Below are 72,089 nucleotides of genomic sequence, written 5' to 3'. Positions count from 1 at the left end.
GAGAAACAAGTATTAAATGAAAAATGAACTGTAAACCCACTTTAAATGATAACAAGTGGAATGCCTCTGGCGGTCTCACCTGCATCACGCGATTCAATATAGCAGCAGTGCTGACTTTGAAAACTACTATAACTCGCACAAGATGTTCAGTGATACTTGGTTACTCTTATGTCCACGTTTTATGAACTAGACCAATACACTTACAGAGATATAATGGTAATTCAACAAATACCCCCAAGGTGGCCAAAGTTCATTGACCTTACATGACCTTTGACCTTGATCATGTGACCTGAAACTCGCACAGGATGTTCAGTGATACTTGATTACTCTTATGTCCAAGTTTCACGAGTCTGATCCATAAACTTTCAAAGTAATGATGGTAATTCAACATATACCCCCATTATGGCCGAAGTTCATTGACCTTTGACCTTGGTCATGTGACCTAAAATGCGCACAGGATGTTCAGTGATACTTGATTACTCTTATGTCCAAGTTTTATGAACTAGACCAACATACTTTCAAAGTTATGATGGTAATTCAACAAATACCCCCAATTTGGCCAAAGTTCATTGACCCTAAATGACCTTTGACCTTGATCATGTGACCTGAAACTTGCACAGGATGTTCAGTAATACTTGATTACTATTATGTCCAAGTTTCATGAATCAGATCCATAAACTTTCAAAGTTATGATGGTAATTCAACAGATACCCCCAATTCGGCCAAAGTTCATTGACCCTAAATGACCTTTGACCTTGGTCATGTGATGTGAAACTCATGCAGGATGTTCAGTGATACTTGATTAACCTTATGTCCAAGTTTCATGAACTAGGTCCATATATTTTCTAAGTTATGATGACATTTCAAAAACTTAACCTTAGGTTAAGATTTTGATGTTGATTCCCCCAACATGGTCTAAGTTCATTGACCCTAAATGACCTTTGACCTTGGTCATGTGACATGAAACTCAGGCAGGATGTTCAGTAATACTTGATTAACCTTATGGCCAAGTTTCATGAACTAGGTCCATATACTTTCTAAGTTATGCTGTCATTTCAAAAACTTAACCTTCGGTTAAGATTTGGTGTTGACGCCGCCGCCGCCGTCGCCGCCGCCGTCGGAAAAGCGGCGCCTATAGTCTCACTCTGCTATGCAGGTGAGACAAAAACTTAGTGAAAAAATGTCTGGAGATGTCTGATATAAATTTTTGTTCAGATTCAATTATGTCCTCAGATCCAGCTGGCTCAAAAAGGGTAAAGGTTGTGCTTACTAAGTGTTGAAATTTCAATTTTGGTTGCAAAATTGTTACAAAATGCTTGAATGTATCCGTTTTATTTTCAATTGACTGAAAGTGCAAGGGAAATGGATGAGAAATGTTTCGCAAGGTAAGTTTGATTTCGCCCTTTCCCTTTGACACAGCGTGAAAACAAGCATTTCTGCGCAAGCAGATTTCTGCGAGCTTTACAAAAATGGACAGTGGTCACTCAAGTGTAACATTCTGTCAAAACTTTTACTTTTATTGGATAGATGAGACCCAAACCCAAGATTATATGTGAAAAAATTGCCCACATGTATATTTTTTTATTCCCAGGTTTTTTTCAAAGTGTAAACTTTTTTTTGATACGCACTGTATAGCAATACATTACAGAAGTTAACTCAATATGATGTCCTGGAACTCGTCAAGCAAATAAATGAACTCTTTGGTAAAACACTAAAAATTGTGTTTTAGAAGAAAAAAAACAGGTATGTCATAAAATTTGATAATATTTTATCACTCAACCTGTACAACTAAGGCAATTTATAAAGATAGAATAAATCTAGCAAAATTACCTCTTGTACTCCTTGGAACTCCTTTCTCCATCACCTTTATACTTCTTCTTCTCCTTGTCATCGTTATGCTTTCTCTTCTTCTCTCTATCATCCTTATGTCTGATATTCTTCTCATCCTTATGTTTACTCTTCTTCTTTTTGAGCTTCCTGCTGTCTCTCTCAGGACTGGAATCCCACTTGTGATGCCTCTTCTTACTTTTCTTAGGTCTGTGAGAATCCTCTTTACTTCTCTGCTTCTTGTCCCTGGCTGGCAAGTCAAAAGGCACATTCTCTTTCTTCACTTTTGAAGCAACGTCCTCATCGTTCCCATAGAAGTGTTCATCACTGGAAACTGAATCAGAATCAGACTGATCTGCATGTAAAGGTTCATAACCTTTATCCTGCTCAACTTTTATGCTTTCAGATGCTGTACCTAAGGAATCATTTTGATCAGGTATGACTGGGAGTTCTTCCTTGACCATAGGATGTGGAGGTACTATGGTTGAAAGACTTTGATGTGAATGGCTGCTCTCTCTTTGGTGATGAACAGTGGCAGTATTTTCTTGCTCCTTGTAACTGAAGACATCACTTTTTCCATGACGATGAGCTCTCGCCTGAGCTATTGTTGGATCAAAGCTCTGATTTGAAAGCCAATCAAATTCTGAAAAAAGAAACGCAATGGAAAGAGTAAATACCCAAGACAAGATCTAGCTCATTCCAGGCTTCTCTAAAAAAATATTCACCATGTACATCCTCTACTGAAACTATATAGATTTCGAAAAATATTCTGGTACTTTAAGGAGGAGTGAACTGTGTGTGATCTCTCATTGACTGTGTGTTATAAATGCAGTCTTAAAATATGTTTTCAGATATCTACTTATACTACAGAGAAGACCTATAACTGTATTTGTACAGTGTGTCCCAGAAAAAATGAAACCGAGATTTAGCGATGATTTATCATAACTTAATCATAAATAAGATAGACAAATGACCTACCAATGTAAAGCTTAGAATCTCCTCTTTCATCTGGTATTACTTAGATTATTCCTCATTCACGCATGATTGAGCAAAAACAATTCAAAGAAAGGATGCCAAAAACTCATTTGGCGGGGGGTATCTGAATTTCAAAAAGAAAATCACATTACTAAAAAGTTCAATATCTTCTCTTTTCTTTGATACCTAAATCACAGAAAATGGTCAAGTAGTAAAAAAGTTATGATCCTTCGAAACAATGCTTGTATTTCCATAATTTCATTAGATAAACGTGTTTTCACCGGTTTCCCACAGAAGCTATCGCACGGTAACAAAAGACTTAATGCATGGCTGATCGTCAACAAAACGGAGTGTCGAGTGAGTTTGAACGCTAGCCTGTAAAACCTCTTCATTTTATGAAATTATTGAAATTCAAGCCTTATTTCAAAAAACCAGAACTTTGTTATTTCTTGACCATTTTCTGTAATTGAGGTATCAATTTAAAGAGCAGATATTGAACTTTTTAAAAATGTGGTTTTCTTTTTAAAACCCAAATACGGCCTGCCAAGTGACTTTTTGGTATCCCCTTTTCAAATTGTTTTTGCCCACTCATGCGTGAATGAGAAATAATCTAAGTAGTTTCAGATGAAAGAGGAGATTCTAAGCTTTAAAATGGTAGATCATTTGTCTATTGTATTTGCGATTAAGTTATGATAAATCATCGATAAATCTCGGTTTCGTTTTTTGTGGGACGCACTGTATAGAGAAACTAAAATGTTCTGAGAGGAAAAGTAATTGTTTTGCTACTTAGTAAAATAATTATTGTTAAAATGTTATCATTCAAGTGGGTCCGTATAACTAGACTACACTAGGATTATGGGTCAGGAAACTGGCCAGGTATGAGTGGTTGAGGACTTGAGATGGCAATATTGGTTTGTATCTGCTTTAAATTCAATTTTATACATGCATTTGTCACAAATATTACCTGACCTAAATTTTCGGAATAGGCCCTAACAAATGTCAATAATTACAGTTTTATTTTCTGACATTCAAACGTTCCAGAAAAAAGTCCCTTTTTAGTTTCAGACTTAGGAACCTTTGGAATACTGATCCTAATTTAATTTTTGGTTTTAAATTTTAAGCCTACAAATCTTTAGAAAACCTTCAAAAAATCAAGCTGTTTACAATATATGACTTGGCGCCACTCCGAGAAAGAGGACTAAGATTGTTTCATACTATTGTAGGATCTACTTTGTGTGTTTTTCCACACACAAATTCTAATAAAGTTCATTCACTTGTCAAATATCAATCCTAATTGAGTGCACTTAATGTAAACATCATCTGGTTCCAGAATAAATCCATGGGAAGCAAAAGCAAATCTAGATAAAAGGATGATGAACATGACCTAGGGGTAGACTATTTCATTGACAGCCAGAGAATACAAATAAAAATAAACGGGGAAAAAGGAAGAAATAATAAAGATAAATTTATATCAAATACAATCAGTTTACCACCTTTCTGAAAAATATGCTGGAGTGGAAAATCATGAATTTTGATGACAAAACAGATCGGGATCAGCCAGGTTCTTCTTCGTTCGCCGTCAGCTACAGATGAAAGTACGGACACCCAAGCGGATTGGCTGCTGGCTAGAACGTTCGTACGCTCAGCTGTAGGACATTAGGTGCACTGACGATGATCGAAGAAGAACCCTGGCTGATCCTGATCTGTTTGTCATCAAATCAAAATTCGCTATTTTCTGGCATATTTTTCAGAAAGGTGGTAAGTTGAAAGTATTTTAAATTTAATTCATCTTTATCATTTCTACCCTGATCTCTTTAACCCAGTAAAAAAGCAAAATTTAGGTGTACTGTAATCAAGGAGGGTGCTGCACCGTCTCCATAGACGCTGTGTGTGTGTATTTGAGTTTTGTCAGACGTGTAACAATCAGATATGATTATTTACGTCTGGGACCGACCTTTAACGTCACCATAGACGCTGTGTGTGTGTGTGTATTTGAGTTTTGTCAGATGTGTATCAATCAGATATTTATTTACGTCTGGGACCGACCTGTAACGTCACCATCCGAAAGACGTGACTAGGGCTCGAACCTCTGCATCAATTTGTAACTTCCCCACAGCTTGGATTACAGGCGCACGCCACAACGCCCTGTACTGCCATTAGTTAGCCTTATTTTTAGCCTTACTAAAGACAAAAGTAGGATGGGGGATCGGGTGTCCAGACACTTTATATTTTTGAAGCCTTCTTTTTTGTCTTTGGGTTACACTAAAAATACGAATTCAATAGTTGTAATCATCTTCTATTTTGTTCTCTATAATATTTCCTAACATTTTGTACTAAAAATTGATGAAACTTCGCTTGTAATTTTTTCCAAATGACTTTCTAAAATTGATCGTCCGGACACACAACCTGTCCGGACACACAACAACTGGGTATACTAGTTTTACTTAGCCTTAGGCTAAGCGGAAGTTGTTTGTTCCACCATCACTGACCATAGAATAGATTAGACAGGAATAACCGTCGTTTCTGGGGATTTATTCAACAATTTCTGACATTTTACTATAATCCCCATTCATACATTCATATGTATTGGTGAGTGAGCCAACGCAGTTCAGCGGAACAACCAAAATACAGAGACTGAAGCTTTTGGTCTAAGTACGAAGCCCCAAACCGGACATTTTTGACAACGAAAAAATAAAAATTATTACGTACGTACGTAGTAATTATTACACGTACGTAGTAATTATTACGTACGTACGTAGTATTTATTACGTACGTACGTAGTATTATTACGTACGTACGTACGTACGTAATATTAATAAGCATCTCGCCGAACCTGTCGGGGAACCTGTATATAGAGTTTGGATTAATATATGGATGCCAAATTTGTTCATTCATTTATTTCGATTTCCCCGCCTTTTGAGGGCTTTTGTGACTCCGGGGTGTGATTACATATTCACATTACAGCACATTGAATGATCGCTATGTGAGTTTGCTGGACGATACGGGGAGAGCGGGGGCGGGGCCGGGTCACCTCTCCCACGTGTGATCGAGCTTCGTAGTCAGTTTAATGGCGTGGCAAGAATCAAAATTATCTATATTGTACGGTCAAAGAAACATCGTCATAAAAATCCACTGGGGCCAGCATAGGCAGATCCAGGTGGTAAAGGGGCCGCCCCTCCCCTATTGCAATGGCGACGCGAAAAAAGTGGGAAAGAAAGAAAAAAAAAGGAAAGGAGGGAAGGGAAAGGAAAGGATTTTAAAAAGAGGCAAATAAGAATAGGGCGCTAGACGAGTGAATGAAAATAAGGTGAGGGGAAAACTTTGAAAATAAAAAAATCTTGATCATGCAGCATTTTTGCTCTTGCTCCGCGCTCTCGTTGCCTGTTATGAGATAGGCCTACATATATCTTGCTCAACAGGCTGAAATGGAGATAAACGAAACATATTCAGCTCGGACATCGAGCTTTTATTTATTTTGTGTAATTTACAAATTGATTTTTAAGTGCTCTGTATTTTTTTTTAATGCATGGTCTGCATCTCAAAATATCTCAGCTCGAGCTTCGCCCTCGCGCATTATTCATGTGGGAAAATAACCATCCTTTTCATGAAAATATGACTAGAGTATATAGGCCTATCCTATTTCGGGATTTAAATTTCAAACTTTGCGCTCGCATCAATCTGCCTATATCATGTTCATAATTATAAAAAAAGGTGCTTAGAATGTCCAGTTTTTAGGTCCGAATATCAATTTTTTGCATTTTTTTCTCGGGCACTTTAATCTTTAAAAGGGCACCGACAAAAGTTTAAGATTTAGATAGCAGTATAACTAAACAATTTATTGATGCGAGCGGAAAAAGTTTGAGATCGAGATCTAAAAACTGAATATTATATTCTTAATTATGAAAAGGATGGTTATCTTCCTTTATGAATAATGCGAGCGCGAAGGAATACAAATAATGCAACTAAACAATAATTGATGCGGCGAGCGCAAAGCACGAGCGGAAAAAGTGTGAGATTTAAGAAAAAGGGATACTCGATTATTTTGTTACTATATATTTTTTAAACCTAGTTTTTAATTTAATGACAGGCCGAATGAGAACGCAAAATTTTGGAATTCATACAGAAGTATTCTCACTAACCAAAACACGAGCTCGCAGTGCTAGTTGATATTTTTTTACAATAAGACCTGAACAATAGACCATCTTGAGAACTTTATGGAATACACGAAGAAGGACCTAGTTCACGTTTCAAATAATGCGAGTGCATATCAGACAAAATAATGAATGCTCTATGTCTGAAATGGAATATGTTTGTGTACTGACTTGAATATTTTAAGCTCCATATCAACCTTTATAAATTGACATGAAAGATTACTTTTTCAAAGTCTTCGACCGCCCCCCTCATTTTATTCACTCGTGACCCGTCTTCATTATTTCTTTTTACCCTCTCCTTTCCTTTTTTTTTCTTTTTGAGTCCCGAAGTTTTCTTATTGCGCCGCCAATAGGGGGAAGGGGGGGGGGGTGTTGCACCCACAAATGTAATAACGCCCACAAATGTAATAACGCCCACAAATGTAATAACACTTTACCCACAAATGTAATAACGCCCACAAATGTAATAACACTTTACCCACAAATGTAATAATTTCACCCACAAATGTAATAATGCACTTTACCCACAAATGTAATAATTTTTGATCGCCCACAAATGTAATAATGACTTTACCCACAAATGTAATAAATTTGAAGGGATTTTTGGCGAATCCGTTCTAAAATAAAATCCTTTAGTAATGCGTTCATAAAGCACAAAAGTGCAGTCTTTTTTCCAGACCCGGTTAATAAAACATCATAGTACAAGTCCAATGTCTTTTTTCAGACCCGGTTGTTTCAAAATTATAATATACGTCCAAAGTCTTTTTTTCAGACCTGGCCAGTTGTTTAAAAAATTGTAATATAAGTCCAAAGTCTTTTTTTCAGACCCGGTTGTTTCAAAAATTATAATATAAGTCCAAAGTCTTTTTCCAGACCCGGTTGTTTCAAAAATTATATTACATGTCCAAAGTCTTTTTTCCAGACCCGGTTGTTTCAAAATTAATAATATAAGTCCAAAGTCTTTTTTCCAGACCCGGTTGTTTCAAAAATTATAATATAAGTCCAAAGTCTTTTTTTTCAGACCCGGTTGTTTAAAAAATTATAGTATAAGTCCAAAGTCTTTTTCCAGACCCGGTTGTTTAAAAAACTATAATATATGTCAAAAGTCTTTTTCAAGACCCAGTTGTTTAAAAAATCAAAATCACAATATAAGTCCAAAGTCTTTTTTCCAGACCCGGATGTTTAAAAAATTATAATATAAGTCCAAGTCTTTTTTTCCGGACCCGGTTGTTTCAAAAACTATAATATATGTCCAAAGTCTTTTTCCAGACCCAGTTGTTTAAAAAATCAAAATCACAATATAAGTCCAAAGTCTTTTTTCCAGACCCGGATGTTTAAACAATTTTAATATAAGTCCAAAGTCTTTTTTCAGACCTGTTTATTTCAAAAATTTTAATATAAGTCCATACTAAGATACGATAATGATATTCCAGTGGAATAAAAATGAGAATCGAGCTAAGTCTTTTTTCCAGACCCAGTTAATCAAAACTAGTGGAATTAATGTCTTTGTTGTTGTTTTAACTTACAATGTATACGGCGTATATTGTGAATATATACTCTAAGGGTAAATTGAGAATCAAGCGTACTCTTTCCTCCAGACCTGGCTATTCAAAAAATTAATTAAAAAACTCCAAATCTAAGACCAATTTTCCAAAGTTTCACCCAGTAAAAAATATGTCTTTATCCCACACCCATTTATTTTTAATAATACTACGACCAAGGGCGGACATCTCTCCCAAAAGGTAGGGGGACAAGGGTCTGGAAAATTTGACAAGCAAAAAAAAGGTTATCACCCGAAAGTAAAGTCATCTCGTCCTAAAATACATTTATAAAATACAAATTATTTCGATTTTGAATGATGAATTTCTTACCATCATAAAAGACAAGAAATAGTAGGGGGGACATTTGATAGTGTGTCCCCCTACTATTTTGAATAGTAGGGGGACACATACGTCACCCTGTCCCCCCTGGGATCCTTTCTCCAGACTTGGTTATTATTATAAAAAAAATAGTTTTTACAAATATTCTAAAACGAATACCCAATAATCTAATTACTGTGGAATAACATGAAGACCGACTGTCGAAGATCGACTTTCCTCCAGACACAATTATTTCAAGAATAAAAAAAATCAATAAAACCCAACCCCCAACAACGAATCTGAGAACCAACAATCCTCCAAATTAAGACCATGCATATAGAAAAGCACATGTTAAGAGCGTTGTCTTTATTCGAGACCCAGTAATTTAAAAATGATTTTAACAATCTTAAATACAAAAGACTTTGTCATATTCCTATTCTTGTGGAATAACACGAGTATTATGCTTAGTCTTTCGTCTAGACCCGGTAATTTAAAAGATAAACAAATATTGAAAGAAATCACAGCTAAGACCAATCTTCAAAATTAAACCCACTTAAAATGCTTGGGTTTAGAGTGTTGTCTTTAACCCTCACGCAGTTCTCTTAAAAATACAAATTAAGCGAAACATTAGTCTTAAAACTTAGACCCCAGCATCTTCCAAACTATAAAACCCTTGTGATAACGCATACTTAATTTGACCAGACCAGTTTATCAAAAAAAAGAACAAAAATTGTTTTACCCTCTTCCAGCCTAACATCCTGTAATAAATGATGTAATTAAACATTCACTTTTTCTTCCAGGCAAAGGAATTTATAATAAAAAAACAACATCAAAACTTAGAGCCCGGGGAGCATTTCATGAAAGGAGTTGTCTGACGTTTTATCCGACACTTACCATGGTAGCACTGCTTCTTAGCCAATCAACATCAAGGACAGTTGTCAGATCTGACAACTTGTCGGACATTAATGTTGATGAAATACTCCCCCAATCATCTTATTCATGTTGAACAGGCACAAGAATATGTCTTAGTTATGAGGATTTCATTTATCTTATTTTTGAAAATGACAAGGTCTGGAATAAAGAAAACTCTCTAAGCTTTTATTTATTGAAGGTTCTTAGTTTGAAGGATAGTTGGGTCTTAGATTCTGTTATTCTTTTTAAATGATTTTGGTTATTTTGAAATAATTGGGTCTGGAGGAAAGACTACGCTATATTTCCATGTTTTTAAAACATAAAGAGGATCTTGGGTCTTTGTTTGCTTTTTTATTATTACCAATTTATTATTATTATTCATCATTTCTTATTTGAAAGATCTGGGTCTGGAGGAAAGACTACGCTATATTTCCATGTTATTCAACATAAATAGGATCGTGGGTCTTTGTTTGCTTTTTTATTATTACTAATTTATTATTATTATTATTCATTTGTTATTTGAAAGATCTGGGTCTTAAGGAAAGACTACGCTATATTTCCATGTTATTCAACATATATAGGATCGTGGGTCTTTGTTTGCTTTTTTATTATTACTAATTTATTATTATTTTTATTCATTTGTTATTTGAAAGATCTGGATGAAAGACTACGCTATATTTCCATGTTATTCAACATATATAGGATCGTGGGTCTTTGTTTGCTTTTTTATTATTACTAATTTATTATTATTTTTATTCATTTGTTATTTGAAAGATCTGGATGAAAGACTACGCTATATTTCCATGTTATTTAACATTAATAAGAGAGTTGGGGTCTTTGTTACTTTTCCACCAGTTTTAATTAACTGGGTCTGGAGAAAAGACTAAGCTCGATTCTCATTTTTATTCCACTCGAATATCATTATCGTATCTTAGTTTGGACTTATATAATAACTTTTGAAACAACCGGGTCTGGAAAAAAGACTTTGGACTTGCATTATCATTTTTGAATTAACCGGGTCTGGAAAAAAGACTTTGGACGTATATTATAATTTTTGAAACAACCGGGTCTGGAAAAAAGACTTTAGACTTGCATTATCATTTTTGAATTAACCGGGTCTGGAAAAAAGACTTTGGACGTATATTATAATTTTGAAACAACCGGGTCTGGAAAAAAGACTTTGGACTTATATTACAATTTTTGAAACAAATGGGTCTGAAAAAAAGACTCTGGACTTGCATTATCATTTTTGAATTAACCGGGTCTGGAAAAAAGACTTTGGACGTATATTATAATTTTGAAACAACCGGGTCTGGAAAAAGACTTTGGACTTATACTATAATGTTTTATTAACCGGGTCTGGAAAAAAGACTTTGCACTTTTGTGCTATATGAACGCATTACTATAGGATTTTAGTTTAGAACGGATTCGCCAAAAATCCCTTCAAATTTATTACATTTGTGGGTAAAGTCATTATTACATTTGTGGGCGATCAAAAATTATTACATTTGTGGGTAAAGTGCATTATTACATTTGTGGGTGAAATTATTACATTTGTGGGTAAAGTGTTATTACATTTGTGGGCGTTATTACATTTGTGGGTAAAGTGTTATTACATTTGTGGGCGTTATTACATTTGTGGGCGATTATTACATTTGTGGGTGTAACAGGGGCGCTGTCCTTTTCTCTTGGATCCGCCTTTGCTGACCCCTGCACTTAAAACAAAATCTTTTAGGATGTTGGTGATAATAGCAATGTTTCTATGAACGTACATTATGCTAATTTTTATGTTCTTGTTACTCCACAAACTGACTTAGCTCGATCACATAATGTATCAATATTATAATGCCAACACTATTATGGGAGGGGTGACCCCCCCTTAAGTGTCCAGCAGATCTATAGTCACAAAAGGTGTGGAAATCGAAAGATTGACATCCATCAAAAGTAGTCAAAATCTATAGTCCGACTGTCATTGATCTGTTAAGATTACAGGTTCGACGAGGTGCTTATTACGTACGTACGTGATAAATATTACGTACGTACGTAATAATACTACGTACGTACGTGATAAATATTACGTACGTACGTGATAATACTACGTACGTACGTGATAATACTACGTACGTACGTGATAATACTACGTACGTACGTGATAATACTACGTACGTACGTGATAATACTACGTACGTTACGTGATAAATATTACGTACGTACGTGATAATACTATGTACGTACGTAATAAATACTACGTACGTACGTAATAAATACTACGTACGTACGTAATAATTAAATGCTAAATAAATCCCTTTTGTTCAGGTCTGATTGCAAAAATATATCAGCTAGCACTACGCGCTCGCATTTTGGTTAGTGAGAATACTTCTGTATGAATTCCAAAATTTTGCGTTCTCATTTGGCCTATTATTAAATGAAAAAAAAATCCTTTTTATGAATTCATAATCCTTATTGTCTCTTTTTTCAGATCGGAATATCAACAATATTTTCAGCTCGCCCTTAGGTAGAGGAACTAATAATAGTTATCCTTTTAATATGATGACAAAATGTGCTTAGAATGTCCCGTTTCTAGGTTAAATAAATATAGTAACAAAATAGAGTATCCCGTTTTCTTAAATCTCACACTTTTTCCGCTCGTGCTTTGCGCTCGCCGCATCAATTATTGTTTAGTTGCATATTTTGTATTCCTTCGCGCTCGCATTATTCATAAAGGAAGATAACTATCCTTTTCATAATTAAAAAATATAATATTCAGTTTTTAGATCTCGATCTCAAACTTTTTCCGCTCGCATCAATAAATTGTTTAGTTATACTGCTATCTAAATCTTAAACTTTTGTCGGTGCCCTTTTAAAGATTAAAGTGCCCGAAAAAAAGCAAAAAATTGATATTCGGACATAAAAACTGGACATTCTAAGCACTTTTTAAAAATAATTATGATCACGATATAGGCAGATTGATGTGTGCGCAAAGTTTGAAATTTAAATCCTAAAATAGGATAGGCCTATATTCTCTAGTCGTATTTTCATGAAAAGGATATATTTTCCCACATGAATAATGCGCGTGGGCGAAGCTCGAGCTGAGATATTTCGAGATGCAGACCATTAAAAAAATACAGAGCACTTAAAAATGAATTTGTAAATTACACAAAATAAATAAATCTCGACGTCTGAGCTGAATATGTTTTGTTTATCTCCATTTCAGCCTGTTGAGCAAGATATGTAGGCCTATCTCATAACAGGCAACGAGAGCGCGGAGCCAGAGCAAAAAAATTATATACTATGTAGCTGCATGATCAAGATTTTTTTATTTTCAAAGTTTTCCCCTCACCTTATTTTCATTCACTCGTCTCCCTATTGTTATTTGCCTCTTTCCTTTCCCTAATTCCCTCTCCTTTTTTTTCTTTTCTTTCCCCCTCTTTTCGCGTCGCCAATGGAGGAGGGGTGGCCCCTTTACCACGTAGTGGATCTGCCTATGCTGGCCCCTGGATTTTTATGACGATGTTTCTTGACCGTACAATATAGTTAATTTTGATTCTTGCCACGCCACATGGTGACTACAAAGCTCGATCACACGTGGGAGAGGTGACCCCCGCCCCCCATATCGTCCAGCAAACTCACATAGCGATCATTCAATGTGCTGTAATGTGAATATGTAGTCACACCCAGGAGTCACAAAAGGCGGGGAAATCGAAATAAATGAATGGAAAAATTTGACATCCATATATTAATCCAAACTCTATATATACAGGTTCCTCGACAGGTTCGGCGAGGTGCTTATTAGTACGTACGTAATAAATACTACGTACGTACGTAATAATTACTACGTACGTACGTAATAATTTTTTTTTTCTCGTTGTCAAAAATGTCCGGTTTGGCCTTGGGCCTTTTGGGGCTTAATTCTTATCTAAGAATAGGGCCTAGATCTTTTTAAATAATTTATTGGTCGCGGTCTAGATAATGCCGTGACCAACCAGCATTGTTTTACTGAACATGAGCACTTAGATTAGAATTGCCAATAGAATTTAGCTTGTCATTGGTGATTGGACATTGTTAGTCTTGTTGAATGTTGGATATAACCTTGTTCATTGACATTAGACATTAAATGAGTGGATTGAATAATGAATGAGTGGTTCATTTTCTTCTCAGTCTCACCTGCCGCTTCATTTCCTGATGTTGTTTTGATTGCAGATGCACTTGGGAAAAGTCCTCCTTTAGTTTTCTGATATGGAGAGGATTCCATGATTTACACTGCTTCTACAGAGTAGGCCAAATCACCTTACAGTATCTGTCTTTCTTACTTGAAGTGCGTGATAAGCGGATAGTCGAGTCTTGATTAAGAACGCAAAGTGGTTCCTCGGCCTCGGCGAAGCTCTGGCGAAGTAGTCAGCGGAAAATACGCTCGCTCAGCTCCAGCTAGCTCCGTACCGTATGCGAAACGTCGGACAAGCAAATGTCTTATCCTCTGTCGGAGATGGCGTTTTTGGTTTTAGTTATGGGGGGGGGGGCACTGTTGGGGGAGGGGCTGGGTGCGGATGGAACAAAAAATAGTTTTCCTGTACAGCTGCAGCTACACAGTAGAGAAAATTGCAAAACTCTCGACGCTGAACTAACGATAGATCTGGACAGTCACTGTAATTTTTTCAACAACTGACTATTAAAATTTAGCCGAGGGATAATGTAATTGACCAAGACAAGCTTTATTCCCGGCGACCGGCCGGGAGCTTTCCAAATAAAAAAATTATAAATATCAAATGCACGAGAGACAATTTTTTTTTAATTTTTTTTTTTTAGGGGTCTAACAAAGTCTAACTGCCAATTCTCTGGTCTAACAGCGTCCAACACAAGCCTAAAATCTCTTGATTGTATGATTCTATATACCCGGCTTTCAATTTGGCAAATTTCAAAGTCTAGTAAAAAAAAATCATTGTTTGCATATTTGACCTACATAGGCATAAAAAATTCACTCATGTAAAGTTTAGTGAAAATGACATTTAACAGTTGAACTTCCTTGTTCAAATCCATCCCAACAAAAAGTTAATTAAAATTAATAGAGAAAATTTGAATATTCAAAATGGTGAAAATTCCAGCAAATTGGCAGATGGAAAATAAAAAAGAGTAATTTCTTTTTTTAGCAGTTAAGGGATCAATTGACCCGTTATATCAATGAATCAAGTGCAATTAAAATATACAGTTTTTGTCATCAACCCATGAAACGAGTCCCTTTTTCATATTTGGAGTGGGGTGGTCTTGTCAATTAAGGTTAAACCAAGGACCAAAATCCAGTTGAAACCAATTAGAGCAAAACCAATTGAAACCAGTTGGCCAACTGGTTTTAATAGCAGAAGCGGATCTAGAGGGGGGTTGGGGGGTTGCAACCCCCCCAAAAAAAAAATCCGGGGACCATTTTTTAAAATCTTATCTTTTTTTTTTAAACTTGTAATTTTATTTTATATTTTATTCATGGGGGTTAATTTGGCAACGACCTCTATACCAAAAAGAGTGGTGTTTTAGATGCAAGAAAACGCCATTTTCACACACAGATTTTCAAAAATTTTCCCTACTGTGGGAGGGGGGACACCCCCCTCCCACACCCTCCCCCCTCGCTTGGACTCGGTCGCTACGCTCCCTCGCATACCACCCCAACCCCCCCCTTTATAAAAAGCTGGATCCGCCCCTGAATAGGGAAATTGGAACAACTGGTTCCAATTGAGACCAGTTGCCAATTGGTTCCAGTTAAAACCAATTGGGCAACTGGAACCATGCAGTTGGCAATTGGTTCCAGTTGAAACCAATTAGGCAACTGGAACCATGCAGTTGGCAATTGGTTCCAGTTGAAACCAATTAGGCAACTGCATCTCAGTTGGTTTCAATTTCCCTATTAAAACCAGTTGAATCCAATTGGAGGCAACTGGTTTCAATTCGTTCCAGTTGAAACCAATTGGAGGCAATTGGTTTCAACTGGAACCAATTGGAACTTCCAGTTGGAATGAACTTAATTAGTTACAAATTAATTAGCATTTGTACTAACTATTGCTCATGCCAACACAGAAGCATGGTTATATGTCTATTAATACCAATGTAAAGGGCATTGATAAAATTTAGACTCTCATACATATATATTTATAAGGAGCTTCGAATATATGTATTTGTATGTAACAGTTAGTGGTGTACTAATTATCTTTTAATCTGTTAAAATTATTAATCTATAATATTTATGAACATTGTTTTCACTTCTAACTATTCTAGACATTTATCTTAAACAAGTGAGGCACTTGAGAATGAAAAGAAATGAATAGATACATTGTAAATGATGATGAATCACAAAAAACATTAATCTGTACACATTGGAAGATAATATGCAAATCAACTGGTTTCAATTGGATCCAGTTGGGTAACTGAAAAAATGTCCAATTGGAAACCAATTGGAAGTCATTTCCAGTTACCCAACTGGATCCAGTAAGGATTTCCAGTTACCCAACTGGTTTCAGTTAGGATTTCCAGTTATCCAACTGGTTCCAATTAGAAGTCATTTCCAGTTACCCAACTGGATCCAGTAAGGATTTCCAGTTACCCAACTGGTTTCAGTTAGGATTTCCAGTTATCCAACTGGTTCCAATTAGATGTCATTTCCAGCTGGAAGTCATTTCTAGTTACCCAACTGGTTCCAGTTAGAAGTCATTTCCAGTTACCCACTGGTTCCAGTTAGAAGTCATTTCCAGTTGGAAGACATTTCCAGTTACTCAACTGGTTCCAGTTAGGATTTCCAGTTGCCCAACTGGTTCCAATTGGTTTCAATTGGAAATTGTTACATTCCAGTTAAAAACCAATTGAAACCAGTTAGAAATCCAACTGGTTTCAATTGGATTTTGGTCCTGGGAAGGCCTATGACCTTTTTTAAAAATACTGTCATAAAGTTGGCTATGTTTATTATGCCTACCGAGCTATCAATCAGTGCATGGTTGCAAGGGCACCCCTGCCCCGCCCTCTCCCAATGATTTTTCAACTAGCTGAAATAAAGTGGAAAAAGAGGGGGGGGGGGAGAAAAAGGAAGAAAGATTAAGGAAAAGGTAATATTGATGACGAGTGAGAGGCCTTGCTGTGAAATTGTATAATACCCCAAATATTTAATAGAGAAAAAAAAAATGTCGCAGGTCATCGCAATATCCTACTGCTGCACCTGCCTTATAGGTTATCTTAAAAGTACAATCTTATCATATGAAATTATTGAGATATTCCTAACTCTTATATTAACATATCACCTATCCCCTTTTATTGAAAAGCTAGCTTTACGAAAAATCAATTATCACACGATTTACGCACACTTTAAGTCTTAATACATCTATATATTTTATTGATCACAAATGGAAGAGTCACTCACACCAGTCTGTATAATACAGCACATACATGCATCAATATAACAACCTCAGATCAATTATTGTTCATAACATACAAAATATAATCATGAGTTCAGTAATTTTTTAAAGTCTCATTTAAAACATGTTACACAAAATAAATATCAAGGCTAGAAAGTGGAAGGAATTTCAAATTGCTAGGAATATATGATGATATCATACGGCATTTAGGTAATATGACTGTGTGACTAGGCAGATCATGCTTACAAAGTGCATTTTTATACATATATAATGGCAGTGATTGAAACATTTTAATATATGCACCTGTACATGAATTCATCATTTATTCATTTTTTATTCTATTTTCATGGACATATTGATGGGTTTTTTCTCCTGGATGTAACCCAAACATGAAAGAAGATTATGATAAAGTACAATGAACTGAAGTGAATGGAACAACATATAACATACATCAAACATGTTAATCGAGAACTGTTTTACCCACATGGGATTATAGACACATTAGAATAAATATATATATAAAACTCTGCATTAATATTCCCCATGGGTATTCCCAAAGAGGCATGAGTAAATGAATGAAAACATTAATACACGTAAATAAATGAATTGACAAAAAAATAAATGTATGAACAAATACACAAAATAGAATAAAATAAATCAACAGCTAGGTAATAAAAATATTTTTGGGTGGAGTGGAAGAATAGGATTTCAAACTCCCTTCTCTGTCCTAAACAAAACACTCTATATTTCAATGCATACCAAGAAAGGTTGAACCATCATTTGCAGTAATATTATTATTAGGAAAAAAAATGTGTAATATGCGTACATCCTACGTAAGGGCGAAGTCTATGAATGGGTTTATTCCGTTATAATACACATTTAGATGTTAAGTCGAAGGTAGAGGGCGTTAATGCGCACTTTGAACATTGAAGACCAAAAAAAATTGCCTTAAATGCAGATGTAGAAAGATATATATCCGATGACACCACAAAAGCATACATTCTCCCTACTACTTAGAGTGAGCAAATACATGTTGCTTTTGTCAATGGTGCTATAAAGTGATTTTTTTATTACATTGTGAATCTTTGTGAGGCTACATAAATATTTATGATCTAGTCAAAATTTAGTATTCAGGTTAGAAAAAAAAAATTATGCTTAACTGATTAATTGACCTACAGGTTGACTCAAGTAAACCTAACTGTATTTTGGAGAAAAAAAATATTGTCAGTCAAATAACACAATGAAATGGCATAGAACTGATATAAACATAGGCACACCTTCTTACCTCCACCAAATAGAGAGGCTAAGATTATACAATAAAGATTTGAAAGATGGATGATTTCAATTTTTAAACTGGTTGCTTTGAATACATATTGAATACACAAACTGTTCACATTTTCCCTATGAGGGGGGCGGGGATCTCACCTGCAACCCCCAACCCCCCCCCCCCCCCCATTCCACCTCTGATCCCTGGTATATAGAAATGAAAGAAATGCTTACAGGAAAACAAATAGCACTGTAGTATGCAATATTAATAAGCAATTACAGGTTACATTCCCTTGACACCCTTACAGCTGTTTGCATAGATCTTTGTACGAGGCTTATTGCAGATACACTCCTCTGATATCACACATCAACAAAGAAATCATTTCCTTAGCCAGGTGCAATCATGAAGATGAGCTTTAGATATGCACTACTGTGTAGATGAATAGTGAATTAGTAAATGATATGACTTCTTGCCTTGAATCTCATTATATTTCTAAGATAACAAAAAAAAAAGTGAATGCATAGTTTTGTAAAAAGGGAGATGGATATCTGAGAAAAAACTATGCAGGCAGGAGAGTATACACAACTTCCAAAAAAAAAAACGAAATTGAATATTAGTTCTCTGAATGGGAAGAAATACATGAGAATATATCATGCTACTAAACGTGCATTTGCATTCACATTTCGAAGGTTCATTATTCATAAAATAAATTCTATTTAAATAACATTCAATAATAGTTAAGTGTAATTTTATTACTTACTTTCAAAATCTTCTTCAAAATATTACCCCACTCCCTCCATAGATATAACATTTGGGCATACATATACCTTTCTCAATCATGCTTGAATCATGAATTTATGAGTTGAAAATTAATAAATGTATATGTAGGTGTTCATTTATCCTCTTTGATAATTAAGTTATCCATAATAGCTTACCATACTTAATTTTTTTTTTTTGCATGTGATCAGAGAAAATAAAAATAATTTATACTATAAAACACTGAATTATAATTATCAATTCAGTCAAATAAAACATTTATATTAAAAAGAAGACAATACAGAAAAATAAATCTGGAGTGTTAAAATGGCTTTGTATCTCTCTTTTTTTTTTTTTGGGGGGGGGGTCACTCAATCAATCTTTCAAGTGATTCCCTGTTCAAACCTAAGCTTACTATCTCCAAAAAATCTTAAACCATTTACTATATTAAATGAAAGGCAATTTCATTCATGACAGTCATCATCCTACATGTACTACCATAATTCCATGTGTTTTCACTTTACTTGTACCTCAGTCACATTTCCCCTACGGCAGCCATACGCCAAGTAAAAAACAGCCATTTTAACATTTTTTGTATCAGCTTCAAATAGGTGGTTTGAATAAAAATGAATTAAACGGCTGTTTTCGACTCGCCGTACGGCCACCGTAAGGGAAATGTGACTGAGGTATTAGATACATGTAGGTTTAGTCATCCTAAGTCAGCAATGATATACTTTACATATTTCTAAACAAAGCCTCTGTCAAACTACATTTCACACATCTGTAATCTTTAAACACAGTGAGAAAGATTGTAACAAAAAGACTGATATAATCATGTTTTTGATGTACATTAACAGAATATTCCTGGGGAGCATATCATCAAGTCTTCAGTGAGTTTTCTCTCTGATTTTTCATTCACTAGTTTGCTCCCAGACAATGATTCTAGGTAGCTTATAACCTATGTTGATTAAAATTACTGACAAAACTATTAATGAAACACTACCACAACATTATCTCTTTGCATTCTAACAAACTTTTCAAACCAAATACAAGATTCTTCCTATGAATATCCAAGTAATTTTTTACATGGAGACACAAATTATTACTTGTTATACTAAGAATATATAGCAGTGGTAAGGATTCACTGCAATACATTTGGATGGTATGTCATTCTAATATACATGTAGCACCATATATAATGGACGGATTCACATTCAATGGTAAACAGCATAATATAGGTAGGCACTAGGAAAGCTGCATTAGGCATACACACATGAAATGTAATAATACACACATACACATTTTTAATGATAAATACCTGATGTATTTTGTGACTCCTATATGGACCATTTTGAGAAGCACGAGAGTAATTGCCCTAGCTCGTTTTATATGAAGCTTTCAACCTGTATACCCATGTGTGGAGAGTCGCAAAATATAGTATTTTGCTCCTGCTGTTGTGACATGAATTGAATTACAAAAGATGTGACCTACAATCTGATGGAAAATATAAATTTGATTCCATCTAAATATAATTTGGAATGATTTTGATGTCATGAAACAATGTAAAAAATCTAAAATTCATCTCACAGAGCAGAGAAGAGCACTTGAACCATGGACTACAATTTACTATCAACCTCAATCCCCTCAAAAAGAATGATACATATCAATTTGATAACCTGAAGTGATGTATGATTGGATGATGTAGGCCCAACGTCAATAAATGTTGGGATGATAATGTGAAATTTCATTAATATACTTTGTTTAGTTGGTCCTTTTAAATTAAAACATATCTAATCTCAAATGATTCATTTCTTTTAACAATTGCATCATTGGATTTAAGCAAATTCAACCTGAAGCTGAGAAGAGTATACAATATTATCATACACAGTTTGTACTTTATAAATGATATTGAATATTAGCCGAATACAGGTATAGTATATGTAGTCACTGCAGACACTGCAATGTGATCTTCACAAGTTGCATACAGTATAAATGTCATGGTCCATATAAAGAGTAAAATATATAAATGAAGAACCACCATCTATTTCAAACCTCTGATATTAAAGGCAAAAATCAAAGTAGAGTAAGCTATATAATCCCATTCCAGAGAAAATGTTGCAGCTTCGCACCATCAAAGATGTCCCAAGGTTGTATTTAACTATTCAACCTGAATATCATGTAGCGTTCCTCTGCGACAAGTCATTCTTGTGCAATGGCAAAAAACCTTGTCTTTGATATTCCTCATTTCATCCAAGGTAAAAACAGATGGCCAAGTCTCTGAACAGCTTGGCTTAATCATAATGCAAGTTGAGTAACAGAAATTGGTATCTGAAAACTAGTGAATATACTTCTAGCCTCTTGTCTATTCAATGCTGTCAGCATACAGTCAAAGACTATGTGTCAAAGAAGTCATCTTTCCCTGCAGCCTGACCTGCGCCATATGCTTTGCTAGTCCATCCTTGATTCTCATCAGAGTCTGAACCATAGTCAAGGCTCTTGTCAACCCTTGGTCCATCCGTATGTATCTTCTTAGTGGGACTACTCCTTCCGTTATAGATCCTCTCTGATGTTGTAGATGCAGATCCAAGGGCAGCATTGTTATCCCCATCCAACCAGGAGTCCACATCTGTAACAACAAACAATAAAGTCATGTATTTATGCTGATGATACATATCACAAGTACATGACCTTCAATTGTAAAACAAGTGGAATGCCTCTGGCCGTCTCACCTGCATCACGCGATTCAATATAGCAGCAGTGCTGATTTTGAAAACTACTATAACTCGCACAAGATGTTCAGTGATACTTGGTTACTCTTATTTCCACGTTTTATGAACTAGACCAATACACTTATAGAGATATGATGGCAATTCAACAAATACCCCCAATGTGGCCAAAGTTCTTTGACCTTACATGACCTTTGACCTTGATCATGTGACCTGAAACTCGCACAGGATGTTCAGTGATACTTGATTACTATTATGTCCAAGTTTTATGAACTAGACCAACACACTTTCAAATTTATGGCTGTAATTCAACAAATACCCCAATTTGGCCAAAGTTCATTGACCCTAAATGACCTTTGACCTTGATCATGTGACCTGAAACTTGCACAGGATGTTCAGTAATACATGATTACTATTATGTCCAAGTTTCATGAATCAGATCCATAAACTTTCAAAGTTATGATGGTAATTCAACAGATACCCCCAATTCGGCCAAAGTTCATTGACCCTAAATGACCTTTGACCTTGGTCATGTGACATGAAACTCATGCAGGATGTTCAGTGATACTTGATTAACCTTATGTATAAGTTTCATGAACTAGGTCCATATATTTTCTAAGTTATGATGACATTTCAAAAACTTAACCTTAGGTTAAGATTTTGATGTTGATTCCCCCAACATGGTCTAAGTTCATTGACCCTAAATGACCTTTGACCTTGGTCATGTGACATGAAACTCAGGCAGGATGTTCAGTAATACTTGATTGACCTTATGGCCAAGTTTCATGAATTAGGTCCATATACTTTATGCTGTCATTTCAAAAACTTAACCTCAGGTTAAGATTTGGTGTTGACGCCGCCGCCGCCGTCGTCGGAAAAGCGGCGCCTATAGTCTCACTCTGCTATGCAGGTGAGACAAAAACTTAAGGGGATGTCACCCCCCACCTATAAAAAAAAAGGTTGAATTTGATAAAAAAAAAGAAAATCAAAGAGGCATAGAACTGAAAATGTCATCAAAGTCAGATGTAAAATAACAAAGATATGACATTTCCATGTTGCAATTAATTTCACCAAACAGTTATTGCACATCCTTGTGAGCGTGCAAATGACTTTCCTCTGGGGGGAAACGTCCCCTCAAAATCATTCATAGAAGAATGGTCTTCCATCATATTTAGCATGAAAAAAGTTTAGTTATACCATATTGACGATCATGTCTGTAACGACACTTACAAATTACAAAATACAAAAATACAAAATACAGTGATCGACATGGTGGTGTACAGTAACACAACTTTTCTCAATTTGACATACTTTGATTTTTCCCTCACAAGAATCTAAACAAAGAAATATGCTGTTGAACCATAAATATAACCACCTGCCTATAACATAAAAACCCTGGTTTGTTCTCAGTTCTTGCAGTCTTTCACTTGATTTCTTTCACGCTTACCGTCTTCTGCATTGAAAGTTTCATCCTTCTCTACATCAAAGTGATTCTCTTCATTCTCCTCCTCCCTCATCCTTCTAGCTCTCTCCTTTGCTTGCTTGGCTCTCAGTTCTCTCTTTTTCTGTTTGGCAATGACATCAGACTGAGCCTTGGAACGGATCTTGCTGGCAGAATCTATCTTTTCTTCAAGCTATTCATTGGACATAAAGAGAAAGGATTGACAATGATGCACCTTGACACAATGATGGAAGCTGGTGATTCAGTGTAAACTGGATCTAGTATTAAATGATATATATATAAGAGTACACTGCATCCTGCCTCAAAGGAAATCCATTTTTAAGGATGAACATGTTCATCAAAAGCATTAATTATATTCAGGTTTCAAAATAATAGACTGAATGAAATATCTTCTTTGATTTTTTAGACCAAGTACTTGGTTAACTGGTCACACATGGCATATATAAACTGACGCCCGACAGAAAAAGCAAAACAATAATGAAAAAGCAATTAACATAGTACATACAGTCCTATTCAATTTATTAGGTGTTTGTACACATACATAAACACATCTTTTGGTGTTTTTTTTATGTCTTAGCGTTAACAGACAGATGAATAAAGATATTATTTTATCTCACATAGCACTGGTAAATTTAGGGTTAGAATCGATATAATTCTGTTTGATATAATATTAAAGGGACCTGCGTTTACTAGACTTAATAATATTATATTAATCCTGTTCGAGGATTGGCACTAAAAACATTCTATTTTCAGGTCACTAAAAACATGCTTGTGCTGCAAGCTTCTTGATTAGTGAGATATGGGCCCTATTAAAAATGGGCACCTACGAAAAATCCCTTTTTCAGGTTAGTACAATATACCTTGCTATCAAGCTTGCTTCTGTTTTTAAATAATAATAAAATATTTTTTTAAGTTTCTAAGAATGTTTCCATAGGGTTAGAAAGTTTCCATTTTATTTTGAAACAAAATAATCTTTATTTTTCTATGTATGTAAACAAAGTTATTATGTATCGTAACCATACCTTCGTCCTAACTTCTGCACTCTCTTGGAGTTTGCCAAACTCCCTTGCAAGTATCAGCTGTTTCCGTCTTTTTGATGATGTCTTTGAACTCTTACCTCTTTCTTCAAGGACCTGAAGATAAAAAGTGACAGGCATATCGCTAATTTTGGTGAAAATTTCCAAATTTGTTATTGCAAAATCAAACATTTTAAAAATAATATAGGAAATATTGCTCTTCCCATTATTTTAAAATGTGTATTCAGCCATATTGACTAGGGTCTGGACCATTATGAGTGGCAACTCAACAATGCTAGGAATAGTGTTGAACTTGCTGTACCATTTATTCAAGGTTAAAAGATAAATCATCCCCATTTCCCTGCCTTGCCTCACCAATCATCTCATTCTTTTTACACCTCTGCATCCCGTATGACACATAACATTTTCACCTTTAATTCAACCATGGACAACATATTTTTGTTGGATGTAATTTTTTTCACAAGACAACCCAGTAGTACTTTATTATTACCACAAAACAAATTGAAGTTCCACATTTCAAGGCAAGCAGGCTGAAAAATGTTGTCAAAGTGGCTGATTTTTCTCAGCATGAAATTACTGAGTGTTACATCAGTTTTATGGACTTTTTATAAATTGTGTCTAATATACCTGTCTTCTTCTTTCTTCACTCTCCATCAGTTTCTCCTGAATCATTTCTGCAGTAAGAGTTGGTTCCCTTTTGATTTCCAGTTTCTAAGAAATATGTGAAGGAAGAATGAAAATATTACAAATAAAGATCACAACTACAAACAACCTCTTTTTATCTCCTATCAAAGCTACATGTAATAAAGGGCAACATGTCCACGCCTCCATGTGTAAGTTGGTTATCACAGTAAAGTATATGCACATAAGATACTTGACCATTGTACACGAGCCAGATGGACCAAATAGATATCAGTTTCTAGACAAGTCTCTGCTCTATTCTTTCACTGTTTGACAAACCCTTTAATGAACAAACATCATGTTTGCTTTAACCAAGCACTCCCTTCGAAACCAAGTATCGGCCATTGATGTTTAATTGAAGCTTGCAGACAAGATATAATGGCATCAGCTACAAATATTACCGTATACATACATGTATTTATTGCAATTTATTGAAGAAGACATCTGACATTGAAACTTAGACAAGTACAGATCAAAGGAATATGTAGTATTCTTGATGTTGATTGCTGAGATTACAGGTGATCAATAATCATCAAAGTGTAATAAATGAAAAATAATATTTGTAAACAAATTTTCGGCATTACTCCTATGTGTTTAAGATTGCATGCTCGATCTGTACTTAAAAAATAATCTATAACCACATTTATTGATTATTGAACCATTATACTCTTCTGATGCTCATTTTGAGCAATATACAATGTAGGCATGAATGATTGATGTTTCATTCTTGGCTTTTGCCTAGCATAAATCTTCTGATTTAAGTTTTCTTGAATGTATGTTATCAGGACACCAGTATTAATAAAACAGTAGAGGTAGGCCGTAATTTTTGTTTGTTTGCCATTACCTGACTGACCCTTGTCAAACCTGTAAACCTTTAATTTTTTATTCAAATTTGACACTCCAAAAAAAATTCCTTGTTTTGCCTAGTGGTGTGGTAGAATATGAATCCAGGATATGGGAAGGAAAACATTAAAACAAAACTCAAAACAAAGAAACATGACATAAAAAAATGTCTGACTGACCCCTTTTTTAACCTTTGTTACTGCAAACAAACACTTTTGTTCGGCCCACTATCCAAAATGTAAGTGATCTTAGCCAGAACATAAGTTCTGAAGGGGCTAAAATGCAATTTTACTCAAAACCAAGTACCTGGTAACTGATATCAAAACATTGCTCAGCAACCTCAGCTGTGATTTATCCTTACTTCAAGAATGATAATTAATACAAAAAATGTAAGGACAGTGATTTCCATTACCAGTACATCAATGGAAATTCTGTTTTAGTTGGACCTGAATTTTCATGTGGAAATTCATTTAATTTACCTTGGTAAAATGGAATTCATGTTTTTGCAGTTTACATTTTTTATGACAAAACAGAATTTTCATTTTATATCAAGTTTGAAACAGAATAACAGGTTTTCAGAAACGGAAATGATCATTTTTTTGTTCACATCAAATGCGTAGATTAAACCCCTCTTTCGATCTTCACTGGATAAATTCATACAACAATCAAAACTCACCTGTAATCTCCTGGGTGGGTGTCTTGCAATAATACTATCTCCTTGATTTTTAGTATTGTCAACCATCACTTCGAAGGCCATAGCCTTTGTGGGTGAGACACGTGATTCAATAGATGACTTTGCCTCATTATTGTTCAATTGTGAGCTTGATTCAAGATTAGCAGCCTGTCTCCTACGACCATCTGAAGTCTTTGCACTGTCAATGCCACTATCTCTGCAGGAGGTACGACTGTCCGCTCTGTGTTCTTCATTGTCTCTCAGCACACTCTCGAGGCTTTTATTCCTTGGTATAGTTTTGCTTCCTGGTCTAGAGTTACTGTCCAGAGTTGCCAAGGAATTACACTTACTGTTCGTTGGAGTAGAGTTTCCGCACCCCATCTCGCTCCGAAGAGCAGATTGAAATTCAGATTTTGAAATCTACTTCTTTTTTAAAGAGACAAAGGACAGCCACATTATGGAGATCAATCAGAACATCACCCTGTTAAGTGTAAAAGAACAAGAAAAATGAAAAGGCACACAAATTTAGGTAATACTAGTAATAAGTCCAGAAAGTAAGGTCTGATTCACTGCCAAGATTGCATACGTAAAATTTTGAGATCTATTCGGAATCAGCAGTGAAATTATAACGTGAGGAAATACATACATGTAAATGTAGTTTGCAGACTGAATAGACCCTTGAACACGAATGAACGAGCTGCATATTCTTAAAATCTATAGATGCCTGGTAATTTCTTATTTTTGCATCAATTATGTTTATTCTAAGCACAATTTGATGAAGTGGTAAGTTGCTGTTCCTATACTATGGGACTGTACTTGACGATTCATGGACGTGGGAGTGCAGCATACGCGAAACATCCTCTGAGGACGTGATGTAGGTCTACACCAGTACTAGAGTAGACAAAAGATTCAGTCTCTGTTTCTCAGTTGTTCCACTGGCTCCTTAATTTATTTTTTAATGTTTAAAAACTCCTCCAAAGAGACTGACAGCTGTCTAGATCTACATGTATAGATCTACACATATAGGTTGTAGATCTGGGCCTGCACAGCTCACAGACTGTTGCATATGGTTATGAAAGGAAACCCAAGATAGGGGACCATCTTCATCAACTAGAATGGTCCCTTTAATAATCTCTGAAGCTTCACAATTATTTATATAGATCTAGACTAGGCCTAAATCTATACCCAACAGCAACTGCGGTATTTCGTCGATCTGCACTTCAAAATCGGAGGAAGGAAAACTCAAAATAAACGATACAAGTACACATGTAGAGTCTAGATCTACATGTATAAACGGCGCTGAATTAAGGAAACATTTAAAAGATCACCACTGACAATTATTATAACAAAGTTTTCAAACATTAAACAAGTTCAAATTTATTCAAAATCAAATCTAAGTTTTCAATTGTATATTTTGTTCTGAACCTTAGACTAGATGCTAGATCTACATGTATGTCTGAATTGAACTTGACTAGATTCTAGATCTAGCTAAATTAGATCTAATATAGGAGTTCTATTAGCTATTCTAACGTTATTTGTTGAAGCTGTTCTGAGCTGAGTCGATGTCTGAAATGCAGAATGGTGAACATCTCGGATTTCACAATCACATTTTACTGATTTTTAGCAGCCACTGGCATAGACAGGAATAACCGTCGTTTCTGGGGATTTATTCAACAATTTCTGACATTTTACTGTAATCCCCATTTACGTATGGTGAGTGGAGCCAACGTAGTTCAGCGGAACAACCAAAATACAGAGACTGAAGCTTTTGGTCTACCACTGGCACTGGCACTGCCATGCCAAAGACAAATACAAAACAAATAAATAGATCTAGACTAGGGATCTAACGTTGGGAATAGCTAGATCTAGACATAGATCTGTCATTTCAAATAACTGTTGTATCTTTCATAAGAAGAGCGAAACATGATGTTGTTGATGATGCACAGCCAGGCACATCGCAAGATCAGTCGCGTCAGCGCTGTCACTGCAGCATCGACGGCGATAATGGGTGAAGCCAGTCCGCTAGGACCGGCGACTTAGTTGGAGGACGAGTGGAACGTCACATATTAATGAACGGTCAATTACAACCTAAAATATCTCACCTCTTATACCGGTCTTATAATTCTATCAGGTACAGATAGGATATCTGTGGTAATCAATATTTCCTCCAATAACTTGCCAAGATATCTTTGGAATCGCCTCCCCAAATTTCAGGCTTTTCAGCAAAAAGTAATCCACCAAATCGATGAGAAGTTCTCGTAAAACTTTATAAACTCGATTTACCATAAATGGACGATTCCATTTATTCTTAGGTGTTGGAAAATTAATATCATTTGATATATACATTTTAAGCGCAGTCAAGTTAGTTTTCCTATAATGATTAAAATAAATATACTTTAAAAAATATGCTTCATTATTTTGTTGAATAGTTATAATGTTTATACCTATTTATTTTTAAACGAACTTTACACTCGAGCAAAGACGCTTATCATCCCCTCTTTCAATTAACAACATGACCGCGTCTGGTTTCTAAGCAACCATTATCCAACTTTTACTTCATGGTCTGTAAGGCGTCAGCTTCAATGGAACACGGTGTGACATACAGATAGGGGGCGATGTGAAGGGGGGGGGGGGGGGAGGGTAGAAAAAAAAAAGACTTTAGAGGGGACAGAAAGGGGGAGTGAATAGGTTAAGGGAAGTACCATGCATCATACGTTTCATGATTAAATAGGTGAATAGAATGTCCTGTTTTCAGCTCTAAACCTCAAAAGAACTCCCGCATCGATTTGCAATAATCTTTTGTTGGATATATATCTTGTTCTTTATTAAAAACGTCAATTAAACTGTCAATTTTTTCAGATCTAAATATCAAAATTTTATTGTTCTTTTAGTTACCCATCTTAATCATTGGTACTAAAATTGCTTAGAATTTTTAGCTTTCAGGTAAGAATATAAAGAAATTTCAGCTCGCTCTCGGCACTCGCATTTTCTGTGTAGTGAGATATGAATTCTCCTCATGAGTTACTACAAACAGTCCTAATTAAACAGGTACTTTTTTCCTGTTTTCAGGTCAGTATACTAAAAAAAATCAGCTCGCGCTATATGCCTATGTGTGTTTTGGGGTGAGTGTGTTTGTTTTGTGTGATCGAGCGCCTTTGGAACGTTGATTCGTGATCTTGCCCCCAACCCTGAAAAATGGATCGACGCCCCTGCATAGGGATGTATCATTTAGCACAAGAAGGGGTCACCAGTCGTGCGTATAAAGAATTATTAAAATATTTGATTTAAAGGTCTGAATATAAAAATGTTAAGATCGTGATTCCTTCTCATTTTGCGCCTAAAAATACAGACGGTGGAAGCGGGGCGGGGGCGGCGGACGTGGGGACGGGGACAGGGGAGATGCCCCCCCCCCCCCCAATTTAAGGTGGGGAAGTCCCCTTTCTTTCTTCTTTTCTCAGTTATTCTCTCTCTCTCTCTCTTCTAATCATCACTTTTCATGTCAGTATATCAAGAATGCAGCCGCCGCACCTCGCGATTTTCTCAGCAGATCTTTATAATGTTTATGATAATATTTATGTTTATGAATATATTATATAATATAAGCATGACTTGGTCAGTTGAAGTGAAGTAAAACTTGAGAAAAATTGGGGTCGGACGTACATACCTCGATTTATATTGTTTGTATAAGTTTCATTTTCAAATGTGATTGTAATTATTTTCCATCATTTTACTTTGTTCTGTTGAAAACGAATTAAAATGAATTGAATTGAATTGATCGCATTAATTGTTTCGTTAGATGCACATCCAGTTTCTGTTTTAAAAAATTATAATTAAGTCCATTACGTAACAGAATCGTATTGATTAACACCATGTAAGCACTAATACTTCGCATTAAACTCTTTATCACCCCACCTGAACATGTAACCCCTTCAACAGCAACTTTCAAAACATTTATCAAGACTTTTCTTCGAAGGTAATGTGAAGCTTTATTAATACTAAAACTGAAGCTCACAAAATAATATGAATATTAAATATGAGCTCTGTAAGTACAAGCTGAGGTAAAGAGAATCGAATGCTTTTGATCGTATATATGTTTGGATTCGTCAACTTTTCTATGAACAATTAACGTTCGCAAACCTTCGACGCTATGTTTTCACATGTGGGTCGATTTATATATATAGCAACCATACTATACTACTTCTATTATACCGCTGCTACTATACTACTACTGCTGCTGCTACATACTACGCCTATTCCTCCCCCTCCCCCTAACCTACTACTACTACTATCACCACCACCACCACCACCAAGTAGTAGTAGTAGTAGTACTACTACTACTACTACTACTACTACTACTACTACTACTGTAGTAGTAGTAGAAGTAGTAGTAGTAGTAATAGTAGTAGTACTACTACTACTATTACTACGACTATGATACTCAGTGGCGTACCGTGGTTCATGGCATTGGGGGAGGGACACCAGCAAAAAATTTGAGTCACTTCGCGCGCTCAGTTGCTAGGTATACCATAGGTCCATGGGTATACTCACCTAATAGATTCATTTTATATGTATGTCACTAATCAAATTAAATCACGAAGCGCGAGCTGAAATTTTTTGATATTCAGACCTAAAAAGGGACATTATAAGCACATTTTTGTAATCATGATACGTACCTGTTAGGAAATTCAGACATTAAGACGGGCATTTTAAGGCTTATTTGTTTGAATTCACGAAGACCATACATATTTGGCTAACCAAATTATTCGAGCGCGAAGCGCTAGCTGAAATTTTTGTATATATTGACCCCAAACAGGGATATTCTAAAGACCATTTTTTAAAAGGAATCCATTAAGAGTATACATATCTCACCGTTGTCATCTAATGCGAGTGCCAAGCGCGTGCTGATTTTGTTAGAATTACATCTAAACACATGAAGCACTTGTAGTCATTGTAACTTATGCATCTCACCAATCCAATATTGCGAGCGCGAAGCGCGAGCTGAAAATTTAGGAAATTCAGACCTAAAGAGGGGCATTCTAAGGCTTGTTTGTAGGAATTCACTACGACCATAGGTATTTTGTTAACCGAATGATGCGAGTGTGAAGCGCGAGCTGAAATTTTTTGATATTCGGATTAGAAAAAGGGACATTTTAAGGACTGATTTCAGGAATGCATGAAGAGCAGATATATATCACCAATCCACTAATGCGAACGTAAGCACGGACAGGAAATGTTTTATATTAAGACCTTAAAATGGGACAATCACTTTATAGTAGTCCTGAAGAAGAAGCATTTGTCACTACATAAAAGTAATAATAACTCGAAGTGCGATGAAATATATTTGGTGTATATTGACTTGAAAATGGGAGGTTTTAGTACAACATGATTATATATCTCATTAAACAGACAATTTGTCCTGAGCAAATTATGTTTAATGAAGTTATGAAGAAAAAAAATTCTTTTGTAATATAACATAACATAATTATAATTGTGATAATGAACAATAATTTCTTCATTCCCGCTACGTTTCTCTTCCTTTCTCCCTCTTTTTCTCCCTTTCCCCGTTTTTTTTTTTTGGCCAGCCGATTGGGTGCTCCCCCCCCCCGTAGTTACACCACTGATGATACTACTACTACTACTACAACGACTGATAACAATGTTATCATCATGTAAAACAATGGGAAGCAATGATCGACGTCTGAAGACGAACAGAATACAATTCAATGACAAATAACAATGGTGTCAAGTCGTAAATGTGGTGAGCTGTTCATGAACGGGCATGTTGAACGCGAGATGGCGGACATGTCAATTAAGTCACAACATGGGATTGATGGTAGGATTTCTTCAGATTTCGAATAATGAGATGCGAAGCTTTATTTTCCTTCCTTCCATGCGCGTGTGCAGTACGGGAGTTTGGTACATACAGGGATGCCTCGGTGCACAATGCTATCGTGTCTCTACGTGAGTGGTGCAAACAATGCGTCTATCATAGCACCGGGTCTCTATCTACTGTAGACAACAGATGCCGTTTGGCTTCTACCAACATATGGGATTGATGAAGAAAACATAATAATCTTCTAAGAAAAACTAGCATTGAGAGGATAGGGTGAGTATTACAATTATTTCATTTCAAGAAACACAATATTGACATTGCAATCCGGATTGAAACCATATGGGATTTAGGTGTGATAATACTATGCGTATTTGATGATATCTGTTATACCTTAATACATTTTATGGCGTGAACATCATTATCAGTGATAACATGTGTAAAATACCCGATAGTGCCGTGTAAGAAAATACATATATATTCCCTCTTAGTTCATTTCAGCCATCATTACAAAATGTCCATGTTACCAGGTATAGTGTTTATACGTACGATAATATGATTGTAAAATGGTAGGCCTATAGATGAGGCATAGATTGAGTATTGTTCAGAATGATTATTTTACATTACGTGTTCTCAAATTTACATGTGAATATCTGTCATAATGTCCTTTTGGAATGGGTTTAATGGAGATGGTTAGAACGACTCTCATAAATTAACTCTTCCCCGGGACTTTTCCACGATATCAATGCCTGAAAGAACAATGAGTTCCTGAGGTCATTATAACAGACTATATATACAACGCTTAATAATGCATCCACGCTTTAATATGAACGGATTAAAAAAATAACTGGGAACAATCCCCATACAAATAAGACTAGCCGAATTAAATCGAGGTCATTTGGATTGAATGCGTCCACGTCATGCTTTGTGACTGTGTGTGTACATGGGGTGGGGGGGGGGGTCGTTCCATTTACGCTTTTAGTTTAAGTTATATACAAAAATATCTAAATTTAATTATAAAAAAAATATCGAATGACAAATTATACATCATTCAATTGCAATCAGATTTGTCACACAATTAAATGCATTATGATACCAAAAAATTAATCGAGATATACATTTATACTCTGTTCTGAGGTACAGCCCATACGTAGAAATACATATTTTGCTGAACAATGATTGTCACCTTGTCAATGATAACTCTCTCGAAAATTTGATGTCATTTTACCTATGTTAATCACGTTACCATCATTAACAGGAAAAGTCAATTAATAAGTAATCCACTAACTTTGCCAGGTACCCATGCTGCACACAGGGACGGATCCAAAAGTTTCCAAAGAGGGGGCAAATTTTGGTATTCACCCAAAAATATATGCTGTGACGTTCAGTAGGGGAGGGGCCCACTTGTGTAAGAATGGCATATTAACATTAAAAATATTGACTGTGGCTTTCAAAGGCGGGGTGAGGCCACGGGCCAGATATGCCCCCCTCCCCCGATCCTTTCTCTTTTCCGAAACCCAGTCTCAAGTGCTTGAGATCCTGAATCTGAATAATGATGGTATTAATGAAACAATTGTATATTTTCCCCATTGATCTATTATTACGAAAGAGGGAGAAAAATTCATTTATCATGAGTCGTTTGTCCTCTAAATTTATACATTAGTGCCATGTTTGTATGTTCGATTTATATTTTCAAATCTAATACGCATAAACCTACAAGCATTCTTTAAGACAAATTGATTTTGTATGATTTTTTTTTTACACAAATAAAGAAATTTGTGAAATGGAAGAAAATAATGAAATGAAATTAATAAATAAGAAATTAATCATCGAATAAGAAATTATGAGTCTTGTAATGCATCTAGTTATATATTCATGAAGTCAAATTACATTACTAATTTACGAATTTTACGAAATTATAAATTTTTAACTGTGTACAGAATGATTAACTAGAATTCATAATATATTCATCATTTTCAACCACATAAGCAATAATGATTGGGGTTGATCACTATAACTCGCGGATTAATATCCGGAAACAAAGTAATTGTATCGGTCTGTGAGCATGCCATATGGCTTCATGATTTGGAGATAAGGCACTAGATAACGTGTTGATTTATGCATTACTCCGTCTGATCGCATGTGGGTCTGCATGAACAAGCTTCATAATATCCCATGGAGTAGATGCATCAACAGCTGCGACAGCGAAAATAGGCGTAAAATATTCTCTTTCAAAAACTTATTATTTGAAGCATTTTTCATTCTTTTTAAGACGACATAAATTATCATCATCCTAACGCATGCTCACCAATTATTTTTATTATTAATATTATTATACTAATTATAATAAAAATACTACCATGATAGAAATTCTTACAATATTATTATCAATATCCTTCTTATTATACCATTACTATTTGTATTATTACTGTAATTATTACTTTTATCATTGTTATTATTATTATATCACTGTCATTCACAATGGACTGACAAATGATTGTCAGCAACTGAGAAACTATCAAGCTATATACCTCAACATGGGAAAGTGTGTGTATTATGCGCGTAAATTACATTTTTGGTTTATTGTTTGAGAATTTAATTATTTTTTGCTAGTAGTTGTTTATGTGTACGTGCATGCTCATGTATTAATTCGTTTTCGATACTATAATATACCTTTTATTATTGTCACAACACATTTCGGTAAGTTTTTATATTATACAAGTACATCTGTAGGCCTACCTCATATTTAAAATCCTTGAGTTTTAAAAAGTGTTTAATTTCTAATGATAAGCATAATACCGAATTTCGTTATTTACTCCTGAAGGTTCATTACATGAAAATAGTTGAGGATTCGAGTTTCTCAGTATCATCTATCAAATTTGTTCAAACTTTATTGAATATTGTCATAATTTTCGATATGTTATTCACACCAAATCATACATGTATAAGACCCACAACCTTCATTATTCAGGCGAATACAGGTACATACAGTGGTGCTAACTAAAGATATTGTTAAACCCCAAATGAGTGAACGTATTTAAAAGTCTTCAGATTGTGCCACGTTTTAGATATTTAATTGTGAAGTCAGGTGATATAACATTACATTCAACACTCAGCATGAAGGAGTGCATTTTCTGGTGGGGTTCACTAACTTTTTAGCACCACCGTAGGTGTGGGATGAATGTACAAAACAAATTTACAAAATGCAGACGCTGAAATGGTGTGCTTTATTGCATTTAAACCATACCGAAAATCTCTTTTCTTGTTTCTGTAATGCGTTTGTAGGCCTATATAGAGAAGACATCATGGACCGACGAACACTGCAGAGTATCTTCTGGACAAGCACTATTTATCTCATCGCTTTTCTCTACATGGTTTCCATGGTAACATGTCATACAGCGCAGAGCAAGAACATCAACCCACATCACGATAATTCGGACCAGTCAAACAAATTCAGAGATCCTGAATTCGTCAGAAATAAAGAGTAGGTTAATATCAGTATTATCATGAATAAAGTGATTTTTAATAATGTGATATGAACAGGGGGTCACAGTGGCAAAGCTGTGTCGATATTGTAATAGGGAGAGGGAATAGATGTTTATTTGCGGTATAGCTTTCACATAATTCTTTTCTTTCCTTTTTTCATTTTCGTTTTTTCTTCCTCCTTCTTTTTCTTCTTCTTCTTTTTCTATACCGATTACTCAGAAAAAAATTAAACAAATAGTACCACTGAATGAGGTGCGTGATTGAACGAAATATTTTTTTCTTTCTCTGTTCTCATGCTTGCTCTGACATTTTATAAACATTTTGAATGACCTGTTCCTTCTTGTATTGCATGGAGATAATGAGTGATATTGTTTATGGTCCAAATTAGAAACAAAAAATAAAAATACTTTTTAGTATTTCATTAGTGTTTAAATCAACCTCAGAAAAACAAATGCTTCACACGTTTTTATTGTATTCATAGATGTATACTTTGAATTTATCTTTTAAGGCACGTCAAAGAACATTTAGAAGGACAAGTTGATACAGAAGAAAAGGAAATGACGGACGAAGAACTTGAGTTCCACTACTTTAAGTAAGTTGCCACTAAATGTGTGTGATGATCACATCCAATTGGTTCGGATTAAAGCAGGAGAATGAGTGATACATGACGAAATGTCTTTACGAAAATAAATCTTTCGAGAGATTACTTCAAGTTTTATTTTTTTAAGGTCATGTTTCATTTAACAAAATTCCAAGGAATTGAAAAAAAAATGTCAGATGTAAATCTTTCACACAAAATGCGTTTATTGGTTTAAGTGTATACATTTTTAGGAATGAAAAGAGATTAGCCAAAACCTAAGGCTGTACATGTAGGTATGAATATCAACGGAATAGCGTGAAGAAAATAGTACATGTAGTAAATTAACATACACACACACACACACACACATACATGTATATTATGTATATATATAAATATATATATATATATATAAATGCTTTGCACACATACCTGCCTATCTGGAGATCAGAGGAGCGTTTCATCAACATTTTCGTCCGGCAAGTCGTCAGATCTGAAAACTTTACCTGATTTTGATTGACTAAGAAGCATTGTTACTGTGGCAACTGTCGGATAAAATGGGACTTGTCGGATGAAACGTCTGAAAATTAAGTCCTTCAATGAAACGGTCCCCCGTATATGAATAGGCCTATATTTTTTAATACATTTTTTTAATGCATTGTCATTCGATAACCTCTCTTTCTCTCTATACAGATTACATGATTTTGATAATAATACTAAACTAGACGGTCTGGAGATTATGGCAGCTATAAGTCACGTGGTACCTTTTGAACCTCCTGAAAAAGACATGTCAATAATTCAAATTGCAGATGCAAGGGTAAAATATTTTGCCGGTGAGTATATATCTTCTTTTTTTTTTCAAGAGAAATGATAATATGATAGATCATTTTCTAAAGTATAAGGTTAAGCAATTTCCGACAAAATGAAAACAATTAAAATCAACAACATCAAGTAGATCTATTCTTTTCTACTCAAGGCTGAAAATAATATATGATAGTAATAAAACAAAGCGCTAAAATATTTATTAGAATCAGATAAAAATAATGAAGATCTTAAAATTTGGCATTATTTCACTGAAACGTTTTTTTTTGTCATCAATCAGCAATGAGCGATCCGATGATGCCACTCCCTACGATCTCCTTTTATTTTATTCTCAATTTATTTAATGTTCATCAGTGAATTTCGCTTGTGAAGAAATAATTACAGCAATGAAGTTGTCACACATAAAATCGGCAGATCCTACTATTTTTCAAATTCTTTGGACCATAAACTGGGTTTGTAATCTCATATAAAGAAAACGTGTATTCAAACTATTAAAAAGTTGGGGAGATTACCTCATCACTTGTGTAAATAAAACTGAATACAAGTATTTTGTATTTGATTAGTCTAGCTGTTTTAAACCCAGATTATGGTCCAATTAAATTGAAAAATATTAGGATCTGGCGATTTAATGTGTGACAACTTCATTGCTTTCACTATTTCTTCACAAGCGAAATTCATTGATGAATGTAAAATAAAGATCTTCATTATTTTTTATCTGATTCTGATAAACATTTAATGCACCAGTGCCGTGCACCAGCGATACGGCGCTGAAATGCACCAGGGATGGTAATAATAATTTGCTGCTCATTTTATGCTGGTTTCTCTCATTTTTCTGAACTAGAGGTGTAAATAAAACTGAATATGGCTTTCCCTTTTTTCTTTAGACTTTCACTGATTCACTAACAAAAATCAATACCCTCCCAGTGTACTTATGAAATTGAACCTACGAATTACGGAAAGACAAAGAGATGTATTCCATACAATGAATGCATTCTTCATTATAATACATGATCATGATCCTCGAATATAATAGTTTGAGATAATAATCATATTTATTTATAATTTATATTTGGAACTGGTACAACCCTTGCATTGAACCTTGGCATGCTACTCTTCGTTTCAATTCACACATAATCAAAACTTCTTTATGTTCGGTTTAGCAGAATTATGTTGTCAGTTTCTTTTTCTGAATAAAAATTATATTGATGACGACGACGACGATGATGATAACCTTGATAATATTGATTGCGGTCGCATCATGGTCTGGTGGTTCTCACTCTCGCCTCTCAGAGGGCCGTGGGTTCGAATCCTATCCATGGCATGTTTTCCGTCAGCAAAAAAATTATCCACACTGCTGCACTCGACCCAGGTGAGATGAATGGGTACCCGGTAGGATTAATTCCTTGAATGCACGAGCGCTGAAAGGCAGCTCGAGATAAAGCCGGGGTAATAATAACAGTGCGACTCGGAATAGATTATTTCTAGATAGATGGCACTCACAAATGCCTATTATTATTATCATTATTATTATTATTATCATTGTTATTATCATTATTGTATAATTATTATTATACCAATATTTTGTTCTCTCTCTCCTTCTAGGTATCATTGATCAAGTAATGTTGGATGATGACTTTAATCAGGATGGCTATCTCACTTATTTAGAATACGTCTTGTCAAGACGACGACACCAAGAGGATGATTCCAAAGGAATGTAATTCTTCTTCGGGCCCACACCAAAGTTTATGTTACTCATCTTTATCTTCTATTTTTAACCAAATCATTTCTGTTCTATGTTATTTGTACTTTTCTCTATGCGCCTTTGGCACTACGCAAGGTGGATTTTGCGCTTTATTTTGTTTTTTCGCCCCGATACAATATAGGAATGTTCCAGTGTGGTTGAATTTGGTGGGTTGTCAAAATATTTTTTTTTCAAGCGGCTGGTTTGAAACTGAAATGCGAAAAACCTCAACTGAATATTATTATGGTGTAAGTTTTTTTTTCTTCATTTACGCCGATATAAAGGTCAAGTCATCCTAGAAAAATGTCAATTAAAATTAATATAGAGAACTCAGACAAGCATATCATCATAATCGGATGTAAAATAAGAAAATGCAAATTGCGAATGAGAGTCGATGATGCCCCTCGCTCACTAATTCTTTTTTTCTTTATTATTGTTCGAATTATACAGCATTTCAATTTTTACAGATTTGGCTATAAGGACCAACTTGACTGAACCACAGAATGTTAAAACAATGGTTCAGGGAGGAGTAAAACTTTGTTTTACATGACAATGAAGACATTAGAATATATAATATAATAAAATACAAAAGCAATAGTGAGTGACGTCATCAGTCCGCTCATTTGCATACAGACCATGATGTGCATAATTATAACTAGTGTAGTAGGTTTCACGGTACACCATGTATCTTTCTTGGGCATATGTTGGTCCTTATTATAATTATAACTGTTTTGTGAAATTAAGCAAAACTTCAAAATGTAAAAACTTTTTTATTTTACACATCCGATTTTGATGAAATTTTCAGTGTTATGCTTGTTGGATTTTCTCTTTTTATTCAAATTAACTTTTTGCTGGGGTGGAGTTGTCCTGTATAGACAGGTTTTTCAAGGTAACCGGAGCAAAATGTTCTACCATGAGAGGTTGTTAGCAACGGAAACTTAAGTACCATCGACTCGTCGAGATGGCGAGATACGTATACCTTGATAAGTCGACATTATGACATTAACGGGGACATTAAGTTATATGTCCAGCCTGGATTTGTTTCCATCTGGATGTGGTGCGTGCACGCTGATGATATAAAAATCAAATCTCGAGATAAAATTTCTCGTAAAATCGATGGCACTTTAAAGCTATTCTGCAGTTAGCATCATTATGATGCTGATTTTGATGATGATGGCTATGATGATGATGATGATGAAGAGGAGAAGGAAGATGTTGAAGATGACGATGGTGCTGATGATGGTGATGATGATGATGATGATGATAATAACAGTGATAGTATTGATGAATTATGATGTCTTGATTTGTCGATGGATGATGGAATTGAAATAATGATAAAGAAAATGTATGATTACTGTACTTTCTTTCTTATTTAATTTCAGCCTTGTTAAGCACCTTTCTTTAAACTATAGGACAAATTAAACTGCATTTCCGACTACTGTGTTACCTTATAGTATATGACTGAATATTTCAATTTTGTGATTTGTGTATATACCACCCCCCCCCCTCATTTTGTTAAACGACTATTATAGGGTGCTAACTATTTCTTGGTTCTGTAGTTTTTTAAGAAAAATGTTATTTCCATTGTATTTCAAATGCTTATTTTCTACATTCCTTTTTCTTTATTTTTCAAAACATATTTAGATGTTGATGCTCATGTGCAATAGTAATTATTTGTCACCAAATGTATTTTTTGTTTTGTTTCGGACATAATGGTGTATACCCTGATTCTTTTGCAAGAAGTTATAATTTTTCCAATTGATATTGAGAAGTCCCCCTCCCTTGTTGCTGTTCAGACTGTTTAAGACTTACGAAAAGCACATAATCTGCACTCCATTGATGAGAGGAAATTCGCTGATATAGCCTCATGTCCTAAATTCTGATAAAGAGAATCATTTTAATAAATCACTTTTCATAGTTGCACATTACTTACTACACTCTTAAAATAGTTGGGCAAAAATGTCAAACTTTTAACCAACCCTGGGCAACATACTGTCCACACAACTATTGGTTAAATTTTTTCAAATTGGGTAATAAAACTAATGATTGGGTAATAAATTTGCTTATGACAATTGGATAATAATTGCCCAGATAATTTTACCAACTTATATTACCCAACACAGTGGACATCCGACAGTATGTTGCCCAACATTTTAAGTGACTGTGTATAGTACCTTTTATGTCACACTGATTGTTTTGCTTGCTTTGTGAAACTTAAACCAATATTTGTCCCCCCACATGTTCAAAGTTCATAGTTATTCAACGTGCTTTTTATAAATATGCAATAAATAATTCGTATTTAAAATAGTCGATTCTGTATCTGATTTCGGGTTTTTATAATATTTCTAAATTGGAAATTTCTAAAGTTATCATGCAGTCACACCAACAAATCGACCAAGTTAATGTAATTGGACATAAAACTGTGACCTACCTGATCATGAAGTAGGTTTCACCGGTGTGAATCTACAGCTCGTATTCTGAAGTCAGGTTTAACCTAGACCATCGTCTAACTCTGTGCTAAAATCATGGGAAGCAGGAGAAGTCAAAATTATGTGCATACATTTAATATTCCTTACGTTTACTGTGCTATTCCCCAATTCTTTAATGTTAAATACACTTCTTATTTACCCTTCCTAGACAGTTAAGAATGATTTGAGAGTCAAATAAGCTGATAGTACGCTCAACATCTCTTATAGATTTGTTTCACAGTTGGTTTTCCATAGTTAGACCAGAGTTTATATTAAGCCCGACTTCAGAATATTAATTAAAATAATAATCAGTCCTTAAAAATTAAAACCAACCATAAAGAAGGCCTATACATTAAAGTTTTTATATACTCAGAATATGGAAGTCATGAGCGTACCATGGTGTCAAAAAGAATAGGAAATTAAAGAAAGCGAATAGAAGGAAAGGGAGTGGGAAAAGAAAAGAAAATTGAGAAAAGGATGGGAAATAGAAAAAAAATAGAAGGGGAGGGGGAGCAAAAGAATTGTAATAAAGACAGGAAAAGAGAAAAAAGGAGGAAAATAATTAAAGAGAGTGGAGAATAGGCAGAAAGGAGGGAAATTTTCAGAAAATTGTGGCATGTTCCAAAATTGATCTTCATCTACATCATGCAGGGGCGCCAAATTAATAAATCCGAATTGGTTTTAAAAAAATAAGGGTGGCAAATTGACCTAAAAATAATGGGGTGCCATATTGGTTTAAAATTAGAGGAAATCTGAAGTTAGGTGCAACAATTTGATCTTAAACTCGGGTCACCATATTGATTTCAAACTTGAAGGCCACATTGACCCGAAATTTAAGGTCGAAAATTTCGAGCTTTCATTATTTTGTTTAGTGAGATATGCATCATGTTCATAATAACAAAAAATGTTTTAAATAACCGGTTTTTAGGTCTAAATTATAAGAAAACCTCAGCTCGCACTTACTCATTTAAAAAATAATAATTAGCACTTTCTGTAATCATGAACAGGATGCGTAAAATAAAAGTAAATCATGATAATGGCTGCTTTAGTAGTGCAAGGGCGCTACGAAATTTTGTGTACCAACTTAACTATTGGAAAGATTCTGCTGGTAGGTTATTCATCAAGGATTCTATTAACGTATGGAAACATTTTTTTTCATCAAATGCATGTGGGCAAATTTTTTTGGATAACTGAAAATCGTTGTCTGCATCTGTAATTCGTGACGCCCTTGCACGTTAACAGAGTCACCGCGTGAAGGTAGCAGCATGACCCCGGGTTAGTATAAATAAAAGGTAATTACACGTATAACTAAAAAGGGAAATAAACCAAATTATGCAATGCTTAGTATATAGTTAGTATGAAAGCCCCATGGATAATGGATGGTGGATGACTGATGAAAATGATAAATAATAAATAGTACGTACCAAATTTCACAAACAGCCATAAATAGGCACAAATACAATACAATTAGACGCAGATAGGAACATATATACTGTATATACTGCACTGTACATATATGCACATATAGGCACAAACAGGTATAAACAAAAATGTGCAAAAAAAACACACAATAAGCAGCTAGCGAAGCAACGACGCTAGCACGGGCAGGGGCGGCGCATGCAGGGGCGAAGGGTACAGAGGGGGGGGGGGGGTGGGGAACGGTGACTGCCGACGGAGAATGCATAGATGACAATGAAAATTTCGTTTTTAATTACAATATTCAGTTAGGAAATAAGGATGATCAATCAATGCTGATCTCCTTTCATCGGGATTCACCTGTATAAAAGCTAGATGAAAAGCAGATGTACAAAAGTTTGTTTAAAAATGATCAAAGCGAGAAAATCAAATTAGAACAAATTACAAAACAGGAATAAAACCTTTGCTCCGTCAAAAGAAAAGAGCAACGAACAAAATCAAGATCCAGTTAAATGTTTATAATAATGACAAAATCAGAAAATCAAATCAGAACAAATTACAAAACCGGTATAAAGCCTTTGCTCAAAAGAAGAGCAACGAACAACATAAAGATCCACTTAGACATGTACATAATATTGACAAAATCAGAAAATCAAATCAGAACAAGTTATTAACAGGAAAAAAAACTTTGCTCATAAGAAAAAGACCAACGAACAAAATCAAGATCCAGTCAAATGAACATAATAATGACAATAATCAGAAAATCAAATCAGAACAAGTTATAAAAAGGAAACAAACCCTTTGCTCAAAATATCAAGAGCAACTAACACAACCAAGAGAAAGGGATGAAATTAGTCTGGAATTTAACAGATGACATAATAAATTTAAAGAAAACAAAAATCACAACTCTTTGCTTGTTGTACCGGGTCTGATCGTCACTGGGGCTGATGACCTGGATCCACTCTAGGTACTAGTAAATAAGATTTATAATTAACCAGTTGACTACTGGATTCCGTGATCCCCATAGGCTTTGTACAGAGATCACCTGGTTCCAGTAGGCAATGGGTTGAGATAACATTATAAACGATGTTGAGCCGGGTCACCTAGAAAAATTGTCGAAAAGAAATCAGATCAATCATTATATTAATAAATTAATGTTAAAAAAGGTCTGCTGGGAGTGATGGAAGAAAACTATAAATAATCCATGAAATAATTTTACGATTTATTTTGTCGAAAATTCTATCGTAATTATAATCGGGTATTTTATCAGTAACAACATGAAAGTCTGTACCAAGGTACCGAAAAAAAATCATTAAGCACAAAATTAACTTGTTTTCCATCTAGTTGTATATCTTTTTCATTTTTTGAAGCACGTATCCAAATTGCATTAGTTTTTTGCATATTGACCTTCAACCCACTACAATCAGCAAATGAATCCAAAATATTTAGTACATTACAGAAACTGGCAGCTGTACCATTCATATAATGATACACTACTATGACAATAAATGACATTTGACCTTGATCATGCGACCTAAGACTTGTGAGTGATACTTGATTACCAATATATCCACATTTTATAAACTATATCTATAAACTTTGAAACTTATGACAGCAATCTAATAATAAACTCCAAAATGGCCAAATTCATTGACCTTAAATGACCTTTGTCTTTGGGCATGTGACCTGAAACTCGCATGAGATGTTCAGTGATACTTGATTACTCTTATGTCTAAGTTTTATGAACTAGATTCATAATGGTTATTCAAAAAATACCTCAACATGGCCAAAGTTAATTGACCTTTGACCTTGATCATGTGACGTAAAACTCGCACAGACCAATAAACTTACAGAGTTATGATGGTAATTCAACAAATACCCCCAACATGGCCAAAGTTCATTGACCTAATTATGACCTTTGACCTCGGTCATGTGACCTGAAACTCGCACAGGATGTTCAGTGATACTTAGTTGCTTTTATGACCAACTTTCATGAATCAGATCCATAAACTTTCAAAGTTATGATGGTAATTCAACAGATACGCCAACATGGCCAAAGTTCATTGACCTATGACCTTGGTCATGTGACCTGAAACTGTGACCTGAAATGTTCAATGATACTTGTATACTCCTATGTCCAAGTTTTTTGATCTAGACCAATTAATTTCCAAAGTTATGAGGGTAATTAACAAATGCCCCCAACTTTGCCAAAGTTCATTGACCTTAAATGTCCTTTGACCTTGATCATGTGACCTTAAACCCACACAGGAAGTTCAATGATACTTGATTACCCTTATGGCCAGGTTTCATGAACTAGGTGCATTTTCTAGGTAATGAAGAAACTTAACCTTTATGAACTAGACCAATGCACTTACAGAGTTATGATGGTAATTCAACAAATACCCCTAATAACATGTCCAAAGTTCATTGACCTTATTGTGACCTTTGACCTTGGTCATGTGAACTGAAACTCGCACAGGACGTTTAGTGATACTTGATTATACTTATGTCCAGGCTTCAGGAATCAGATCTATAAACTTTCAAAGTTGTGATGGTAATTCAACAGATACGCCCAACTTGGCAAAAGTTCATTGACCCTAAATGACCTTTGGCATTGGTCATGTGACTTGAAACTCAGGCAAGATGTTTAGTAGTATTTGATCACCCTTATGGCCAGGTTTCATGAACTAGGTACATTTTCCAAGTTATGATGACATTTCAAAAACTTAACCTTAGGTTAAGATTTTGATGTTGATTCCCCCAACATGGTCTAAGTTCATTGACCCTAAATGACCTCTGACCTTGATCATGTGACTTGAAACTCAGACAGGATGTTTAGTTTCATTTGATCACCCTAATGGCCAAGTTTCATGAACTAGGTTCATATTCTTTCTATGTTATGTTGTCATTTCAAAAACTTAACCTTCGGTTAAGATGGTGTTGACGCCGCCGTCGCCGTCGGAATAGTCTAGTTCTAGACGATTTTAAACGAATCTATTTGCACCGCGATATATACGTTCTATTCCGTGCGTACGCCCAGCCGAGTGTGCGCGCAAAACCGAGAACCTGTACGAGGAAGTACAGGTTCTCGGTTTTGCGCGCACACTCGGCTGGGCGTAAGCACGGAATAGAACGTATATATCGTGGTGCAAATAGATTCGTTTAAAATCGTCTAGAACTAGACTACCGTCGGAAAAGCTGCGCCTATAGTCTTACTTTGCTATAAAGGGGCCCGTAACACAAAGCTTAGCAATGATCGTAGAACATTTTTCTACGATTGATTCCATTAACTACAATTAATCGTAAAAATCAAGCGTACGATTAATTGCTATCCTTTGTGTTACGGGACCCTGGTGAGACAAAGTCATGGTAACCTAAAAATGACTCACTGTCAGTTCAGCATTTGAAAATTTCAACTTGCGCAATGTGCCCCCCCCCCCCAAAAAAAAAAAAAGTCACTGTAGGAAAAAATGACCCTTTCCAAAATTGAAAATGCCCTTTTTTCATAACACATTTTAGGTTCGAAAATCACAAAATCTTGGATAGCGCTCGCATCAATTATTGTTTAGTACGGTATCAATCCTGCTCATGGTTACAAAATGTTTAGAATGTCCAGTTTTCAGGTTGGAATATCACCAATTTTTGGGTCGCATACTGCACTCACATCAATTATCGATAAGTAAGGTACTCATTCTGTTCCCGTTTACAAAAAATGCTTAGAATGTCCAGTTTTCAGGTTGGAGTACCACAATTCTTTTAGCTCACGCTTTGCGCTCGCATTACGATCGGTGAGTCATGTATCCTATTTATGTGTCACTAAATGCAATCCTTAACAGCTTCCTTTTCTGTTCAGTGTATTAAAAATTTCAGCTCGCGCTTGGCGCTCGTGTTAATTAATTAGTTCGATACACATCTTTTTCATGATTACAGAAACAGCTCGGAATATTTATTTTCATGACTTGTCTTATTACACGAAATGTCCAAAAGTTTGAGCTCGTGATTCGCGCTGGCAACATCACGCAAGGATGTCCTATTAACAGTGATTAGCGCCATTGTTGACAAAAAATCGAGTATTACAACTTCAGAATTGAATTTTTTCAAAACCGCTTGCTCGCGGAGAAATAAAGCCCAAATCAAAATATTTACGTTTTCCATTAGAAATCACTTAAAAAAGACTTTGATCAAATTAATTTCTACAAAACTTACAACTACTTCACGCAGTTGATAATCTCATTTTGAAAATCTTTGTTTTCACCAAAGTGCCCATTTTGACATAAGTGCTCTTTTTGGCTTTGACCCCCCAACAAAAATACGTTCTGCCGCCCCTGTCCCAGGGAGTGGAGAAAGACATACGTTGAGAATGCCAGGATCAGATGACCGTGGTGATGATAATTATTGCAATGTAAATCGCCTGGAAAAATAATGTATTAAATGTACAAAAGTAACTATATTATTATCATTTTAATATTATTTATAAATCTATCATGAAATTATTTTTGTTTTACATGTACAAGGGTCAAAATTTTTGCTCGCTCACATACATTTTTCCCTGTGTGACGTCTACCGCTTAGGCGCATTAATTGTTGGCTCATTGTTCCGTGTATCGTAAGTTTGAAATGCTTTGGCCTTGATTTTTTCAGATCATGGCCTTGGGTATTGAAGTCTTGACCTTGGGTATTAAAAGCCTTGGCCTTGGCATTGGAGTTTTGAGCCTTGACTACAACACTGCATACCAGACCACTAACTTTCCTTGCAACTTGTTCCAATGTATTATTTGACCCAACCATGGTGTAGAAACAAAAATCATATTTCTGGATATTGAGCAAACTATGTCGGGATTTTCAAAAGTAGCAAGGGCAATTTTAGACGCCATTTTTGGAAGCCATCTCGAATTTTGGACCACTAACTGTCCTTGTAACTTGTCCCAATGCATCATTTGACCATTGAAAACATGGTTTAGACATCAAAATCATAATGTCGCAGGCAGATATAAAATGAACTATGTCCATTTTAATTTTCAACAGCCATTTTAATCTCCATTTTTGGAAGACATCTTGGATTTTTTGACACATCAGACCACTGGCTGTCCTTTTAACTTGTCCCAATGTACAACTTCACCCTTAAAACCATTGAATAGAAACCAAATAAAAGCCAATAAATTAAGTGATAGATGAAGATCGTGGATTTTTAGCCTATGGCAGCCATTATGGGCGCCATCTTGGATTTTCATGGTACCCTGGAGTGCCAATATTCACTCTAACTTGTATTAACAAATTATTTTACTCACTGGACCATTGAATATGAACCGACATAGGATTCTAGGGTGGATAATGAGTGAGTTATGGCGGCCATCATGGGCGCCATCTTTAATATAACCACTTTTCCGGATGCGGATTTTGGTAGATTTTTAGTATGTTATTCCTGAGGTCAAATACATGTAGTACCAAAAACCGGTGAAAAATCATTTGTTGCAATTTGTTCCGGGCAGGGGTATTTTTTATCGTACATTGACCCGTCTATTTTTTTTCTAGATTTGCAAGTGAAAACATTTTTTTTTTGCTTTTGAAATTTTCATTTGGATAATGTGCCCCCCCCCCCCGTTTGGAAATTCCTGGATCCGCCCATGCCCTATAAGAGTATGGAACGAAATCAAAATGTTCTTTGAGTTCAACGCCCGTAAGACCTCAGTCACATTTGCTCTATTGCGGCCATACGGCGAGTCGAAAAAAGCCGTTTTATTAATTTTTATTGAAACCACATATATGTAGCTATTACAAAATGAATAAAACTGCTGTTTTCGACTCGCCGTACGGTGCCGTAGAGCAAATGTGACTGAGGTACAACTTTGATTACCTACATGTTGTCCTATCAAAACACCATGGGTGTCAGACTAGGGGATGAGGAGAGGGGTTTCTCCCAAATTTAAGGGTGGGGGACAAAATTGGCCATGTCCCTCCAAAAATATTTCGAGGTCTTGTATTTCAGTTGGTTTATTTACTGACAAAAATATCCGCATATTGACTTTTCTAAATGTCTAACGATGCTTAAAACGTTTCTTTTCAGGTCCAAATGTAAAAAAACTTCGGCTCGCGCTCGCATTATTTCAGTTGTGAATTCTTGGAAATAGTCATTTAGATATTCCTTTTGCATGTCACTATATCAAACATTCTATACTATGCCTCGCGACCGCGTTAACTATTTAACGTTAGTAAAATAGGCCTTCATTCATGATTGCAAATATTGCCTAAAATGCCCATTCTTTATCTGAAATATAAATCAGCTGGAACTTTTCGGTGACATTATTCATTTACCGTCGTACGTATCCTCTTCATGCTTTTTTAAACTTGCCAAACAGTCAAGACAGTACTTAAAACTTTCCTTCCGGGTCAGTGTAGGCTTATGCAGAATTTCTGTCTGCGCTTCTCGCTCGTATTATCTGTTTAGTGAGAAAGGGGCACTGTTTGCCATTAAAATCTTTAAATCTTCACTTTTCACGTCTTAGCATCAACTACCGGTACTTTCTGCTTGTGATACGCCTCATATCGTTCGATTAGTGAGCTATATTTCCTCTTCACGAGCGAGAAATTTTTTGGTTTTCTGAAATGGAAATTATGATTATGTCATTAAATGGACATGTCTATATCTTCGCTAGGGCATGGACCTAGGATGAAGGTCTATAGCTAGGGACATAGGCAATATTTGGGCGGTACGGTACCTCTTGAACCTTTCGAATTTCAATATTTTTTGTCCTAATTGTGACCATTATTGCATGACATTAAGGAAGCCTAGACTAATTCATACACATACGCTATCCCATTCTTTCTTCTCGTTCTTTATTATTTCTAATTGGCAGCCCGGCCATGTTCTTATTTTTTCCTTTTTTCTTTTTCTTCATTTTTCAATTCAAATTTCACATAGCATTTTAGCTCACTCCATTCTAGCGTCATATCCCGTTTTTTGGTGCCTGTTTTCTTTTCATTTTCCGTCATAAATTTTGCCATTTTGCCAAATCTTAAATTATTTCCCCTTTCTCACTCATCTAATAGTTTTTTCGGGATGATTTGTTCTTTCCCTCCTTTACCCCCTTTCCTTCCGTTTTACCCTGCTCCTCTTTATGTTCTTTCTTCCCCCCTCATTCCTCTGTTTCTTCCTTTCTTTCCCTTTCCTTTTTTTCTTTCTTTCTTTCATTCTATCTTTTTTTCCTTTCTTTTCTGTCTTTCTTTCCTTCTAATGGCTTTCTCTCTCCCTTTCCCCTTTTGCTGTCCCCCCCCCGATAAATCCGCCAGAGGGGAAGGGGGAGTGGGAAGACGGCCCCTGCCCCCCCCCCCGCTTGTTACGCCACCGTTGAGGAAATAACCAAATTAAAAAAATTATGATGTAAGCCTATAGTCATCACATTTTTCTTTTTACTTAAACAAGAACATGTACTTCTCAAGTTTGCTTCAACATGTAACCGATAAATAAGTCAACAAAATCATCATTATGTAAGCCAGGGATATTGCAAGAATAATGACCATATCTTACAGGTTTACGATAAATGTTTAAATCTACCAAAATTAGTGGCGAGTTACGATAATTAACAATATGATTTACTAACCAAGACACGTAGACGAATGCATAAAAGTCTGTCGTTCCAGAGAATTTTTTAAATCCTTTTTTGCCTTTATTCAGATTACATTTTTCCCATACATAGTAAACAAAGTACAGCCAGAAGTATTCATCAATATAACAAAGGAAGAAAAATAAAGTTCTTCGATCATGGCATCATTTTTCGTACAATTATTCGTGAAAACATAACCCATTAACCCATAAATACATGCAGAAACCACTTATTTTCATCTGTATTTGTTTTTACTATATACCGAAACATGCCCAAAACCAAACAGTAATAAAATAAATCATGTAATAGAAAGAAATGTAGAGAGAAGGTTATACCACTTATGTCTCTATATAGATCCACATGTTTGTGAAATTATAATACAGAAACAAAAACATTTCTGCGTCTAATCTTAGAAAAAAAGGGAACAGCTATATAAAGTTTATAGATAATTATATATGCAACACACAAAATAAAAAATAAAAAAATAAAAACAAAAAAACAAGATGTGAATAATTAAAAACTTATCTGCTATATGACTTTTTTTCTTCAAATGACAATATTTTTCATAATTGTATTATTATTAATTTACCATTACTATTTATTGATATCAAATTTGCTATTATTCTTATAATTATCACTTTTTCATATTATTATTATTATTATTATTATTATCATCATTATCATCGTCGTTATAACTATTAAATACTACTTTTATTAATCATTAATCCAAATGGAGCTTTGTCACAAGATAACCTTATATTTGATTTTTTTTTGTTAATTGACTTTGATGGGTGAAGATCAGTGAAAGAAAAAAATAAAAAAGGAAAGTGAGCTGGAGTAAAATGTAATAAAAAAAATATTAAAATATAATTGACTTACGACATTTACCTATACGACAGGGGAACATTTTCAATTTAGTATGGTGCAGTGCCAATGTATTCCCTGCGTATTTACCTACATGTGGGAACCCTCACCAGTTTACGATTAGTGTAAATCATATATTTAATCAAAATTATCACATGATCTCATAAAGCATTATCTGTAATATTGTCACTATCACCGAGTAAAAGATTATATGTTAAAATATAAAAGGAAAAAAAGAAAGACAATTTGTGTCCTATTTCAGTACAAATCTTAGACACTTCAGCACATTTAATAATATAATATGTTTGTACTTCGTTTGTACAGAAGGGGGACTCTATCATACCAGCATCTTTTGGTCTGTATTGTACCAAACTGATTTAGTTTATCATTACAAAATACGATGCGATGTAAAGCGACATAGTACATACATATATTTGAAACTCCAAAAGTATGTTTTGAATGCAGCTCAAAGAGACCAAGATTTGAAAACGGACTGCTCTGTTTTGCCACATTCTTCCCCTAGGAGATATCACACGTGCACTGAGTTACAGCCACCCTTTAATTAGCAGAGTGGGTGCCAATTGTAGCTAAATGTATTTGCTCAGCCGAAAGAAGGCGCAATTCGCCACCAGTAAGACCAGAAAATCATGTCCTATTCATGTACCTTGCTCACAATACCACATTCAAAAATAAAATGCTGTCTGGATAAGAGATAAAGAAAAAAGAAGTTGAACCATCTTTAGAACCAATTTTGCCTTTTAAAATTATTTTCAATCTATTTTGACATATTTGTGGAAGAATATCTTTCGCATTTTTTACTCTCCATTTGCCCCCATCTGTTTGTTTATTTATTTTATCTATTTATTTATTCATTTTTGGCGGGGGGGGGGGGTCAAATGGCTCCACCCCCATTAAGGCAAGTCCTGATTAAAACATGCTATAAACAAAAATTATTTCCCAAAGGAATCAACTGGAGTGGAAATGGTCCGTTAAACCAAAATGTGATAGGCCAAAAATTTCGAGGATGCCAGATGTGCCAATATGGGGCAAAATTTTCTAAACAGTTTCAAACTAGAAACCCTTGACATTTTTAGTACAAAAATATGAATTCCTGATAGAGTTTGACATAGTGTTCAGAAGTAATATAGGCCGTGTTGATGATTTTATATCAGCGCGTGATATTCCGTTCTACTTCGTCAAATTTACTTTTCAGAAGGAGGGTCATAATCTTTGATGGCTTTCAAGACACCCACAGCCTTATCTTTTAGCTTGCTTTTGATGACCTTCTTCTGCTCTTCAAGCCACTTATCGACGTAGGACTTGTCGGTTCCAGTCGTAGGGATCGCGTGAAAATCAGTACGCACGGCCGGTAGAACAGCGTGGAATTTCATGCACAGCCCATCCATCTTTTCGGCTTCTTTCTTCATCACTTTGTAATGAAGCATCAGTTTATTTTCTAAGGCTTTGTTGGCTTTGCCCTCAAACTTCGCCAGCTCACTCTCCATGACAGAAAAGAAACCGGCTGCAGCCTCAAGACCACCGATGAAGTTTTTGAGGGCAGGGACGAGACATTCCTTGATCGCAATGGCGGCTCTTTCTTGGATGAGGCACTCTTCTCCTTTAGCGACTGCTTCTGCGAGGTCAGTGCTTGCGGACGCAGCTAACAGTGGGCTTGCTATAGCTCCTATAAAGGGAACAAATGACAGCCCAATTGCCCACCCTTTCTTCGTTCCGGCGGTACTTTCGAGTTCTTTTCTTTTCTTGTCGTACTCCTCTTGTAGGTTTTGGAGTGACTTGACAATCACTGTGGCTTCGTCTTCTCTTTTCTTCAGCGGTACCAATATATCTTCGTGCATTTGGACAAGGACCTCAGCAAGTCCCTTATAGCAGGTTATTTCCTGTTGAATATCTTTCAACATGTCGCACCATTCTTCGTACGAAAGAGCAGTGTAAAACTCGAAGAACTCACTGATGTTGGAAACGAACTTGGTGGCTACCGGAAGCACTCCTTTTAGATAGACCATTGCGTCGTCCCGTGTGTTGTCACGGAGCTTTCGGAAGTCTACAGCAGCTTGGCTGCCCCCTCCAACTGCTTTGTCAGCATACAAAGAACGCATCGAGAGTGAGAAAAGCCGCATGTTCAAGGGCATCTCAGAGAGGCTTTCTTCCAAGATTTGAAGGCCCTTTTTTGTGTTATCTTCGTTCCGGGAAACAGCCATGTCTTTCGTTGTAATCTAGGCAAGAATGAGAACAACGAAGATAATTAATCACCTGAACTTCTCATTGCATATCAAGTTAGGGCGGGGCCAAGATTGGTGAATAAAAAACATTTTCTTCCTAGACTATGGACAAACGACTTATTGCAATATGTTGTCCTCCAAGCTACTAATTTTCACTAAATTTACTGAGTTACTGAAGCCGCGCTGTTGCAATTGCGAAAACTCCCTTTTTTCCGGAGAGAATGGGGTGAACTGGTCGGGACGTGCATGGGTGAACTAGGTCCCCACCCATAAACTAAAATTTAAAGAGAACATAATATAATAAGGATCCAAAAGAGTGTATTTTTCTGCATTTTTATTTTCTAAAGGGAGATTTAATGTTATTTGACATGCATGCAATAATTGCAAAGAACAAACCGTAATTTATTATCGAAAAAAGTAGGGGGAGGGGGACACAATATAAAATGTCCCCCTACTATTTTGGGTCTCTTAATATGAAGGAGAAAAATACATAACTCACAATGGAGATAATACATGTATTTTGGACTAAATGACCTTGCATTTTTACTTTTACTTTTTTGTTGTTGCTTGCTTGTCAAATTTTCTAGCCCTTGGTTCCCCCTACCTTTGGGGACAGATTTCCACCGAGAAAACCAAAGGAGAAGGGGAAAGGAGGGAAGAAGAACACCATTCGACCACAGGGCCGCCGCACGACCAACGTACGCTCGACGTACGACCGCTTCTGCCATGGCTACGGCTAGTCTATTTTTTACGGCGAGCTTAGAAATGAAAATACTATAATTCTGAGGCCACCCCTATGGCCTGTTAAAATATAGGGAATCCGCCGATCGACCCTGCGGCCGCCGCAGACATCTCTCGAATTAAGGTATTCACTGCCGCCGTACGCCCACCGTAGAGCAAATGTGACTGAGGTATAAAGAAATAATTCGAGCTCGAAAAAACACGGATGATTTTGTTTTCATTAACTGATCTGAAAAGGATGCATATAAGCATACATTATAATCGTGAACAGGTTATATACCTAGGACATACAGGTATTTCATTAAACAAATGATGTGAGCTTGCAAAAACTCGAGGCATGTATGAACTAACAAGAAATACTTACCGGAATGGGCAAAGAAGTGATGACGAGTAATCTGTTGACGAACTGTTTGAATGCTAGTCGGAACTGGTATAGGTATGGATTGGAAGCTTGTTATATATGACAAAATTTTGTCTCTTCTATATGAATATGCATGAGACCCGTAGGAAGTACATGATTGGACAAATCTGTTTTGGGGGCTGGACCAGTAGAACGGTATCTATTTGACGTGAATGCACGTTTGCGGTTTACACTTTATTCTATAGACTCTAGATTTAAAAAAAACATTCATACTGGGTGACTTCGACTTTCGTTCACGCATATTGCTAGAATCACGATGATCATGATGATATTCATTATGTGTAGTTGCACAAAAAAGTATAGACCCCTATGTCAAACAAGTTTGCACCCATAGAGAGCGAAAGAGAGAGAGAGCGAAAGAGAGAGAGAGAAAAAAAAACCCCAATGAGATAGGAAAGGGGAGGGAGAATAAGCATTGCCCCTCGACGGAATACAAGCCGAAAAACAAGGTTTAAAGATTGGGGTTTTCTCAACAATGAGATCTGAATTATGTACGTCTTGCTCAAACTCCATTCGGAAACAGTAGGGAAAAAGTAATTCAATTTTTAAAGGACAAGTCCACCCCAACAAAAAAAGACTTGCATGAACAAATCAAACAAGCATATAACACTGAAAATTTCATCAAAATCGGTTGTAAAATAAAAAAAAGTTATGACATTTTTAAGTTTGGCTAATTTTCTGAAAACAGTATTATTCACATTCTAGTCGGTATGCAAATGAAAGGACTGATGATCGACATCATCCAATCACTGCTTCTTTTGATTTTTATTGTATGAAAAAAGAATGATTCTAATTTTTTACTCATTGTCCTGTAAAATCAAAGTTTTATTTCTACCTGAGGCCTGAACATGTGGAATTATTGTTTTATAATTTTGTGGTTCAGTCAAGTTGGTCATTATTGTCAAATCTGTAAAAACTGAAATATTGTTTAATCCAAACAATTAAAAAAAACAAAAGAAAAAAATGAGTGAGGGACATCATTGACTCTCTCACTTGCATTTCCCTCAGTTGTACATATAACCGTTTTGTGGAAAATAAGCGAAACTTTCCAATTTTCATGAATTTTTCAACGTTATGCTTGTTAGATTTTTTCCTGTTGATTCAAATCAACATATTTCTTGGGTGGACTTGACCTATAAGTTCGAATTCTGGGAGTATATGGAAAAGATGAAACATTCATTCATTTGAAGACTTCTGGGGCTATTTCCAGAGAACATTCCCTGACAGATTGTTGGTTGTCGATGGCGTGACACATATGTCAAGTCAAAAAATTTAAATCTTTTTGTACCTCAATTTTGTCTTTACTGCATTGCTTTTCATGCATGTGGCAGGGTTTTAAATATATAGATTCAAATTACTTGTTTATCACTATCTAGGTATAGCTCTTACAATTTTACTAATTAAGTTTCTATTGATATAGTTCTCATACCGGTGTACATGTATGCACCGGTGTGCTGGCTCAGTTGGTAGAGCGTCCGTCTCTCAACCGGGAGGTCGGGAGTTCAAACCCCGGCCGCGTCAGACCAAAAGACGTTAAAAGATGGGGTTTGCTGCTACCAACGAACGTAGAGCTAGAGGGAAGCAACACACAAGCGTGTTGCTATTAGAAAAGTCCACTCGATACGCGCATACAAATAAAGTGCGCGAACAATTTGGTAGTCATGAGAACGTATATAAATCTTCATGGATTAAAAAAATTAAAACTACTATCGATATGCTAGGAATGTCTTATTTATGGTATATGATGGGGGGACCTAAAGCTACGCACTTTGTTTTCAAACAATAAAAACTATCCCAATTTTAATATTTCAACAAATATCTTTCACTAATTTGTGGCAAACATTCTAAAGATCATTAACCAAGAAGAAAATATCGCAAAACTCACTTATACGAAAATCCCGCCGTGTTTTCCGAACACCTCTTGATTTCGCCACCCGATATAGAAGGGGTCCTAAAGCTACGCACTCGATTTATCATGCAAAAAAATAGTATATCCTGTGCCTCAATTTCTAGAATATATTCATATTATTATAGCATAAAATGAAATTTAAGCGAATATAACTCCAAAATTCCAAACAGTTGTTGGTTTTCTCTGCATTTAGAGATTTACTGCAGCCTCTTGAAAAAATTGAATAGGAATCGTTCGTCACTCTGCAGTCACACAATTCCACACACAGAGTGCGCATTTGCCATAAAAACTGCATGCGCGATGAGTGGTGCGTAGCCAACGAACGTAGAGGGCAGCAACACACAAGCGTGTTGCTCTAAGGAAGGTCAACTCACTGAACTAGAAATACGTGGAAGTCGTGTTCACCCAAGCAAAACATCGCCGGCGAACTCGATAAGTCACGTGACCGCCGCCATTTTGCTAGGTCAATTGTTCGAGAACGCGCCGTAGAAGGCAATTGAAAGTATGTGCAAGATGCAATATGTTTTCTCTATAAATATAAAATTAATACTGATGTACTTAGTGTGGCAAAGTGTATTTTAATGTCAGTAAGCCAATCATGTACAAACATATTTCTATATGCACAATGTACTGGGACCTGGTAATTCATGTAGTTTAAAAAAAGGGTTTAAATCAGGGTGACCAGATTTCAAAAAATGAAATACGGGACAATCGATAAAAAAAGATTATCAAAGAAGGCTACGCAGTATTATACTTGTGAAAAAATATAAAGAATTGGAAGGGAGGGTGAACGAAAGAATGAAGGAGAGAAAGAAAAGAAATGAAATAAGAAAGAAGAAAGAAAAAAACGAAGGGGAAAATGAAGGGGGGAAAATGAAAGAAAGTAAGAATAATTAAAAAGACGATGAAAGAAAGAATAAAAGAGAAAAAAAGGTTTCCGTCATTCTTTGAATTCATCGAATATAGAAAGAAATTAAGAAAAAGAAAGAAAGGGAAGATGTGTGACAGACAGAATAAAGTGAGAAAGAAAAAGTAAGAAAAAGAAGGGAAACAAAGAATGAAGGAAAGAAAAATGTTTTCATTCTTTGAAAGAAAGAAACGAAGAAAGAAGAAAACAGGAAGGGGGAAGGAAGGAAGGGAGGGAGGGAAAGAAAGAATTAGAAGGAAAAATAGAATAAAGAATGAAAGAAAGAATGAAAGAGAGGGAGGAAAGATTGGAGGGAGGAGAGAATGAAAAAAAAAATAATGGAAGGAGAGAAAAAACGAAAAGAAATTAAAGGTGAGGAAGGGAGAAGGAAGTAAATAAAAAGGGCAGATAAGAGAAAGAAGGAAAGAAAGAAAATTAACACACAGACTGGATCAGGAAAGAAAGGTAGGAAATATTAAAAGATAGATGGAACAAAAAAAGCAAGCAGGAAGGATAGAAGGATGAAGAATAAAAATGAAAGAGGAAAAAGTTCAAACTTTAAACAAAAGCAATCCAATCATCTAACAGAAATGATATATTTGGTGTTTTTTAGATATATATCTTTAAAATTTTGAAAAACTAAGTGGTTTAGAAATGAATAAAATTTTTGACATGTGGAATATTTCATATATACTGACCAGGATATGCATATAATTATCTGGAATGTTAAAATAAGCGAAATTTAATGCCACAACTTTTTAAATGGAATTACCATTGCTATGCTTTTCTGATCTGTGCTCTAATCAGTAAACTTGTTAGAGTTGAATTTGTTTATCCATCACACCTTCCTTTATGTAAAGGTGCATTGATGTATAAGCACATGTCGTGCAACATCCATGCTCTTCCAAATTAAATTTCATAAGAATTCAAATTATATTGTGCCCATTTTTATATACACTGTACTTAGTAGATATTTCATGGCTGAGCACACGAAGGTCCAACTTTGAAGGCTCATTAAAAGTAACAACCTTCTTGTCCTCAAACTTCTATCCAATTTTTCACCCTGAATGTGTGATTGAACAGTATGAGAGGGAGGGAAGGGAATATTTACTCAAAATTTATATAGAGAAAGTTGAAATGAGAAAGGCAAAATGGTAAAGATGCAGCCGGAGAGAAAAAAAGAAACAGACGATCAATGAGAAGAGATGGAAAGAAGAGGAAGATCAAAGAGAGAGAGAGAGAGAGGGAGAGAAAGGGGGAAAAGACGAGGAATGAGAAAAAGGTGAGGAGAGAAAGGCGAGACGAGAGGGAGATAAGAGGGCTTGATATAAGGGAGATGGGGAAATAAAAGAGAGATATAAGGGGGATATATAGAAAGGGAAGGTAAGAGAGAGAGAGATGAGAAAGAAGAGGAAAATCAGAGAGAAAGAAGCCAAAGAGAAAGGAAAAATAATAAAGAGGGAGATCGAGATGATATAAAGGGGAGAAATAAGAGAGAGAGGGGCATGAAAGTAGAAATTGAAGAAATAGAAGGGGATGGAGAAAAGGGAGGATAAGAGAGATGGACAGAAGAGGAAAATCAGAGAAAATGAGATGAGATGAATAGTTGAATGAGAAGGGAGGTTTTAAAACAAAGCTAGAGAAAAGGGACATGATTTCTAATCGTTAAAAGATTTTTTTTTTAATGCAACCAGCTTGTAGGCCTTTATTGTTCAGACAAATTGTAGGCCTACTCAGAAAGCAAATTTGTTGTTGGGCCTTTCTTTGTCATATAGTGTGCGCGTGAAAAAGGTCGAGTTTTTATGATTTCATGTCTGTATGTTTACTCCCCTTTAATACAAAAATGTGACTAAATCAACATTTTCAGTTATGAAAGTATTCAATAACATATAGTTCATGATGTAACAAAGCAAACTAAAACTTTAAACAGCACAAGGAACACTTTCTTTGCGTTCCTTTCTCCCATCTGCCTTCACGCAGCATTTGTCGACTAGCCAGTATTGACCTAGCAAAATGGCGGCGCGCTCAGTCGAGCGTGAAGTCCGATGCTCTTCGTTGCCGCACGGCTTTGTGTACGTTGGGAATAGGGACACGTATTCCACGTATCTCTAGTTCAGTGGGTCAACTCCGCTCGAATTTTGTGACCACTCTAAAAAAAAAGGTGGGGTTTTGGGAAATTTGTCGAGTTGATTTTTTTCCATTTGTTAATTGCAAATAATTTTTAATGAACAATTATTAGATCGGTTATTCTGGGTATAAATATTAAAGATATTACTTTTATTTTTAAAGAAAATATTAATAGCTTAAATAATCATGATTTTGACATTTTTCCTCATTTTGGAATATTAAGTCTATGACGAGGATACCTCATATCTCTTATTTTCTTCTGCTGAATTTCGCTGCACCACTAATAAATGCATAGACAACCACCGTAATAATCGAGGTCATTTTTCTGGCCTGGGTGCGCCGAGTCTGGGCCGGTCGCGCAGCTAGCTAGTGACGTTGATGATGCGCTGGGGCTTCAGGCGACTCGTCATAGACCTTCTAGCAACATAGACAATGACGTCCAATTTGCCTTGTCTGATTTGAAGTGCAATTGCTTCAGGGCTGATGTTTATCAACGATGATTGTTCAAGGTTAGATTTCAAATTTTTAATTTCATTCGACTTTTAAATCTATAAATCTGAAATAAAGGCGCTAAATTTCAACTTCAAGTCCGAGACTATGGACGGCGAAAAAAACCCATGCATCGGATGCATTGCATTGGCTGCGCGCTGCGCTGCAGCTGCACTGTGATGATGGGTTCAGCGAAGAGCTCAGAGAAAATAAGGTGGTCATATTCAATCCCGAAATGCTTTGCGAGTGGTCACAAAATCGTCTCGACGCAAATCACCTAATACAGCCGTCTGGTGAAATCGCTGATAACAACAATCACCGATTTGGTAATGATTTAGTTTCTAAAACTTATATTTGTAAAGTTTTAAATATCAACGTATGTTTTTAAATGTATGTATATTCTCCAACATAATTTTTTTATGTTATCTTTGATATCGTTGTAGTCATATTCTTTCATATTGTTTTCGTGATCGCTACTAATTTGTTGTTGTATTGGATCGGCGTATGATTTCGTTGGCATAAATGATAAAATATGCGCGTACCTCAGCTGCATGCGCGTATCGAGTTGACCTTCCTTAGAGCAACACGCTTGTGTGTTGCTGCCCTCAACGTTCGTTGTGACAGACCAAGTCTATATCTTTCAAGTGCATATCTAGCTAAGTCGAGTCGCGTCGAGATTATCCTGCCAGTGCAGTGCAGTCAGCATTATCATTCACGCAGCGCAGTACGCGCACCGAGGTACAGGCATAGAGATGTATACTAGTAGTTAGTATACATCTCTATGGGTACAGGTGACCGGGGAAGTTTCGGCGCGGCCAGGTCTTGGCCAACGAACGTAGAGGGCAGCAACACACAAGCGTGTTGCTCTAAGGAAGGTCAACTCCGCTCAAATTTTGTGACCACTTTAAAAAATAAGGTGGGGTTTTGGGAAATTTGTCGAGTTGATTTTTTTTCATTTGTTAATTTCAAATATTTTTTAATGAACAATTATTAGATCGGTTATTCTGGGTATAAATATTAAAAATATTACTTTTATTTTTAAAGAAAATATTTAGCTTAAATAATCATGATTTTGACATTTTTCCTCATTTTGGAATATTAAGCCAGTGACGAGGATACCTCATATCTCTTATTTTCTTCTGCTGAATTTCGCTGCACCACTAATAAATGCATAGACAACCACCGTAATAATCGAGGTCATTTTTCTGGCCTGGGTGCGCCGAGTCTGGGCCGGTCGCGCAGCTAGCTAGTGACGTTGATGATGCGCTGGGGCTTCAGGCGACTCGTCATAGATCTAGCAACTTAGACAATGACGTCTAATTTGCCTGGCCTGATTTGAAGTGTAATGGCTTCAGGGCTGATGTTTATCAACGATGATTGTTCAAGGTTAGATTTCAAATTTTAAATGTCATTTGACTTTTAAGTCTATAAATCTGAAATAAAGGCGCTGTATCCCCAAAATCCGGGTCTAAATTTCAACTCTGAGTCCGAGACCATAGCATGGACGGCGAAAAAACAACCCATGCATCGGATGCATTGCATGCGCATTGGCTGCGCGCTGCGCTGCAGCTGCACTGTGATGATGGGTTCAGCGAAGAGCTCAGAGAAAATAAGGTGGTTATATTCAATCCCGAAATGTTTTGCGAGTGGTCACAAAATCGTCTCGACGCAAATCACCTAATACAGCCGTCTGGTGAAATCGCTGATAACAACAATCACCGATTTGGTAATGATTTTAGTTTCCTGAAACTTATATTTGTAAAGTTTTAAATATCAAAGTATGTTTTTATATGTATGTATATTCCTCAACATATTTTTTAAGTTATCTTTGATATTGTTGTAGTCATATTCTTACATATTCGTTTTTTGATCGCTACTAATTTGTTGTTGTATTGGATCGGCATTTGATTTCGTTGGCATGAACAATAAAATACGCGCGCAGCTCAGCTGCATGCGCGTATCGAGTTGACCTTCCTTATAGCAACACGTTTGTGTGTTGCTGCCCTCTACGTTCGTTGGTCTTGGCTCTGGCGTTAGCTTGTGTAGATTTGGTAGGGGCAGCAAAATTAAGCAGAAGAACGGTAACACAAATATCATCAGTCTATGTATTTTTATTGCTATGTAAACTACAAGAATCATGATTACCTTTTGTCTTACAATTTTAAAAAAATACAAATATGCTAAATTAATATTATTTAACATATTTTCTTGGAGGTTTTATTATCAATAAAAAATAGTAAAATTGAACAAACGAAAAAAAAATCAACTCTACAATCTTCCAAAAAAGTGCTCTGGGAGAAAATGGTCACAAAATCTGAGCGAAGTGGACCTTCCTAAAAGCAACACTGCCGTCAGAGTTCAAGGCCCTATATAAACATTTATACAACACATGGATAGATCCTTGACAGCTGATTGGATGAAAGCGTTTCACATGACATTCAGAGGAATCTGCTATAGCACGCTAAGATATGCTAGCCGTGCTATAGTCGACTATTGCACGCTCGTGCTATAGTCGACTATAGCACGCTGAAGTAAATGAGCCAGCACTGCACAAGATCCCTGGGCACACTGAACCCATGGACATGCCCCGTACACGTTAAGTGAATTAGCGGTATACGCGCATATACGTAATCACGTTTTCGTATCTCTGACCATGCATGCTCTGACCGATGTACGTAGCACTGCGCATACACGTTGCTAAGCTGAACACAATGCGCGTACGTACGTTGCTAAGCAAATTATTCCCAGGGTACGGCTGCGTACCTTATGGATTTCCTTCTGGATTTTATGGAATTCGTTCACAAATTGGACTTCATGGATCTATAACTTTATGGATCTATGTTGAAAGTATACTTGACTCTCCTGGGATTACTGAAGTAAATCTACTGACGCACAAAAGACAACATTGTATGCAAAATAAGACCTAACGCGCGTTAGTCATAGACTAGACCTATAGATCTAGCCTATCTAGATCTAGTCTAAACTGTAAGCTATCGGTGTTGTATAAAACAAATATTCAATTTTGTATTCGTGCGACGTTCCGAATATTACATTCGTTGCAAGTTGAGACAGTCTATTCAACTCCGCTTCGCGTCGTTGAATTGACTGTTTCAACTTGCAAACTCATGCCATATTCGGAACGATCGCACTCATCAACATTGAATATTTGTATAATATATATAGGGCCTTGTCAGAGTTGTGTTGCTGCCCTCTACGTTCATTGGCTGCTACCCTGTTTGGCGTTCAACGATTAAAGGGATAGATAGAGCCTCGTCGATCTGGCGCTGCACAGCGGCTGCCGGGCCCACGATCAATTGGGCAAAGCAAATTTTTGGAGTATTTCATTTAATGTCTATTTCGAACAATAAAATATGGATTTATCATTTTTTCATCATGAATATACTTCATATGTTATCAGGTGTGGTCATTTTAATAATCCGATCTGGGCTTTCTATGGCTACACCCAAGAACAGCACTGTTTTTTTTGCAACAATGCATCTCGTACTTTTTTGTATACTCTTAAATGGCAAACGTCTATTCAATTCCCTTTTTAAAATTATGGACGTAATTTTAAATTACACTGATAATGGGGGAGAAGAACCTGTCAAACACCGGTTGAGTCAATGGTTTATGCAGATTTCCTGTATAAATTACGCTTAATTTAGCGCGCATCGGGCGCGTGTATTAAACATGTCCAATGCTGATGCGCGCTTTTGTCACAGTGCGCCAAATTGACGCCTGTTACCATGGTTAGATACGCTATTTCATTCATGAGTCCACTGTTTGAAGAGTGGACTCGTACTCATGCATAAAAACAGTGGACTCATGAATAAAATAGCGTGGATAACCACGGCAACAGGCGTCAATTTGGCACACTGTAACAAAAGCGCGCATCAGCATTGGACATTTTTTAATATACGCGGTAAAATAAGCGTAATTTATACAGGAAATCTGCATAAACCATGGACTCAACCGGGGGTTTTCAAAACCACCTTTGTGAATTCGGGCCCTTTTGTTTTAATAAAATAAAACGTAGAAACAAATATGCGTGTCTTGTACACCGTTATACATTTGCAATCAAATTTTCCCATTTTTCGACTGATAAGGAAAGATCGAGGAAGAGTGTAAAAAATGAGGATTACAGTCAAAACATTATTAACGTATATACAGTATTCACATAGTCAGAATTAACTCTTTTTTACGCAATATAGAAACCAAAAAAGCCTACACAAGAAGTGCCGTTTCAAGTGCCCGTCAGGATTTTGTAAATATCTATTAAGCCCCTTCTAAAAATAATTTTTAAAATAGGAATCGTTTTTTTTTTCAATGTTAGTTTCACTTTAGATAATTTCTTGACCTGTTTTTATTATTATTGGTGTGCAAATTCATAAATAATATAGATTCGTTAGATATAAACTTCTTTTACACAATCCATAAATATCTTCTGCAATAGAATTGCCATTGAGCATGATGAAAGCGTCCGTCAGGGTTTCGTGAACAACTTTTGTGCCCCGTCGAAAAAGGAAAAATAAAATCTGAATTTTATTAGTTTCATTTTGATTTTGGCTTATTTACTTTCAGATTTAAGTTCCAAACGACTAATTTATCAATAACATGGCGTGCGCAAGCACGAATAATTTGATATCCTTTGGATCACTATTCATAGTAAATTCTAAATGAACCGTTTCATTTGAATGAACTGCTTTGACACCTGAAACGGAGAAAATAACCTCTTCCCATTGTATCCATGAACAAAGTTAATTCAATAATAACACCTTTCATTTTTGGGGCTAAGGTTGTCTGTTTAGAGATTTTTGGTGCATATCGAATGGCATATTGGTATCTTTATTAGAGTTTTTTTGCTTTTCTTATTCTCGAAAATGATTTAACTGCAGGAATACACGATCGTCATTATTTCAAAATAAATTTTCCCACACTTTTTCCATGAGGCATTATATCAATGAAATAGTTTAGCAAAAACCTTTAAGAGAAAATTTCTTATTATCGAAAAACATTTCCAAGTCGAATATTGTTGTTTGTTGTTTTTGACAGTCGCGTAACAGGCGGGGGGGGGCAGGGGAGCAAGGTGCCCCCCTGGCGGATTTCACTGGGGGAAAAGGGAAAAGGGAGGGAGAAAGAAAGGGAAAGGGGAAGGAAAGGGGAAAAAGAAAGGAGGAAAAGGAAAGGAAAAAGGGTGCACTTAAAAAAAAAGACTTTATTTGCATGTGCTCAGATGTTACTGGATGAAAGTTCATGGTTGATATTATGCCGCCATGTCGACTGCTTCAAAGACTTTGTAAAAGGGGGCGTACTTTATTCACTTATGACAATTTCAAAAAATTATTTTTTCCCTCTATGAACGTTATGTCCCACCTTCCTCTAATATGGTTAATTTCATTTTCAATATGAAAGATTTTTTCTTTCCATATCACTGATCTAAAGAAAAATATTTCATTTGTCTGTGCATACCACGAATAGCATCAGAACACGTTTGGACCTAAAATCGAAACAAAATTATTCAAGGTTGGGGGTATTCTTTCTAACAATTGTACATAGAGGTTGTTTACAAAACCCCTAATATATGTAAAGGTGCTCTTCCAGCATCGCGTTCTACATGCATTGTTGGAACTGCGTTTCAAAAAAAGTTTTATGTTGGTTGATTGATTGATTTTATTCGTCAAGAATATCACAAGATATGAAATACAATAAACAGAAAGAAAACCTTGACGGGATAAAGCTCCTATTATAGTATAAAGACATAAAGGCCAAGAGCATTAGGCCAAAATAGGCTTAAGAAAGGAAATTTCAGGTAAAAAGCTGGGTTCTTTTCAGGATACGTCCAAGAATCTGTCTAGAATAACAAACTAAAAGTCCTCATTTATATCCTCCTTGAGGATTTTTGCTATCCAAGATGGCGTGCAGAATGGTCGCCATTCACAGAAAATGGACATAACTCACTCATTATCCACATTAGACATCAATTGCTGTGAATATTGCATGGGTTAAAGGGGTATAATTTTCTAATGATACATGTTAGAGTGAACATAGGCAGACCAGGGTACCTAAAGATCCAAGATGGCGTCCAAAATGGCTGCCAAAGCCTAAAAATCCAAATTACATCTATTACTTTCTTTAATATCTTTGATTTTGGTTTCTATTCAATGATTTTAAGGGTCAAGTATTACATTGTGACAAGCTACAAGGACAGCCAGTAGTCAAGTATGTCCAAAAATCCAAGCTGACTTCCAAAAAAAGGTGTCTAAAATGGATGCTATTACCTACAAGTGGACATAGTTCATTTGATATCATTTTGCCTGGCAGATAACATTTTGGTGTCTATATGGTCTCAAGGGTCAAATAATACATTAGGACGAGTTTAAAGGAATTTCAGTGGTCCGGTATGTCCAAAAATCCAAGATGGCTTCAAAAACTGGAGTCTAAACCATAAACTTTCATCCAGCAACATCTGAGCACATCCAAATAAAGTCTTTTAATGTGCACCCTCATGATCTAGGAAAAGGGGATGATTATAGTTGCTGTAGCAATTAAACGTGCTTTAAGATCAGTTACATTGTTTGTGGTAAATGAGTAACCTCAATTATATGGTTCAGGTGTATTGTTTGCAGGTCGTCATAAATAACATGTCAATTTTTTATAACGCAGTTACTATGTGCATATACTCAACTGCGCTTTGATACTTGGTGTCATATTATTATCCCGGCTGTAGCTGAGCCGCCATATTAATAGGTGCTAAAGCGTTCAAGGAAAAATCCTACCGGGTACCCATTCACCTCACCTGGGTCGATTGCAGCACAATGTGGATAAATTTCTTGCCGAAGGAAATTACGCCATGGCTGGAATTCGTACCCACGACCCTCTGTTTCAAAGTCCGGAGACTAATCCACAACGCTCCACATAAAGATTATAAAGAACTGCAAGCGGAAAACGACAAGACAGATATGGGATAAAGAGGCAATGAAGATTGCCGCCAAAGTGTTGGGGCAAAATAGATTTTTCTTTTAGAAAAAATAATTCGAGTTTCACTGAAATTTACAACTGGAAATTCATGAAATGTCCTAGATATATAAAAGTACAAACAGTATTCATCTAAAATTGTCAGTGTCATTGTACATGTATTGTGTCGTTGATGACGTCATAAATTCAAGTTTGAAATCAATTATTCCATTATGCCACACCTTCCCCTAATTGTTTTAACAGATTTGATTTTTTTTAATACTCGACACTGTTCTATTTTCATTTTGAAATAGTTTTTTTTTAATAAGTAAAACGAAGAAACCAATAAGCGTGCCTTATTAACGTTATACATTTTCAATTATTTTTTTTTCGACTAACAAAACTAAAATCTAGGAAGAGTTTCGGAAATAAGATTTACAGTTAAAAACCCTTTAACGTATATGCAATGTCTACATAGAATTAACTTATTTTCACGCAATATAGAAAAGAAAATGCATACAAAATAAATGTTGTTTCAGTCGCTCGTCAGGATTTCAGAAGAGACTATTAGGTTACTCCCCTTCAAAAATCATTTCTGAAATATAATAATTTTCATTTTGATTTCAGTTTAAGTTTCACTATATATTATTATTGAGTCTTGGTGTGAAAAATTATAAGTGATAAAGATTCGTTAGATTTAAGCTTTTTTATACACAATACATTAATATTTCCTGCAAGAGGAATGCCATTGAACATGCTGAAAGCGGCTGTCAGGATTTCGTAAACAACTTTTTGTGTCCCGTCCAAAAAAGAAAAAAAAATCTTGATTTTATTAGTTTCATTTTGATTTTGGCTTATTTACTTTCAGATTTCAGTTCCAAACGACAAATTTATCAATAACATGGCGTGTCCAAGCACGAATAATTTGATATCCTTTGGATCACTATTCATAGTAAATTCTATATGAACCGTTTCATTTGAATGAACTGCTTTGACACCTGAAACGGAGAGAATAACAGGGACCTGGGAACGATTTTTTCAGTGGGGGTGCTGAATTCTCTCCTCAAAGGTTGGGGGGCACAATTGAGTTTTCCATAATTAGACACACACACCCTCACACACCCAAACACACACACACACATATATATATATATATATATATATATTTATATATATATATATATATATATATATGGCGGCTTGTAATTGTTCAAAACCCACCTTCACCCGACAAAGGAAATTATAATTGGTATAGTGTCGAAAATCTTATTATCTGTCGGTCAATCGGATCGGGGTCGCCCTAGCCACTAACCCGTCTCTGTGGTCTAGTGGTTAAGGCACCGGCGTTCAAAGCTGGGGGCCTGGGTTCGATTCCCGGCAGAGACATTTTTTGGCATCACCAATTTTTCCAAAGGGTAGATATAGCTCCGGGGAACCTTGGTTTAAGCTACGCCTACCATTGTTCTCTTCATCCATTTCTTTCACACTATATATATACATATATATATGACAGTCACTTCTTAGCTTTCTTGTTATAAAAGAACATAGATATATAATTAGACAACTCGAGCGCGAAGCGCGAGCTATTTTTTTTTTTTTTTGGGGGGGGGGGGATTTCATGTATTTTGTCCTGAAAATTTGACATTTTGAACAATGTTTGTGCATGGTCCTGAACAAGATGCGCATGTAACAAATAATAACTGCGAACGTGATCAGCGCGAGCAGATATTTTTTATATACGCTCTGGCCTCATCGAAAGGGACGTGTTATAAGGACTGTTTGCAGTTACCCATTAAGACGATACATATATCAACAATCAAATAATGCGAGCGCGAAGCGCGAACTGAAAATTTGACATTCCGACCTAAATACTGGACATTCTAAGCACTTTTTGTAATCATGAACAGGATAGGTATATAACTATATAATTGATGCGAGCGGAAACAAAATTGAAATTTCAGACCTATAAACGGGACATTCTATTCATGTTTTGTAAATCAAGAAAATGATGGGTAATTGGATATATTCTTAGATTAATAATGTGAGCGCGAAGCGCGAGCAGATTTTTTTGATATTCTGATCTGGAACTCCGCACTGAATGTAATATGGTTTGAACAGATAAATAAAAAATCAGACGAACATAAGAATAAAGATTTGATCAAAATCCGCCAAGGAATATCAAAGTTATTGCATTTTAAAGATTAGCATTATTCCGGTGAAAGTTTTAAGCATGTCTTCATTAATATTCAATGAGCAAACTAATGATGTCATATCCCCACTTGTTCTCTTGTATTTTATTATATAGAATTAGGTTTATTCAATATTTTCCCTTAAAGAACCAAAAACAGTTGAATTGACAACTGATTTAGTCCATCCATTAGATATTCTTTGCTGCAACTTATTTCATTATAAGGGAGACATATCATTCACACTGGTATGATAAAAATGAAAAAAAATAGAAACAGGATAGTGGGGATGTGACATCTTCAACCCACATGGGTGGAAATACCAGAGGGGACAGGAGGACGTGTCCCCCCTACCAAAAATAGTAGGGGGACACAATATCAAATGTATCAAATCAAACTATTTTTGGCCTTTCATGATGGAGAAAAATACATCACTTCACAACCGAAATAATACATGTATTTTGGACTATGACTTTACATTTTGGCTGAAAACCTTTTTTTTTTTTTTTTTTTTTTTTTTGGGGGGGGGGCTTGTCAAATTTTGTTAGGGTTAAAATGACCTTACATTTAGGGTGAGAACCTTTTTTTTGCTTGTCAAATTTTCCAGGCCCTGGTCTCCCTACCTTTGGGGACAGATTTCCTCCCATGTCAACCCACCTATTAAATATTCATGACGACATGCATATCACCATTTTCATAAAATATTGCTAAACTTTAGAATTAAATAACTATTTGTTATCAGATTTTCATAAAATTTATTTATTTTGATAAAATATATTTGATATAAATATTTTCAGCCCGAAGTACCCCCCAAAACAAGCTGCGTATCTGAATAAACATGCGTCCGCGTGTTTACAGTTAGACCTACCGTGTTTACACTTGATCGGCTTTTGGTTCAGAACCAAAAGCCGATGCAAAAACCTGAAATGATACGCACACCAACAATATACTGTACGTAGACAACGCTGGATCAGTGGCTTTTGGTTTGCGTTTACACGTTGTTACAGCTCGCGGTTCAGAACCGCGAGCCGATGCAAAAACCTGAAATGATACGCACACCAACAATATACTGTACGTAGACAACGCTGGATCAGTGGCTTTTGGTTTGCGTTTACACGTTGTTACAGCTCGCGGTTCAGAACCGCGAGCCGATGCAAAAACCTGAAATGATACGCACACCAACAATATACTGTACGTAGACAACGCTGGATCAGTGCGCTTTGCCGGTGCAGAATCGGCTTTGTTTACAAGTAGTAAAAAAGCCGATTCTGCATCGGCTCGCGGTTTAGAACCTTCTACTTTGGTGGTGCAAATTGCCGGTTCTGAACCGCGAGCCGATGCAAGTTAATCGCGTTTATACGCTATGAAAAAGCCGATGCTACATCGGCTCGCGGTTCAGAACCGCGAGCCGATTCAAAAGCCGATTAAGTGTAAACACGGTATATCTGGGCATTCTAAATACATTTTTTAATTATAAAAATCAATAATGCGAGAGCGAAGCGCGAGCAGAAAATATTTGATATTCCGATCTGAAAAAGGGTTAATTTAAACACTATTTTAAGTACTGTGTCGGAAAATTCTGAAGGGGGGGGGGTCTACAAAATATCGTTTTGTAATTTTCATTACATGTCTGTCATTTATCATACCTACCACTAGCTTTCCAGGAGGTGCTGCCTATGGAAAATAACACATGCAGCACCCCCAAATTGGGGGGGGGGGGGTGCTTCATCCCCAGCACCCCCGCTTCCCAGGGCCATGGGGCAGAGCGAAAAAGACTGTGAAATTTGATTTCTATTGTCTGACTTGAACTTGTTTGTACAAAACACGGGCGGTCGGGCGCGCGTACACTAGTCTTGATTCGACATAAAACCTGGAAGTTTCAAGTACAACCACTGCCATATCCCATATGTCCCTCCCTGCTATCGAGTAGTGGTTATCACGTATCGCGCGCGACCACGTCTGTATCGGAGTGCCGGAGCTCGATTGAGTCGCGTTTTAGGATCCAGGAGGGATGTTATTGGAATATGTGAAAGACTATGTAAATGATTTGCAATTGTCGGATGTGATAATTATGTCCATTATAACATATTTTAAAAAATACATGGAGGAACCTGATTTCGAGGGGGGTGCTGCCTATGAAAAATAATACACGCAGCACCCCCAGGAAAATTTTGGGGGGTGCTTCAGCACCCCCACTTCCCATGTCCATGGAGAATAACCTCTTCCCATCCATTGTATCCATGAAAAAAGTTAATTACTTAATTCAATAACATCTTTCATTTTAGGGGCTAAGGTTGTCTGTTTAGAGATAACTATTTTGGTGCATATCGAATGGCATATAGGTATCTTTATTAGTGTTTTTTGCTTTTTTTATTTTCGAAAATGATTTAACTGCAGGAATACACTATCATTATTTCAATATAAACTTCCCACAATAAATTCTATATCCTTTTCATTTTTTTTCATGGGGCATTATATCAATGAAATAGTTTAGCAAAAACCTTTATCGAAAAGCATTTCCAAGTCAAATATTGTTGTTTGTCGTTTTTAGATATGAAGGCGCTATTCGATCTCTCCAGATTGTACGCGCCAATTACTTTCGTTTGTCTGTTAGTAGAACTCCAGCTAAGAAAGTCCATGTGACGTCGAACAATTTGGTGACGAATATCTGAATTCAGGCAAGGTTTCCCAAAACGAACGAAGGGGGCAGCAGCACCAGGAGCTGTCGTGTAGACGCCTTCGGTGTCAGTTGGT

General features: G+C 35.9%; 4 protein-coding genes across 7 annotated transcripts in view; 1 reads left to right on the top strand and 3 right to left on the bottom strand.

Annotated features, from left to right (window-relative positions):
- Positions 1-2,467, bottom strand: part of LOC129264589 (nuclear exosome regulator NRDE2-like) — a 10,191-nt gene extending 7,724 nt beyond the window's left edge. The window contains exon 1 of the mRNA XM_054902491.2: positions 1,831-2,467. Within this exon, the coding sequence (XP_054758466.2) occupies positions 1,831-2,291 (461 nt within the window). The 5' untranslated portion in view covers positions 2,292-2,467. The remainder of the gene's footprint in view (positions 1-1,830) is intronic.
- A 14,591-nt stretch (positions 2,468-17,058) lies between these two features.
- On the bottom strand, positions 17,059-28,854 carry LOC129264590 (uncharacterized). 4 transcript variants are annotated; one of them, XR_010294166.1, is made up of 7 exons: positions 28,657-28,840; positions 26,558-27,035; positions 24,985-25,068; positions 24,343-24,453; positions 23,306-23,492; positions 19,910-21,758; positions 17,059-19,678 (listed from the first exon to the last, which is right to left on the bottom strand). XR_010294166.1 is itself a non-coding variant. In XM_054902492.2 (6 exons), exons 2-6 carry the CDS (start codon positions 26,933-26,935, stop codon positions 21,526-21,528), a joined length of 993 nt encoding a protein of 330 aa, XP_054758467.2. In that variant the 5' UTR covers positions 26,936-27,035; positions 28,657-28,840; the 3' UTR covers positions 17,059-21,525. The 4 variants fall into 4 exon arrangements, 1 of the variants encoding a protein (XP_054758467.2); XR_010294165.1 differs by having other exon boundaries at positions 19,187-19,662; positions 19,830-21,758; positions 28,657-28,854; XR_010294167.1 differs by having other exon boundaries at positions 19,333-19,678; positions 19,857-21,758.
- A 3,400-nt stretch (positions 28,855-32,254) lies between these two features.
- LOC129265837 (multiple coagulation factor deficiency protein 2 homolog) lies at positions 32,255-41,318 on the top strand. The gene is made up of 5 exons (XM_054903766.2): positions 32,255-32,660; positions 35,670-35,868; positions 36,379-36,462; positions 37,144-37,283; positions 38,875-41,318. Exons 2-5 carry the CDS (start codon positions 35,690-35,692, stop codon positions 38,988-38,990), a joined length of 519 nt encoding a protein of 172 aa, XP_054759741.1. The 5' UTR covers positions 32,255-32,660; positions 35,670-35,689; the 3' UTR covers positions 38,991-41,318.
- A 9,849-nt stretch (positions 41,319-51,167) lies between these two features.
- On the bottom strand, positions 51,168-54,766 carry LOC129265838 (uncharacterized). Its single transcript, XM_054903767.2, has 2 exons — positions 54,707-54,766; positions 51,168-53,595 (listed from the first exon to the last, which is right to left on the bottom strand). Exon 2 carries the CDS (start codon positions 53,578-53,580, stop codon positions 52,564-52,566), a length of 1,017 nt encoding a protein of 338 aa, XP_054759742.2. The 5' UTR covers positions 53,581-53,595; positions 54,707-54,766; the 3' UTR covers positions 51,168-52,563.
- Between the last annotated feature and the right edge of the window lie 17,323 nt (positions 54,767-72,089).

Source organism: Lytechinus pictus, chromosome 7, assembly GCF_037042905.1.
Source record: "Lytechinus pictus isolate F3 Inbred chromosome 7, Lp3.0, whole genome shotgun sequence".
In the NCBI taxonomy this organism is placed as follows: Eukaryota; Metazoa; Echinodermata; class Echinoidea; order Temnopleuroida; family Toxopneustidae; genus Lytechinus; species Lytechinus pictus.
The sequence above is the reverse complement of the archived record's forward strand: the minus strand, read 5'-3'. Positions and strand labels throughout refer to the sequence as shown.

Excerpts from the sequence above, each read along its gene's own strand:
- LOC129264590 (XM_054902492.2), bottom strand. The coding sequence starts at position 26,935 with ATGGGGTGCGGAAACTCTACTCCAACGAACAGTAAGTGTAATTCCTTG. Across the intron at positions 24,454-24,984 it reads GTGAAGAAAGAAGAAGACAG|GTCCTTGAAGAAAGAGGTAA; the intron begins GTATATTAGACA and ends TTTTATCTTCAG. Across the intron at positions 23,493-24,342 it reads GTGCAGAAGTTAGGACGAAG|CTTGAAGAAAAGATAGATTC; the intron begins GTATGGTTACGA and ends TCCAATGAATAG.
- LOC129265837 (XM_054903766.2), top strand. The coding sequence starts at position 35,690 with ATGGACCGACGAACACTGCAGAGTATCTTCTGGACAAGCACTATTTAT. Across the intron at positions 35,869-36,378 it reads GAATTCGTCAGAAATAAAGA|GCACGTCAAAGAACATTTAG; the intron begins GTAGGTTAATAT and ends TTATCTTTTAAG. Across the intron at positions 36,463-37,143 it reads CTTGAGTTCCACTACTTTAA|ATTACATGATTTTGATAATA; the intron begins GTAAGTTGCCAC and ends CTCTCTATACAG.
- LOC129265838 (XM_054903767.2), bottom strand. The coding sequence starts at position 53,580 with ATGGCTGTTTCCCGGAACGAAGATAACACAAAAAAGGGCCTTCAAATC.